The sequence below is a fragment of the Taudactylus pleione genome, unplaced genomic scaffold (assembly GCF_031769625.1).
Source record: "Taudactylus pleione unplaced genomic scaffold, aTauple2 ptg000296l, whole genome shotgun sequence".
Lineage (NCBI taxonomy): Eukaryota > Metazoa > Chordata > Amphibia > Anura > Myobatrachidae > Taudactylus > Taudactylus pleione.
The window spans coordinates 1244092-1316180 of record NW_028284698.1 but is presented as its reverse complement, the minus strand read 5'-3'; the positions used below and the strand labels follow the sequence as shown (position 1 = coordinate 1316180).

General features: G+C 45.7%; 1 protein-coding gene across 1 annotated transcript; it reads left to right on the top strand.

Moving 5' to 3' along the window:
• The first annotated feature begins 19599 nt into the window (after positions 1-19599).
• Positions 19600-51996, top strand: LOC148511648 (protein kinase C delta type-like). The gene is made up of 8 exons (XM_088482878.1): positions 19600-19688; positions 29353-29526; positions 33803-33894; positions 39831-39893; positions 47516-47654; positions 48816-48959; positions 49395-49523; positions 51835-51996. Exons 2-8 carry the CDS (start codon positions 29404-29406, stop codon positions 51994-51996), a joined length of 852 nt encoding a protein of 283 aa, XP_088339004.1. The 5' UTR covers positions 19600-19688; positions 29353-29403.
• Positions 51997-72089: the final 20093 nt, after the last annotated feature.

The following is a 72089-nucleotide window of genomic DNA, read 5'->3' as shown; positions in this document are numbered from 1 at the left end:
CGTCGGCTCTGAATCAGGCCCTCAGTGAGCTGCCGACCACTGTAGAGAGAGGAGGGGGCCCCAGATTGAGACTGCACATGGGCCCCCCTCCTCTCTTGAAACGCCCCTGCTGCTATATAACATTATTTGTACTGACACCTGGTTGTTTATTCTTCCAATAACTAGTTGCTATTGTTATATATAAAAAAAATAAACATCTTTTCATATGTTCTTGATATAGTTACATTTTAATGTGAAAAGTCTACATTGATATAATTACTTCAACACCATAAATTTGGAAACCCCCAAGTTATCCAGTGGTCATTTCACCCATGCCTCCCAATAGATGTTACATGCACATAGACACATCCAGCATACACCATATACAGCGCAGTGATATGGGCAGGTAACTGCCACATGTTGTTTTTGAGGCATGCAGCTGCCGCCAGGACAGCTGAGCTGTTTACTTTCAAACCCTTGGTGGATCAATGACAGTTGGACGTCAGCTGTGGATGCAGAGATGGAGAAGGCTGCCATGAAGAGAAGATTGGTTTCCAACTCATCTGATGAGGAAGATGTGAAGGGGTCCATCATGAGGAGAAATAAGAAGAGATGGAGAAAGTTATCTAGCTCAGAGGAGGAGAGGAGTGGGGCTCGAGAGGCGATGAAGAGACGGATTGTTTTCAGCTCCTCTGATGAGGAAGATATGAAGGGATCCATCATGAGGAAGACTAAGAAGAGATGTAGGAAGATAACATCTAGCTCAGAGGAGGAGAGGAGCGGGGCTGGAGAAGCCAGAAAGAGGAGGATGGATTACAGCTCATCTGATGAGGAAGAGGAGAAGGGATCCATCTTGAGGAAGGACAAGAAGAGATGGAGAAAGTTACCATCTAGCTCGGACGAGAAGAGTGAGAGCGGAGCTGAGAGGAAGATGAGCGACGTACATGACGCAGTTGCAGAGAGAAGAAGTAAGGGAAACTCACACATACAAACTATATTCATATAAACACTGTGAATGTCTTTTGGTCGCTGTACCACATTAGAGAACTGCTGAGGCCTCTATCTCATCTACTAATATTTAAAAATACATTTATTAGAATTTATTTGTAATATGCTAAATTACCTGCATCAAAATCTAAATTACTGCTATTTGCCTTGCTGGTCAATCTGAGAATGCTTATAAATCCCAATATTTAATGATTCTGAGTTGGGAGTAAAGAAAAACAAAAAAGCAAGTATCTTTGTATCTTGAACAAACCATGTTGCAATGCAAGGAGTGCAAATACATTTGTAGCCCACAAATACTGGACAGCTTTATATTTACACTGCAATTTAGATTTGAGTGTGTACACGCCCATGCACATTTAAATCTATGCACATTTAAATCTGCGTAACATGCAGTGCAGCATGGTTTTACCAAGGTGCACAGTTACTTGCTTTGCTCTCAATTCAGGATCAGCTCCTGTATCTTCTCCACAAGTATCGCTAATGTGTAATACAATGACTGTGCTATCTGTCTGTGCCTTGGAGCGGTATGCAGTCGGGAAACCGGCGTACCTAATCCCGATAGCTGGCTTCCCGACTGCTTAATCCCGGCGAGGGTTAAATGACAGGCGTCTAAATCTAGATGCTTGTCATTTTACCGATGCCAGGAGATCGGCGCCCGGAATCCCGATCTAAGTGATGCTGGGAACCGAGCGCGGACAGCCGTGGGGGGAGGGGAGTTAGGTTTAGGGCACCCAGGGGGATTTAGGGTTAGGCACCCCCTGGGAGGTTATGGTTAGGCTAGGGTTAGGGAGGGTTAGGCACCCCCGGGGGGACTTAGGGTAAGGCACCCCCCCAGGGGACTTAGGTTTAGGCGGCGGGGAAGGTGGGGTTATGTTTAGGTACTTAGAGGGGGGATTAGGGTTAGGCACTGGGGGGGAAGGTTAGGGTTAGGCACCCCTAAGGGAGGGTTAGAGTTAGGGGGTAGAATTAGATTAGTGAATACTTACCTAGGGACGATCGGGAATTTCATCCTTGTCGGGCTGCCGCTGTCGGGATTTGGCCAGGGGTCCGGCGGTAAATCATACCGATTCCCATGGAACTGCTGTTTTGAATAGGGATGGCCATCAACCATCGATGGTTCTCTGCCATCGATGGACTACTGGGAGCCAATGTTTTTATACATTATTTTTTACAGAACAGAGCTCGGCCTAGCCTCCGGCGGCCGCTAAGTGCCGCCCCCATTTTTGATTGGACTGTGGCTCGGCATCTCCCGTAACACAAAAGCAAAAAGACAACCTGACCCAGCAGTGAACCCAGCAGCGGTGGCCATCAAAAGGGTGCAAACCATCAACGGTTCACTATAGATGGTTTGTGTGCTATCGATGGTAACCACTGATGGGCCCTACTTTTGAAATGTAACTGAGCCACAAAGCAGTAAGTAAGATCTATTTGTTGATGAAAACTCACTGATACTTTTCAAAAAATGCATGGGATCATTGTGCCTTATAACCAATGCAGGGAAATTACACTAATGATCCTATTTGATGTATAATTCTCATATATGTATGTATATATATCATGTATACCCCGATTTTTGACTTGCTGTGGAGGATGTGAGTGCGGACCCTAGCTTTCTATATATATATATATATATATATATATATATATATATATATATATATATATATATATATACACACACACAGTATATATAGAAATAATCTCTCTATAAATATGTAACAGCATTGTAATGGGTATATATGTGCAATAAAGGAGATTACTAGATTCTTCAGGGAGTCAGGGAGATTGCTACTATTTCAGGGAGTCTCACTGACAATCAGGGAGAGTTGGCAAGTATGAGTAATTGTAGCATCCCCAAAACAATGGAGACAGGGAATGTAAAAAAAATGTCCTCCTACACAATCTCATAATCATTGGGGTGACCTTTCTGTGTCTACTGTATTTATGTTGTATTCTGGGCAAGATTAAGGGCCACCTCGGGCTAAAAATAATCAATGGGCTATTGTGAGAGCAGTATAGGTGCCTACACACTTGGAGATATTTTACCCAATCTGGCTGATTCAAACGCATCAGAACGACAGATCGTGTAAAATATGCTCAAATAGTGAGTTCCCACTCATGATCACGATGTGATGCATGTCCCCGCTGGTCGCACATCGCATCGTCAGATTTGCCGTGCTGTAGGGCAGACCTGACAATCTGGAACATGATGCACTGAAAAAAAAGAAAGGATGCACGATGTATCTTTTGTACATACACCAAATCGTGAGCAGGACTGCCGGGGAACTGCCAGGGGAGTTTTAAGGGAAATCGTACACATTGTCGGATCGGTAGCACATCGCCAAATGTGTAGGCACCTTATGGGTATGGCCAGTGCTGTGTGGGTGTGTCATGATATGAGGAGGGGTAATGGAGGCAGCAGGAAGCCACAGACTTATATAGTGTAAGCAACAGGGTCCCCAGCAGCACAGAGCAAATCAGGAAATGAGTGATGTGTTAGTAAACAGGTCCGAACCTATGAAACTCTTTAACTTTATTTTTTTTTTTAAGGTTGCTCCTTGTGAGACATAAAGGCTGCTTTTAGCCATTGCTAGGTTATGTATGTTACTGCTTCGGGCCAGCACTGTCATTTTTGTTTCCCAAAATAAAATTCCTCTATTTTATTGTTGGGAACAATCTCAGGCCGAGTGGACGTATTCCATTTCACTTGTAAATACAGGAAACGTTTTTATTTAACAGCACTAAACATTGGAAATAAATTTAAATCCACTCACATTGATTTAGTAAGGACAGTTCTCAGCATTAAGTCACTTTCAGAGCCGGATTTAGACCTCATGGGGCCATAGGCCAGATACTGGTTTGGGGCCCCACTTCCTCAAACAAACCTGTGCATATATTACAGTAGGTGTCGCTGGAGCAAGATACATACATCATATTATATACATGTATCTATCATATATATATATATATGATATATATATAATATATATATATATATATATATATATATATATATATATTCCAAAAGGCCTGGGACTCTGGAAAAAAGGTCATAAGTGGGGTGCCTTCCTTAAAACAATTGTAATCTCCATGGTTCCTATTCAAAGAATGAGGCGACATTCCCAAGCGATGTGAGACAAGAACTGTATGTAAATCATTGTAGTGACATCAATTATATCATGATATGTTTGATGTCACTACAATGATTTAAATTAGGGGTTTGCGGGTTCGGTTTTACTCGGTTCTTATCGCCACTTTACCGCAAATTTGGCTCGATTTTATTCGCTATCCAAAACACATGTTCGGCGATAGCCAATAAAAAGATCCGGGTAAAACCGAGTAAAACCGAACCCGCTCACCCCTAATTTAAATACAGTTCTAGTTTCTCATAGCTTGGGAGTGCCACCTCATTCTTTGCATAGGAACCATGGAGATATATATATATTTATATAAAGTGATGCATCTTGCTCCAGCGACACCTACGTTAATATATGCACAGTTACTACAGTGTTACTAATATATATATATATATATATATATATATATAAAATCCTGCAATAAATATATATGTAGCCAACTGTGTATACACAGTGTGTGTATATATATATATATATATATATATCAGTGGCGTAACTAGGGCAGGGCGGGCTTCGTGCCCTGGGCGCCATTGGACCGGCGGCGCGGGGGGGTGCGCCGCCGGCCACGGTACCGGCCCGCCCGCCCTAGTTAGCCAGTGTAGCGCCGACCGCAATGAGTGCGGTCAGCGCTACACATTTACACAGGACCGGCGCTAGGCTTCCAGCGCCGGTCCTGTGCTGCACGCCTGAGCCCGTTCCCTCCCCCAGGAGGCGGGCTCAGGCTGTGCATAACACACGCATCGCCGTCAGCGCTGGCGGCGATGCGTTTGTTAAACAGCAGCCAATGAGAGTCAGATAGACTCTCATTGACTGCTGCAGCACCCACTGCAAGAGCCGGACTTCCGTCCGGCTCCTGCAGTGGGTAATGGGACAGACGTCATGACGTCTGTCCCATAATGCTGAGCGCGCCCGCCCGGGCGGGAGCAGCGTCGCGATCAGGACCAGGAGCAGGAGCAGAGATTCAGGTAAGTATATTTTTATAGATATATATATATATATATATATATTTGTAACCTATCTGCACAACGGGGGAGGGGGGTGGCTACTACCGGGGGGACCTCTACTGGCGGAGGGGTGACTACTACTGGGGGGATCTCTACTGGGGGAGGGGTGGCTACTACTGGGGGGACCTCTACTGGGGGAGGGGTGGCTACTACTGGGGGCACCATTGGGAGCACCTACTCTACTGGGAACTACTACTTGGGGGGGAACTACCACTGGGGGCATTATGAAAGGGGCCTACTAGAGGCACTGCACTCGGGGGACCACTACAGGGGGCAATAATAGGAAGGGCCACTACAGGGGGCACTGGTAGGGGGGATCACTACAGGGTGCCTGCATAAGGGGACCACTACTGGGAAAACTGCATGGGGGGGACTACTGCTGGGGGCACTATATAAAGGGCACTGCATAGGGGGGGGACTACTACTGGGGGCACCATATAAAGGGCACTGCATAAGGGGATACCGCTACTGGGCGCACTGCATTGTGGGGACTGCTACTGGGGGCACTGCATAAGGGGAACACTACATGGTGCACTGCATTTGGGGGGGCCACTACTGGGGGTACTGTATAAGGGGCACTACTATGGGCCTGCATAAGAGGGACCACAACTGCATACTGGGGGTACTGTATAAGGGGTACTACTGGGGTTAAGGTGCATATGGATAGGAATGTTCAGCGTGAAAATAAAGGGGTGTGTCATGTTGGCACGCCCCATTTTTAAGTGACCACGCCCATTTTTCCCCAAGCGCGCGCGCATATCGGTGTGTTAAGGATGGGGGGGCTCCGTTTTCAAATTTGCCCTGGGCTCCAAATACCCTAGTTACACCACTGATATATATATACACACACACACACACACTGGGTGATAAGCGAGACGGTAGGACAGGGGGATGACTGGACAGAGGAAGATAGGAGGAAAGGGGGGAATAATAGGGTGAGATGAGAGGAGAGTGGGATAAACAGAGGGAGATGGGAGGAAAGGGGGAAGAACATGGTGAGACAGAAGGATAGGGGGAAGAACAGAGGGAGAGGGGAGGTGGGGGATCAAAAGAGTAAAACTCCTTCACAATAAGTAGTGACTCAGCAAATAAATAAATATATAGATAGCAGTATTGTCTAACACAGCATTTTTAAAGTTAAACATACCCAGACTGGGAAGTCTCCCGCGGTACAGCACAGGGCAGGTACAGTTGTCCGGAGGGGGGGGGGGGGAATCGGATGACGCTGGCTACACTGTGCAGGGGAGGGGGGCTGGTAGCACTCACACTGGCTGGCTACAGAAGCACAGGCTGCAGTGGGTGGGGGGGTTGGTGGTAGTAGGCTGACGATCAGCGCATGCAGCGGTGGGAGGGGTGGCGGCTACAATGGTGGAGGGGGGCAACACCACTGTGACTGCAGTGCCGGCTGCGGGAGAAGGGGGGTTTGGAGTGGGCTGAGCATGCTGCGGAGAGGAAGGCTGGCTATAATGGGGGGAGGGAGGAGAGCCGCAGCGGAGGAGACTGGCTTAGTAACTTACTGTGTCCTCGGGCTGCCAGCTGAAGGACCATGCTACTGCTGATATACTTACTGTGTAAGTGTGTGACTTCTCCTCTGTCCAGTGCCAGCTGCAGCAGGTTATCCCCATGGCTGGATTTCAGAGGGGGAGGCGGCCACGGGCCCCTTAGAACCCAACGGGCCCTAGGCGGACGCCTAGGTTGCTTTATTGTAAATCCGGCCCTGGTCACTTTATATTTATTATCTTTTCATTGCGCTTTACATTTCAGAATTCTGAATGACAAGTTTATACAAAACATAGATCTAAAATCTTATTTAATTAAGTTATCACTGCCAATACAGTATACTTTATCACTCTTATAGTATATGGCAGTAGTACATGTTTATAAACATACCTGATATTTACTTGATGGTTGAAGTGCCTGGCTCTGGCACAGCTCGGGCATACTTCTCTACTGTCCTACTTTCGGGGGGACAGTCCCGCTTTTCAGTGACTGTCCCACAGTCCCACTTTGACTTCCTCATTATTACTGTGGCACTGCAATGGGTCCTGCTGCAACTGCGATTAATATATTTTTCTTGCTGACAAGAGAAGAATAGGCTTTTTTTTTACTGTCAGCTGCTCTGATAATCTCTTTAATAAAGTCTGCATCTCCCCCTCAAGAGCTGTGCACATGTGTATATGAGAGTGTGCGGCACTTATGATCAGACGCTGACTTATGATTGGCTTACACTAGCAGCTCTGTCATGTGACCACATATGGAAACATAAATGTTGTAGGCAGTCCTGTATTTCACAAAGGGGAATCTTTAAACAAAATAAAGAGTTTTGATATGTATGCATTTATTACTGTATGTGTATATTTTTACTATGAGGCATATTCAATTGGATGCGAGGTAAAAAACCTTGCGCCCAATTTTGGAATACCGCGGGTATGCTCTCTCCCGATACCTGCAATATCCAATTAAAAAAAGTAATTTCTGGGTTTTCAGCTCTGAAAACTCTGCGCTGTGGTGGTCTCCATGGCTCCTGGTGGCCTCCCCTCTGTCTTCTCACTGGAGAGGGGGCTGCTGGGAGGCTCCAGGGGCTGGAGGGAGGGGCAAGGGCTGCTGGGAGATGTAGTTCTCCCAGCACCCATTTTGGGGGGAGCCACACGGACACTGGGGGACACACACACTCACTCATACACACTCACACTGACATACTCACCACTGCTGCAGTAGTCCGGGAGCCGACGCTGGATGAAGAAGACAGCACTTCAGAAGGTGAGTAATTACTGACTAATTAAACTAATTAGAAACTTCCAATTGCTTAATTAGTCCACAGGGGGGTCCGCCGAGGTGCCAGAGCAAGTCCCGCTGATTGTTCCTAAAATTATCTATTTTAGGAAAAATCACACTTACTCGGGAGGTGCGAGAACTAAAATCTCCCGGCGAGTAAAAATAGAAAAAATCTGTATTTGATTAGTAAAAAACCCACACCTGTAGGAAACACCTTGCAGGTGCGTTTTTTTTGCTATTCTCGTACCCAATTGAATATGCCCCTATGTATAGTATTAATTAATATTATTACTGCACTTGGCACTCAGTAGGTAGTAGGATACAGGAATAAATCTTCATGTCACTTGGATGCCCATGTTCCTCCTATTCGTCTGCTACTCCCCATGTAGCTACAGTTAGTGCTGCTCCTGGAGATCATCTTCCAGAGGTGAGCAGGCTGGGGGTCTACATGAGTGGGGGTGTCCTGTATAACTAAGAGTCTACATGTGTCCCAGCATACCTTCATACCTCCCAACATTAAAAGAGCCTAAAAGGGGGTGTGGGCCTAGCACAGAGGGACGGGGCTTAGTGCAGGTGGGCGGGGCCTCAACACTCACCTCCACTTTGTCACTCTGAGGGCATGCCCAGCACTCCCAGAGATGCTGGGCTGCCCCCAGAGACTCTGCCTGCACAGTATAGATGCCATCTACTCAACCATTGCTCTGTTATGCAGAGCAGCTGCGTGTGCTCTCCCCAACTTCCCCCCCACACCGCAGGACACTGCAGCATGCGGGTGGGATGGCGGGACGGTCCCAGAAACACGAGACTGTCCAGACCAAAGCTGGACAGTTGGGAGGTATGTACCTTGTCAGCTGTAGTTGCTGGGGCTTGTAGTGTCACTGCAGCAGTACTCAAATTTGTTTCTTTTTTAATCAGTAATCATTTTTTTTATGACTAGAATTACTTCTCAATAACCCTTCTTACGGTATATACCTTCTGCCTGCCCACTTTGTGTAATTGTCATAGTATCCCTATTATGAATGCTTTACCACTTGTCTGGCATGGTCGCATTGCTTGCGCCCCCACCAGGCTGTCTGTTATCTGATCTGGTCACAAAAGATGCGACCAGTCAGATACACAGTGTGGGCAGCTGCAGGAAGAGAATCTTCCCGCAGCTGCTGCTCTCAGAGGGACCTTCTGTTCCCTCTGCTTTCCTGCACCCTCCCCCAGTGTCTGCTGTGCTGCAGATCACTGCTGATTGGTCAGCACAGCAGGACCCCTTACCCAGTGGATCCCTTACCCAGTGGATGCAGAGATTAGCAGCCGCTGGGGAAAAGTAAATTAACCCCCACTCAGCCCTCTAGAGTGTACCTGGTGGCTGCAGCAACTGGGAAACGAAAAGTCACAATGGTCGTGATGTTCTTGATCGTGGTGGTCCGATGTCTGAAAAAAACATTTTTTTACAAATATTACATATTTTTATTTTTTTAAATGAAATTGTTTTGGATAAGTTAAAATACATGTCACTAAACCCTACATTTCTTAGCGGTTTTTAGAACATAAAATTTGTGGTTAATATGATTAATATTTAGTAATCTTTAGTGCCACGTTTATGTTTTTTTATCTTTTTGTCTTAGTATTTTGTATAGGGATTTGTCATTTTGTATGTTTATTTGTCATAACATTAATTGATAATGTTTTGCCAATTGTATTTCCACATACTGGTCCTGATGTTTACTTAGTTGACCAATTTTTTGCAACTGTGTATACGCAAAAATATCTGAAATCCACGGCGCATGTATATATATATACTTACGCCTATAATATATGGTGGTAGTGTTCCATCTGAAGATGGCGAATGCTCCCGCAGTCAAGCTCTAAAAATATTATATTTTTTCGGAGCGTGATGAATTCTGTCCCCATACTAGTGTATGGGGACAGCGGGCCATTCTGCAAAAGGAAGGTAAGTAGGAGATACCTGTGATTGCAGGTGAAAATGTTAATTTTCACCTGGTTTTGTGAAAATTAAGTGATGATGAATAGATCCCTTAGTATCAATCTGCTCCCTACTTATATGTGCCCAGGTATTATTCCAGTCACATTGCTCACTCTCAGATGGCGTATAGCGGGTTATACTTGTTTTCAGCGTGAGCAGGTCCTCCTCGGCTCCCTCCATCACTCCCTGGTCCCTCCTCCGGCTCCTGCTCTGACACAGACTGTGTTATAGATACTAATGGAGAGTAGAAATGATGAATTCCTCCGGTAATTAGGTAGAACTCCATTTTTAAGTTATGATGAATAGGCCCCTGTGTGAGAGGTGGAACTTCCATGACTGAGGGCCTTTTACAGACTTAGGGGGGAATTCAATTAGCCACAAAAATGCACTAACTTTTTGCACATTACATTTTCGCACCCTTCAAATGCAAATTCCACTCATTGTTTTTTGCGCAGTTGAATTCCAAAAGTGCAAAGCGTCATTCTACCTCTACCCCCCAATAAAGGCAAAGTGATATAGGATAACAAAATAGGAGTGTATTAGTGGTCCTAATAAAAGTATTTGGGGTTCTTAAATTGTGTCAAATGGCTGTATTATACATATTTCTCATACATTCAAATAATGATAGAAAGCAAGTGTTTTTTTTTAATTGGAGGTGCATAAAATGCCTGTAAGTATATATCTGTGTCATTTAAAAACACTTTAACTAAAAAAAACAATCAAAATACATCTCTAACACCATTCTGCAATCTTAAAAACACCTGTCCCATTCATACATCACCCCCATATACCTGTCCTATTCATACATCACCCCCATATTCCTGTCCTATTCATACAGCACCCCCATATACCTGTCTTATTCATACATCACCCCCATATACCTGTCCTATTCATACATCACCCCCATATACCTGTCCTATTCATACAGCACCCCCATATACCTGTTCTATTCATACAGCACCCCCATATACCTGTCCTATTCATACATCACCCCATACACCTGTTCTATTCATACAGCACCCCCATATACCTGTCCCTCATCAATTAACCCATCTTCCTGCACTTTGCTCTTTTCACCCCAAAAATTACATGTCATTATTGGCCAAATGAAGCTAATTAAAAACTTGTTTTGTCTAATTAGTCATTAAGGGGTGTGTCCTAGTGGTCCCCATAATTTTAGCTAAAAATAGGGGTTTTGTACAAATTTTACAAAAACTTTTTACAAAGTGGTGAAACACTTTTTGCTGCAAATGATATGGAGAATTCACACCTGTAATAAGTCATGGCTAATAGGATTGCACAATAAGTACGAATTTGCATGATAAGCCGCTTTTTAGCTGTATAGTATCTTTTTGTGGCTAATTGAATTCCTCCCTAAGCTATAAGAATTACCTACTGTGCTTACCTGCTATTTAGGGGCATATTTATAATGGGTGCAGGGTGTGCTGTGAACACGGGCCTCTGAGTCCAAGGAGGCCTACACCACACACCCTGACCCTATATTATGCTTACCACTCCGGAGTCCCACATCGGCGCCGGTGTCACTGCTGCAAAAAACGCCTGGAAATTGGTCAATGTGGCTATTATCCCAGCATTTTGAGCATGTGTAATATGAAAAACACCAGGATAATGGCTGCCGCGCCATTTTCCTGGTGACCGGAGCAGTCGCTGTAGACTCAGGGTAGAGACTAGTGCCCAGAGTCTACCACTGCAACACTGCTCTCAGGGCCTGATTCAGAGCCGCTCGTAAGCGAACACTCGTTCGTTTTGACCGATGTTCGCACAACTGCGCATGCGTAGGGATTTTAATACGCATGCGTGAACCAGTCAGTGCGGCCGAAAATCGTGTGCTCACTAAATAGCGAATGCCTGCTATTTTGAGTGACAGAATGAGGCGTTTGTGGGAGGTAACAGGGGAAGGTGCTTGAAAACGGGTAGTGGAGAGCAGAACGCAGGCGTGCCTAAAGGTCAAAACGGGCATTTTAAGGGTGTGCATAATTACTAAAGCAGCGTCATCGACCACGTCACTTGGTTGTTTTATAGTTAGAACTGCTCGCATGATTGTGGTAGGAAAAACCAACCACAAGAATAGCGAGCAGTTCATACGCCGTCCGATGTACTTGATTAATCTAATAAATAGCGGACATGACGTATGATGCGAGCGGCAAGGGGTCGTTTTTTTCAAAATTACGTTCGCATGTTTTGTTCGATCTTTCAGACATAGAGGCGTGAACAGACCGCAAAGAGCGAATGGTTAATTTAAATAGCCAGCCCCTTTTTCTTGACGAGCGAGCGCAAATAGCGTCCGGCTCTGAATCAGGCCCTCAGTGAGCTGCCGACCACTGTAGAGAGAGGAGGGGGCCCCAGATTGAGACTGCACATGGGCCCCCCTCCTCTCTTGAAACGCCCCTGCTGCTATATAACATTATTTGTACTGACACCTGGTTGTTTATTCTTCCAATAACTAGTTGCTATTGTTATATATAAAAAAAATAAACATCTTTTCATATGTTCTTGATATAGTTACATTTTAATGTGAAAAGTCTACATTGATATAATTACTTCCACACCATAAATTAGGAAACCCCCAAGTTATCCAGTGGTCATTTCACCCATGCCTCCCAATGGATGTTACATGCACATAGACACATCCAGCATACACCATATACAGCGCAGTGATATGGGCAGGTAACTGCCACATGTTGTTTTTGAGGCATGCGGCTGCCGCCAGGACAGCTGAGCTGTTTACTTTCAAACCCTTGGTGGATCAATGACAGTTGGACGTCAGCTGTGGATGCAGAGATGGAGAAGGCTGCCATGAAGAGAAGATTGGTTTCCAACTCATCTGATGAGGAAGATGTGAAGGGGTCCATCATGAGGAGAAATAAGAAGAGATGGAGAAAGTTATCTAGCTCAGAGGAGGAGAGGAGTGGGGCTCGAGAGGCGATGAAGAGACGGATTGTTTTCAGCTCCTCTGATGAGGAAGATATGAAGGGATCCATCATGAGGAAGACTAAGAAGAGATGTAGGAAGATAACATCTAGCTCAGAGGAGGAGAGGAGCGGGGCTGGAGAAGCCAGAAAGAGGAGGATGGATTACAGCTCATCTGATGAGGAAGAGGAGAAGGGATCCATCTTGAGGAAGGACAAGAAGAGATGGAGAAAGTTACCATCTAGCTCGGACGAGAAGAGTGAGAGCGGAGCTGAGAGGAAGATGAGCGACGTACATGACGCAGTTGCAGAGAGAAGAAGTAAGGGAAACTCACACATACAAACTATATTCATATAAACACTGTGAATGTCTTTTGGTCGCTGTACCACATTAGAGAACTGCTGAGGCCTCTATCTCATCTACTAATATTTAAAAATACATTTATTAGAATTTATTTGTAATATGCTAAATTACCTGCATCAAAATCTAAATTACTGTTATTTACCTTGCTGGTCAATCTGAGAATGCTTATAAATCCCAATATTTAATGAATCTGAGTTGGGAGTAAAGAAAAACAAAAAAGCAAGTATCTTTGTATCTTGAACAAACCATGTTGCAATGCAAGGAGTGCAAATACATTTGTAGCCCACAAATACTGGACAGCTTTATATTTACACTGCAATTTAGATTTGAGTGTGTACACGTCCATGCACATTTAAATCTGCGTAACATGCAGTGCAGCATGGTTTTACCAAGGTGCACAGTTACTTGCTTTGCTCTCAATTCAGGATCAGCTCCTGTATCTTCTCCACAAGTATCGCTAATGTGTAATACAATGACTGTGCTATCTGTCTGTGCCTTGGAGCGGTATGCAGTCGGGAAACCGGCATACCTAATCCCGACAGCCGGCTTCCCGACTGCTTAATCCCAGCGAGGGTTAAATGACAGGCGTCTAAATCTAGATGCTTGTCATTTTACCGATGCCAGGAGATCGGCGCCCGGAATCCCGATCGAAGTGATGCTGGGAACCGAGCGCGGACAGCCATGGGGGGAGGGGAGTTAGGTTTAGGGCTCCCAGGGGGATTAGGGTTAGGCACTGGGGGGGAAGGTTAGGGTTAGGCACCCCTAATGGAGGGTTAGAGTTAGGGGGTAGAATTAGATTAGTGAATACTTACCTTGGGACGATCGGGAATTTCATCCTTGTCGGGCTGCCGCTGTCGGGATTTGGCCAGGGGTCCGGCGGTAAATCATACCGATTCCCATGGAACTGCTGTTTTGAATAGGGATGGCCATCAACCATCGATGGTTCTCTGCCATCGATGGACTACTGGGAGCCAATGTTTTTATACATTATTTTTTACAGAACAGAGCTCGGCCTAGCCTCCGGCGGCCGCTAAGTGCCGCCCCCATTTTTGATTGGACTGTGGCTCGGCATCTCCCGTAACACAAAAGCAAAAAGACAACCTGACCCAGCAGTGAACCCAGCAGCGGTGGCCATCAAAAGGGTGCAAACCATCAATGGTTCACTATAGATGGTTTGTGTGCTATCGATGGTAACCACTGATGGGCCCTACTTTTGAAATGTAACTGAGCCACAAAGCAGCAAGTAAGATCTATTTGTTGATGAAAACTCACTGATACTTTTCAAAAAATGCATGGGATCATTGTGCCTTATAACCAATGCAGGGAAATTACACTAATGATCCTATTTGATGTATAATTCTCATATATGTATGTATATATATCATGTATACCCCGATTTTTGACTTGCTGTGGAGGATGTGAGTGCGGACCCTAGCTTTCTTATATATATATATATATATATATATATATATATATATATATATATATATATATATATACACACACACAGTATATATAGAAATAATCTCTCTATAAATATGTAACAGCATTGTAATGGGTATATATGTGCAATAAAGGAGATTACTAGATTCTTCAGGGAGTCAGGGAGATTGCTACTATTTCAGGGAGTCTCACTGACAATCAGGGAGATTTGGCAAGTATGAGTAATTGTAGCATCCACAAAACAATGGGGACAGGGATTGTAAAAAAACTGTCCTCCTACACAATCTCATAATCATTGGGGTGACCTTTCTGTGTCTACTGTATTTATGTTGTATTCTGGGCAAGATTAAGGGCCACCTGGGGCTAAAAATAATCAATGAGCTATTGTGAGAGCAGTATAGGTGCCTACACACTTGGAGATATTTTACCCAATCTGGCTGATTCAAACGCATCAGAACGACAGATCGTGTAAAATATGCTCAAATAGTGAGTTCCCACTCATGATCACGATGTGATGCGTGTCCCCGCTGGTCGCACATCGCATCGTCAGATTTGCCGTGCTGTAGGGCAGATCTGACAATCTGGAACATGATGCACTGAAAAAAAAGAAAGGATGCACGATGTATCTTTTGTACATACACCAAATCGTGAGCAGGACTGCCGGGGAACTGCCAGGGGAGTTTTAAGGGAAATCGTACACATTGTCGGATCGGTAGCACATCGCCAAATGTGTAGGCACCTTATGGGTATGGCCAGTGCTGTGTGGGTGTGTCATGATAAGGAGGGGTAATGGAGGCAGCAGGAAGCCAGGAAGACTTATATAGTGTAAGCAACAGGGTCCCCAGCAGCACAGAGCAAATCAGGAAATTAGTGATGTGTTAGTAAACAGGTCCGAACCTATGAAACTCTTTAACTTTATTTTTCTTTTTAAGGTTGCTCCTTGTGAGACATAAAGGCTGCTTTTAGCCATTGCTAGGTTATGTATGTTACTGCTTCGGGCCAGCACTGTCATTTTTGTTTCCCAAAGTAAAATTCCTCTATTTTATTGTTGGGAACAATCTCAGGCCGAGTGGACATATTCCATTTCACTTGTAAATACAGGAAACGTTTTTATTTAACAGCACTAAACATTGGAAATAAATTTAAATCCACTCACATTGATTTAGTAAGGACAGTTCTCAGCATTAAGTCACTTTCAGAGCTGGATTTAGACCTCATGGGGCCCTAGGCAAGATACTGGTTTGGGGCCCCACTTCCTCAAACAAACCTGTGCATATATTACAGTAGGTGTCGCTGGAGCAAGATACATACATCATATTATATACATGCATCTATCATATATATATGGCCTGGAACTCTGTAAAAAAGGTCATAAGTGGGGTGCCTTCCTTAAAACAAATGTAATCTCCATGGTTCCTATTCAAAGAATGAGGCGACATTCCCAAGCGATGTGAGACAAGAACTGTATTTAAATCATTGTAGTGACATCAATTATATCATGATATATTTGATGTCACTACAATGATTTAAATACAGTTCTAGTTTCTCATCGCTTGGGAGTGCCACCTCATTCTTTGCATAGGAACTATGGCATACTTGCCGACAATCTGGCTGCTCCTTCCGGGAGGGAGCAGCCAGATCGGCAACACAGGGGGCGTGGCCGGCAAAAGGGGGCGGGTCCAAATGAGGTGAGGTCAGTTTGCGGGCGTGACAGGGGGCGGGGCCACACAATCTCGTCATTTTAGCCCCGCTACACAATGCAGGAAAAATAGGCATTGCAAAGCAGGGGGCGGGGCCAAAATGACGCGAATCGCGTCAGCGGCCCCCCCGCTGCGGGGGTTTATCAGGTAATTCGGAGGGGGGGTCGGGGGATCGGCGGCTGGCGGGAGGCTTGCCTGCCTTTCCGGGGGGGCGGGAGCTGCACCCGTTTATCGGGAGGCTCCTGCCCGAATCGGGAGGGTAGGCAACCCTGAACTATGGAGATATATATATATATTTATAGTGATGCATCTTGCTCCAGCGACACCTATGTTAATATATGCACAGTTATTGCAGTGTTACTAATATATATATATATATATATATATATATAAAATCCTGCAATAAATATATATGTAGCCAACTGTGTATACACACATATACTGTATGTTTGACAGGATTGTGTGTGTGTGTGTATATATATATATATATATATATACACACACACACACACACACTCGGTGATAAGCGAGACGGTGGGATAGGGGGTGACTGGACAGAGGAAGATAGGAGGAAAGGGGGGAATAATAGGGTGAGATGAGAGGAGAGTGGGATAAACATAGGGAGATGGGAGGAAAGGGGGAAGAACATGGTGAGACAGAAGGATAGGGGGAAGAATAGAGGGAGAGGGGAGGTGGGGGATCACAAGAGTAAAACTCCTTCACAATAAGTAGTGACTCAGCAAATAAATAAATATATAGATAGCAGTATTGTCTAACACAGCATTTTTAAAGTTAAACATACCCAGACTGGGAAGTCTCCCGCGGTACAGCACAGGGGAGGTACAGTTGTCCGGAGGGGGGGGGGGGGGGGGAATCGGATGACGCTGGCTACACTGTGCAGGGGAGGGGGGCTGGTAGCATTCACACTGGCTGGCTACAGAAGCACAGGCTGCAGTGGGTGGGGGGGGGGTTGGTGGTAGTAGGCTGATGATCAGCGCATGCAGCGGTGGGAGGGGTGGCGGCTACAATGGTGGAGGGAGGCAACACCACTGTGACTGCAGTGCCGGCTGCGGGAGAAGGGGGGTTTGGAGTGGGCTGAGCATGCTGCGGAGAGGAAGGCTGGCTATAATAGGGGGAGGGAGGAGAGCCGCAGCGGAGGAGACTGGCTTAGTAACTTACTGTGTCCTCGGGCTGCCAGCTGAAGGACCATGCTACTGCTGATATACTTACTGTGTAAGTGTGTGACTTCTCCTCTGTCCAGTGCCAGCTGCAGCAGGTTATCCCCAGGGCTGGATTTCAGAGGGGGAGGCGGCCACGGGCCCCTTAGAACCCAACGGGCCCTAGGCGGACGCCTAGGTTGCTTTATTGTAAATCCGGCCCTGGTCACTTTATATTTATTATCTTTTCATTGCGCTTTACATTTCAGAATTCTGAATAACAAGTTTATACAAAACATAGATCTAAAATCTTATTTAATTAAGTTATCACTGCCAATACAGTATACTTTATCACTCATATAGTATATGGCAGTAGTACATGTTTATAAACATACCTGATATTTACTTGATGGTTGAAGTGCCTGGCTCTGGCACAGCTTGGGCATACTTCCCTACTGTCCTACTTTCGGGGGGACAGTCCCACTTTTCAGTGACTGTCCCACAGTCCCACTTTGACTTCCTCATTATTACTGTGGCACTGCAATGGGTCCTGCTGCAACTGCGATTAATATATTTTTCTTGCTGACAAGAGAAGAATAGGCTTTTTTTTTACTGTCAGCTGCTCTGATAATCTCTTTAATAAAGTCTGCATCTCCCTCAAGAGCTGGGTACATGTGTATATGACCGTGTGCGCAACTTATGACCAGTCGCTGACTTATGATTGGCATACACTAGCAGCACTGTCATGTGACCACATATGGGGCTCTATTTACTACAATCCGCATATTGAATACGGATTGTAGTGTGATATTACCGAGTGAATTCGCATTGCGAATTCAGGTAATATCACAGGGATTTACTATAAATCCCTTGCAGGGACAGAGCTTGCGATAAAGCTCTGTCCCTGCGGATCCCATCCGGACTCTAGTCGCGGTATTTTCGGAAAAAATACCGCGACTAAGAGCTTGCACACAGATCACATTTCCCATTACAATTATGGGAAATGCGATCTGCTTTACTAAAAATAAGTGATACTGGGGGTTGGAGTAGAATTTTACTAATTCTACTCCAATTGCCCTGTAATAACTACAGGTGAAACTAAAATAATGTGAAAAGGGTGTGAAAATACCCTTTTTCACTTTATTTTAGTAAAAATAATGTTAATAAATAGAGCCCATGGAAACATAAATGTTGTAGGCAGTCCTGTATTTCACAAAGGGGAATCTTCAAACAAAATAAAGAGTTTTGATATGTATGCATTTATTACTGTATTTGTATATTATTACTATGAGGCATATTCAATTTTGGAATACCGCGGGTATGCTCTCTCCCGATACCTGCAATATCCAATTAAAAAAAGTAATTTCTGGGTTTTCAGCTCTGAAAACTGCGCTGTGGTGGTCTCCATGGCTCCTGGTGGCCTCCCCTCTGTCTTCTCATTGGAGAGGGGGCTGCTGGGAGGCTCCAGCGGCTGGAGGGAGGGGCAAGGGCTGCTGGGAGATGTAGTTCTCCCAGCGCCCATTTTGGGGGGAGCCACACGGACACTGGGGGACACACACACTCACTCATACACACTCACACTGACATACTCACCACTGCTGCAGTAGTCCGGGAGCCGACGCTGGATGAAGAAGACAGCACTTCGGGAGGTGAGTAATTACTGACTAATTAATCTAATTTGAAACTTCCAATTGCTTAATTAGTCCACAGGGGGATCCGCCGAGGTGCCAGAGCAAGTCCCACTGATTCTTCCTAAAATTATCTATTTTAGGAAAAATCACACTTACTCGGGAGGTGCGAGAACTAAAATCTCCTGGCGAGTAAAAATAGAAAAAATCTGCACCTACTGTATTTGAATAGCAAAAAACCCACACCTGTAGGAAACACCTTGCAGGTGCGTTTTTTTTGCTATTCTCGTACCCAATTGAATATGCCCCTATGTATAGTATTAATTAAAATTATTACTGCACTTGGCACTCAGTAGGTAGTAGGATACAGGAATAAATCTTCATGTCACTTGGATGCCCAGGTCTTTATGTGATTATTTGCTGTAATAAACCCCTCAGTTAATGATCTATAATATATGGTAGATGTTGACATGTTCTTTTATGTCTCCATTAGGAACCAGCAGTGCTCAGTCATCCTGCCATAGAGCCTCTGAAACCATCCAGAGACTTACATTTTACCACCAGTTAGGCCAGGGTAGTTTTGGAAAGGTAAGCAATGAAGTTCCAATAGTCACAGGGGAGTTGTATGTCTGTATGTCTGAGTTTGGATGCTATTAGAAATGAGCAAAGCTGCAGCACAATTCCATTAAATCTGTCAGTTTTGATTTTGCATAACCATTCCATGTAATGATATTCTACAGGCCACGCATGCGCACAAGCTCCCCGACGATTGGCGGAAGGAGCTGGACAGGGGTTAGGGGTTATCCAAAAGGATCCCTCTTCAGCAAACCAGACCTCCTGCCTATAGGGAATTGGCGGGTTGCGATGCCGGAGCAGTCGCAGTCGCCTTCTGAAGATGGTGAATGATCCCGCAGCCAAGCTCCGAAAATATTATATTTTCGGAGCTTGATGACTTCTGTCCCTGTACTAGTAGTGTATGGGGACAGCGGGCCATTCCGCGAGAGGAAGGTAAGCAGGAGATATCTGCAATATCTCCTGCTTAACTTGCTTGATGAATGGTCTGATAACTTAATTTTTACAATTGCAGATGAAAATGTGCATTCTCACCTGCTTTTGTGAAAATTAAGTGATGATGACTAGGCCCCTTAATATTTTCCCTGATTTTAAAGAATTGATTCACCTGATCCTAAAGAAATAAATCTTCCCTGTGACTAAAAATTAGGTTTTACCGCCGCTGAAGAAAAAAATGCTGCTCCCATTATATATAGTTATCTAACATCTTTATTCTTTCTTGGTCTGATCAAATTCAGGGGGAGGATGGTAATCCATAGGGGAAGGAATAAAAACACATGGGGGCAAATTCAATTAGTCACGGGTTGAGTCACGCGAACTGTTTCCACTGGTAAAGTGCTCGCAGTTATTTAATTACAAACCCACGAGCAGCAATGAAGTTAATGCTTATTTATGTTTGCTCCCCCCAGAGGTGTGAGCAGGAATGAGCATCATTTGTGGTGTCTGGGCTGCTCTTGGTTCTGTAATTGAATAGTTCTGGGTACTATACCTGGGGAGCAGACCACTAATGGAATGAATGGTCCTACTCTATGGAGCACCCGACTGCAGGGGCTTAGCTATAGTGGGTGCATGGGGTGCTATTTCTATGGGGTCTTGAGGCTTAGGGGGCCAGCCGCCCCTGCACCCAGCTAATATTGGCCTCAGTGCTGCAGTAAGAACAGCTGACACGGTATTGAATACAGATATGGACAGTCTATAATATACTCACCATCAGGGCCGGCAACAGAAATCGTGGGGCCCGGGACACACATTTTTTAGGGGATCCCATCCCAGGTTGCCTGGCAGGTACAGGCTAGCCACCTGAGAGTCTGCCTTACCTAAATGTAGTTTCTACGGGGAACCTCTGAGCCACAGTGTCCGTCCATGCCCCACACTTACCTATTTCTATGTCTACCTGCAGCAGCATCTCTGCTTGGGTGTCTTCTCTTTGGGTCAGCTCCACTCCTCAGCTCCCCATGTGCTGGATCCTCTCTTTCCTCTCGGTGCTGGCTTGACTCCGCCGGCTACTTGATTGTTGACGTTCTTAACCTAAGCACCATGGGGACTGGTATTAGCTCCTTTGCATAAGCATATTGTGTGTATATATATATATATATATATATATATATATATTTATATATATATATTACACATAAGCTCCCCATCCCAGACTGTGCTTCCATATCCCAATGTGCTCCCCCATCTAACACTATACTCTCTGATAGCTCATCCCTCAATGTGCTCCCCTATCCCCATCCCACACTGTGCTCTCCTATCCCTATCCCCCACTGTGCTCTCCCATTCCCCACCCCACACTGTGCTCTCCTATCCCCCACTGTACTCTCCCATTCCCCGCCCCACACTGTGCTCTCCTATCCCCCACTGTGCTCTCCCATTCCCCAAGCCCACACTATGCTCTCCTATCCCCCACTGTGCTCTCTCATTCCCCGCCCCACACTGTGCTCTCCCATTCCCCAAGCCCACACTATGCTCTCCTATCCCCCACTGTGCTCTCCCATTCCCCGCCCCACACTGTGCTCTCCTATCCCCCACTGTACTCTCCCATTCCCCGCCCCACACTGTGCTCTCCTATCCCCCACTGTGCTCTCCCATTCCCCAAGCCCACACTATGCTCTCCTATCCCCCACTGTGCTCTCTCATTCCCCGCCCCACACTGTGCTCTCCCATTCCCCAAGCCCACACTATGCTCTCCTATCCCCCACTGTGCTCTCCCATTACCCGCCCCACACTGTGCTTTCCTATCCCCCACGGTGCTCTCCCATCGGAGGTGGATAGATTCCAGTATTTGTACCTTGATGTCATCAGTTACTGTCCAACGTCATTCCGTGCTATCTACGTGGACATAGAGGGGGAATATAAACCTGTGGCGAGCGAAGTGAGCCATCGTACCCAAAGCGTGGTGCTCTCCCATCCCCCTCTGTGCTATCCCATCCCCCATCCTACAATGTGCTCTCCTACCCCCAACGGTGCTCTCCCATCCCCCACTATGCTTCCCAACCCTATCCCACGTTTTGTGTTCCCCCCTCCCCCCAGGCTGCACCTACCTGCTGGAGCTTCCTGTCTATCTTCTGCAGTGCTGAGTCCAGACTGCAGCTGCTACTGGGCGGGACTGGAGACAGAGTAGAGGCAGAGCACTGGGGTGGGGATGGGGCTGCCTAATGACTGCTTCTGTCTCTCAGCCAGTGATCTGAGGAGACAGTGCAGCTTACATCAGACTCCTCAGATCACTTGCTAGTAGATAGAAGCAGTCATTAGGCAGCAGCCGCGCCCCCACCACAGTGCTGAGCTTCTCCAGTCCAAGCCCCAGCGTTGCCAGCAGTGAGTGACTCAGACCGGGCCGGCCCTGCTGCAAATGTGTATGTAGTGTGCGGCCGGCAGCAGGTAATTAGGAAGATGGCACCCTGCCCCCCCCAGCCCTGCTCAGTGCTCACCACTGGATTTGCTGCTACACTGATCAGCAGGGGCCCCGTACATGCCTGCACCCTGCTGATCACTGCAGCAGCACAGGCAGCGGTACACTCCGGGGCCCCCTAGGACCTCGGGGCCCTGTACACTAGTACCCCTGGACCCCCCCTGTTGCCGGGCCTACTCACCATGAGGGATACAGTCAGTATGCGTCCAACGGTATTCCATACCGATCGGTCTGAGAAATGTAAGACCGAAGGCTGTAAATTTAAGCCTAAGGGACATCAAACCATGAGTGTTTTAAGTGTTGACAGTTTAATAACGTGTTGAATATTGCTCCTTTAAGTTTAGCTGATCTTATGCAGCCAATGAATGTTTCATGGGGAGTGGGCTAAGAGTATATAATGGGGTGATGTATGCAAATCTGCCTCTTTGTTACTGTTTTTTTCCAGGACAGGGAAGTATAATGTGTTGTGAATCTCCTGTATAAATCTCCTTTGCTTTTCTCTTTCTCCTGTCTCTCCCCTCCTGCTATTCTCTTATTCTCTTCCCCTATACTTTCATTCTATTCCCTTATTCTTTCATGCTTTCCCTCAATCTTCTATACCACTGTTCCTGGTCTCTCCCTCTTGCCTTCCTAATGTCCCCCATCGCTCCTCTGTGTCACTGCTCGCTGTATGTGGGGCTAACACAGCGGCCTCCCGTGCTGCCCATCACTCTCCTTCCTCTCCCCTCCCCTGCAGGCCGCCGTGTTTATCGCGGAAAGGGCCTGAGGCAAGTAGGGCAGGGCCGCAGATATGGCCGCGGCTGTCAGCCTTGCCCTTTTATAGTTGCTGTACGGAGGCGGCCGGCGGTATCCGCCGCCTCCGATCGTGCCTCCACATGTTGCTCGGCGCGGCCCCGCGCCTTAGCACAGGCGAGGCCGGAAGCTTCGGCCCCGACTGCAGTGAGACGGAGCGCGGCTCAGCATGTTGCCGCTGGCTCCCTCTCTATAGTTTTTAACCAGCGGCAGGCAGTGGTGGCTGCCCCGCTGGTTGATTCAATGAGAGGCTTGCGGGCTGTTGCGCGCCCGTGATTAGGGCCGCAAAGGGGGCGTGGCTTTGCCCCGAGTGCGGCCGCCATTTTAATACTGGGGGGCTGCTGCTGCCTGCTCTAGGCGTGGCAGGATGCCCTCCCAGGTACCACCTGCCCTATTAGTGCCCCATATTGTAAGGGGCCATACAAATTAGGATCCTCTTAGTAGTGTCACCTATTAACTAACTTCAGTCCCTGTTGATCTTTTAACATATGTCACTAGGAGATCTGGAAAACATGCAATGAATATAGTTGTGCATCCAGTAGTAAATAAATTGCAAAGCCAGTAATGAATAACGTGGTGCACCGACTAGGAGATCTGAAAAACATGTAATGAATGTAGTGGTGCAGCAAGTAGTAAGTAAATTGGAAAGACAGTAATGAATATAGTTGTGCACCGACAGGGTGATCTGGAAAACATGTACTGTTTGGAGTGCAATGATATAGCCCATCTATAGGATTAATTATTAATACTGAATAATACCCTATCAAGTACAAAAAGAGACCAATCTGTACGTCTATGTCCAGGGCAGTGCACGGTTTCTTTTTCTGCCCTCCCCCTGATTCCCCAACTTGCTCAGATGATCGGTAATGGAGCCCGCATATGAAATAAAAGGATTCAGCTCAGACCGGATGGCTCTACTTTTACATATAATTACTTACCGTGTCTGCTTGTACTGGTTGTATAGGCCAGAATTATTTAATTCCGTACATTAATATGATGTCTGTTATAGCTGGTTTTCAGTGCTGATTATGCCCGCTTACTGGTAACATGTTAAAAATCAGGCATTTGAAAGTCCATCTGTAGAAATTCCGCGTTTGCCTCTGAGCCCTGTCCCCTTTACAGACATAGGGGCCCATTTATCAAAGTGCAGTACACAGTTACGCCAGCTGTTATTTAGTCTCCCAGGCATAGAGCTAGGCAGTCCTGTCTCCGCTGACCCAGAGAGCCAACTGGTCGGCTGCCCAACACTGCATCAGTTGTTACCAGAGTTGGGACCATGGCGCCCGGGAAAAGTATAGCGCCCCCCCCCTGCACACACACTCCCTGTACCTAACTGAGCTAGTGTGGTATGGAAGGCCTGCGGGGGACTACTGGAGTGAGGAGATGAAACAGCAAACAGTGGCAGTTTTTTCTGCTGGGCATTGAGGTCCTATTGGTGTAATAGAACGCTTTAGTGATGCACTATCTGACATTAATGGGTAGCTGCTTTGACTCTGCCTTATTTATGTATAGCACCTAGGATCTGACTTTTATCTACTTTGAATCATTGTTATCAGTCAATAGAGGAGATTGTATGATATATTCTGAGCACTTAACTTAAATTTACAGAATACATGTTCTACAGTGAGATCCCACAGGGTGCACAGATTATTACTACAATTACTGCCCCGAGCAGCTGTCACTGGAGTGGAAACTCCTATATGCTCCATTCTCAGCTATGCTCCTACTTCACAAATATACATTGCACCTATATTATTGTGAGTACTACTAATTATGTTCTGTCTACCACCATTATTACAGGTCTCCTAAAATATCTGTAACTTATTTAGGGTATAGTGCAAACTAACCAAGATAAAACAGGTGGCTGTCATACTAGGTAGCGCCCCATGCATTCCGGAACCCTGGGTGGCGCCCTCTGTCCATTTCATGCTCCTCTGTACCCACCTTTGCCACTCCCCTGGTTTGCTACACCCACGCCGGATGGATTGTCTCCCATGGCTGTGGCGCACCCCCCACACACCCTCTGCCCCAGCTGCTACTATTGCTGCCCATCAATTGATCAGTCATCAGCAGTTGCTGCTTCCCCATTGCTTTCTCGTGTTCAGATGCAGCTGGGCCCATTTGTTGGCCCGCGCTTGTTGCACCGGGGGGTTGAGGCTTGGGCGCCGGGTGAGGCGGCCTATTGCTCCTATCATAATTGGCAGGCGGGTTATTTCATTATATTTGCGGGGTGCTAACCGAAACCCGCCCTCAGTTATATCCCCATAGGGAAGTGGCTGAGTACTCCTGCAGTAACACTCAGCTCCAATTTTACTGATGCTGCTGTTGCGATTGTTTTTTTCAGCTTACCTCAAAGGGTCGTGGTGCGCTTCACCTTGGCCGTTCACGTGGGTTGCGTAGGGCTTCACTAAGAGCATGCTGTTGCTTTGGCTTTGCCCCATTGTGGTTGCTTTAGAACTCTGGGGGGGACCACTTGGGTAACGTGAGTATGATCTTGTTGCGACAACCTAGGCGCGATGCATGCGCTTGACCTCGGAGTTCATCCTCTCTTCCGGTTGTTCTTTTGCTAGAATTGTTCTGGTTGACTGCTGTGTAATGTCCATTTTGTTGCCAGTATTGTGCCTGGTATACAGTTTGGGATTGCGTATACCCTGTCGCAGTTCAAGTACTTAGCCCCTTAGGCCGTTTTGGACGGTGACCCGTGTCCTCCTTATGTTTGGCAGTTCAGCATGCAGTCATTTTAGGAATTAGCTTGGAGGGCCATTGCCCCAGGACTTTGCGCTGTTAGTAGGTGGGTTGGCTGGAATGGGAGCGTTTTCTTCTGTTTTTCGGTGGCTCAGGCATGTAAGAGCTTGCAGAGTCATGCTGACATTTATTTGGGATCTGTATTTGCAAGGGCGCTCGCTCACTGTAGTACGGCTTAATTAGCGTTCCCGCTAGGCTATTTTAGTGCAGCGCCCTGTCCTCCTTTGGCGCGCGCACAAGGTTGCCCTCTCTAGCTCCGGCGCCCTGCCTGCCACCGGAGCTAGAGTGAACACTACTTAATTTGAAGGTGTGTCTATTTTCTCTGCGTTGTATGACGGGCCTGGCCCCTTCAGGTCCTTCATCATTTCGGGGGCCTGCAGGTGTTGGTCGAGGTCGACCCCTAAAGTGATTGACTGCAGGTGTTCCATTGATATGTCCATGCTGATTGCTTTCCTTGCTGGCTGCGGTCCCTTCAGTTTGTTTTATTTTTAGCTTTGTATGCTTGCTGTTTCAATTAGGTTTTTTGCCATGACGCTTCATGTAGTGTTTTTGTGGGCTGCAAATTAGTTGCCCCCTTTATAAGGGCTGACCCACCACTCACTATTGGGGACATAATTTATATGCCTGGAAGCACTGCTAGGCCTTATACAGCGCTCCAATGTGGACCAGGCTGGTAGAAGGCGCTGGCTTTACTTCAACCATATCCCATTCCTGCAGTATGTCCGGTGGCGCTGGCGCGCGCTTTTGAGAAGATGCATTACGATGGGATTGGGCATGGTTGATGCACAAGGATGTATCCCGGTTACGAAATACCAATTTATCATGTTTTGCAGCGTTGTTTGGCTTTTTTCAGCGCTCAAGCCGGGCAAGTTCGGTACTCACTCATTTGGAATAAGTGCTGCTTCATCTGCGGCTTCTGCTGGCTTATCCGATGGGGATATCCAATCCCTTGGTCGGTGTTGTCCTGCTGCATTCCTTCGTTATATTCCTCCGGGTTTAGCTATTTTGCTCCAACGTAGCTCACCGGAGGCCTAAAGACTCGCCGACCTACTGCTGGAGTCTATGAGGAATTTTTTATTTTCCCCCGGGGGCCCAATTGGCTTCTGAATTATATGATATGGCGTGATGGTTAGTTTACTCCGTGGGTTTTTTAGTTTTTTTGCCTCAAGTCTGGTTAGCTACATTGTTCCCCTCCCCCTTCCCCCATCTTTGTTACGTTTCCATGTCTTGTCGGTATGGTGTATCTGTGGTTCGACTGCTTTCTTTGTGTTTTTTCTTTCTGTATTCTAAGGTGCTGCATCTGTCCTGGAATAACCATATCCACTTAGGTTATGCTATGTGTACATAATAACTCCATTCAAAGCAGTGTTATAATTATGTTAGAAATAATACTGCCAGAATGGCATTTGGTTTAAATAACTATTTATTGTAATAGATTTAATGAATGATAATATATAGATATCCAGGATACTACCATATATTTCAGAAAAATATTGGAAACACCGATTTTGGGCAGAGACACTAGTTTAATTACATGTTTTTCTTACCTATATAACACTTTCATTTCTTTTAATATTTCACGGACTTTATATTTTCTATACATATTTTCAAGACTAATCAAAGTTATAATTAATTCTGTGCATCAATTGCAGACAATTTTTCCTCTCTACCCTTCATTTGGAATGATTTAAGTCAGCAAACTGCATTGTATTTGTGCTCTATTGTCATTATATCCATTTGATAGATAACAGATGCCCTGCCTTACTGCCAGTTGTGTGTTCTTTCGTTGTCCGCAGGAGTGTGTGGAGGAATGTTGGTTCTGGTGCGGTTGGATGTGGCTAGGAGGAAGGTAAAATACTGTAGTGGTGAGATACATGTTGGAGAATGATGGTGCTGTAGTGGAGAATGCTGGTGGTATGGTGGAGAATGCTGGTGGTATAGTGGAGAATGGTGGTGGTATGGTGGAGAATGGTGGTGGTGTAGTGGAGAATGGTGGTGGTATAGTGGAGAATGATGGTGGTGTAGTGGAGAATGCTGGTGGTATGGTGGAGAATGCTGGTGGTATAGTAGAGAATGGTGGTGGTTTAGTGGAGCTTCTGTTTATTCATTTTCGCGATGCACCCTTGTTTCGTGTGGATGGTGTGCATTTTAGTCCTGCGGGATTGCCTGATTTTCTGCTGATTGAGGGTGTCTTGTTACAGGGTTGAGTTATGGTGGCGGCGCATCGGTTTAGGCCTCGCTTGGCGGTAAAGAACGACACTTGGAGTTAGTTTATGTTAATAGGTAGGCTTAGTGGGTGCGCTCTTCGTGAAGTGGAGTAAGGCGACAGCCAATTGTCCTGGACGGGAAATGGCTATATCACCTGGACCGGTGGTTGAAGTTAAAGGAGAGTTAATCACCAATGCTTGGCTTATGTGCGTGTGTGTGTGTTTGTATGGAGCAGTTTGGTTGTTATTGTTCCGTGCGTTCTTTTGTGCCGTAACCATTATTAGTATTAACTTATAGTCTAAAAATGTAATGACTTGTCAAAAATAAATTTGACAAAATATTTAAATGCCAGCACTGTTGTCTGTGTCTTTATTTTAGAAGTTAAGTTACATTGTATTTAAGAAGGTATTATATGGAAAAAAGATAATACACGTTAGTGAGTTTAGTGTCTCTGTAGAAGTATTGGGAGTACCTTCAAACTGTTGCTATGGGCCCCTCAAACCTGTGACCCTACATAAAATGAATTATGCTCCAGTGAGCCTGGATAGTTAATAGCTGGGTAGCCAATCAGGAGCTGTCTCTTACACTGTCAGCCAATCACATATTAGACCAGCTGCATATCCCAAATATTTCAAGTCTCTTTCTGCAAAGTGGAAAAATAGGTGCAATTCTTTGTCTAATGCACACTTAGCAAATGCTCCTCTCATCAGTATCTGCAAACTTTTACTTCCAGCAATTAAGGTGCTGAGAGGGGGAGGAGGGTGGTGTATACTTTAAGATTCCTGTCTCGGGCCCACTTGGAGACCTTAAACTGGTGATCAGACCCTTATCCTCCCATCCATGGTCCCAGATAAAATGGATTATGGGTGTGGGAAGGTGACTGCAGAACAAAAGCTTCTTATGGGTCTACATTTTCTTTTTCAGTAATCCAACAGGTAATACACAATCACTGTGAAACAACAATGCATTTGCCTTTATATTCCTGTGTTGCTTATGAGGATGACTCTGTAATATTTCCTCTAGGTCCTGCTGGCTGCAGATTCCTATGGCAGTCACCATTTGGCCGTTAAAGTCATGAGCAAGAGAGAGCTGCTAGCGGAGGGCGAGGAGGATATGGTGTTTGTGGAGAGGAGGATATTAGAACTTGCATCGGGAAGCGCCTTCCTTATCCATGGGTACTTTGCTTTCCAGACCAAGGTACTGCTGTCATTATCTCTGTATTGCTCAATATATACACATATACCATATATCCTCAATTTCCTCTGCTGTGACTTTTCTTTCCTAGAAAGCAAATCTCATCTAATCATTTCCAGAAATCCCGGCATTCTGTATCTGCAACACTTGGTGATATAGAGGTTAATGAACATAGACAAAAGAATTGAATGTTGTACCTGAGTATATGTCACATCAGACTCAGTGGCGGATCTAGACTTTTCTTTTAGGATGGACTATTTAAGAGATAATACTGACTCCTCCCCTCTCTATTCATTACTCCTCCTACTTACAGTTCTACCACTCCCATTTGTAACAAGTTTTGAAAAAAACAAACATAGGATGCGCTATACTAAGCATCGCTTATGGGATGTGGTACATCCCTCCTGTCTTTGAGTACATACCATGTTTCATTACAGCTGTATGTACCAAGAATATCACAAAGGACAGCTCTCCTGATAAGAGCTGTCTTTTGCGATGGCTCCAGACAGAGGAATTTCCGGGTTTAACGGCCACGGAGGGTGATGGGAGGGCTCCACTCCCACAGGGAAGCTTCCCAATAAGAAGCCCATAGGCTTATATTGGGTAATGCCACCTGAAGGATTACAGATTTTACAGATTTTTACAGATTTTACAGATTTTTTGCCTTTAATGCTCCAGAGCCCCCCTTGTAATAATATGCTCCAGATACACCCAATAATATGCTCCACACACGCCCACCCCCCAAATAATATGCTCAAGACCCCATATCCACATGACATAATATAATAATATGCTCCACACCCCCCTTGTAATAATATGCTCCACACACACCAGCCCCACCCCCCCAGTAATAATATGCTCCAGATCCCCTCCCCACAAAATTATATATTAATATGCTCCAGACCCCCTTGTAATAATATGCTCCACACGCCCACCACCCCCAATAATATGCTCCAGACACCCTCCCCACAAAATTATATATTACTATGCTCCAGACCCCCTTGTAATATGCTCCACACGCCCACCACCCCCAATACAGAGTTGCCGACTTGTAGCTCCCTCCTTCCGGGAGGGAGCTGTCGGGCATCCTCAGCAGGGGACGTGTCTGGACTATGACTAGTCTTCACAATGCCAAGATAAATGGCAGTGTGAAGCAAGGGGTGGGGCCATGATGATGCGAATCGCGTCATTGGCCCCCCCGCTGACGGGGATAATACTGTATTTGTGGGGGGAGCAGCGGCGAGCCAGATGGATCGCCGGGGACCGGGAGACCTACCTACCTTTCCGGGGGGCCTGGAGCGGCACCCGATTTTCGGGAGGCTCCCGACCAAATCGGGAGGGTAGGTAAGTATGCCCCCAATAATATGTTCCAACCCTCCCAATAATATGCTCCAGACACCCTCCCCACAAAATGATATATTAATATGCTCCAGACCCCGCCCACCTCCCCACACACATGTGCACTGCACCACATGGTGTGTATGTGTGTCCCCGGGCCCCCATAAAAATATGCTTCACTCACACAGTCAGAGTGACAGTCTGCAAAAAAGGGACAGGACCCGCCCTCTACACTCCATCCATGATCCGGCCACATTACCCCTGTGCTGCTCTGCTGCTGAAGATGGCGCCAGTAGACGGACCCCTCAGTGTCCTCAGATTCCTACTATTCATGTCAGAAATCTCTGAGCTCATGCGCAAAGGAGTTGCCGAGAGGAGAAGGCCCACAGAGAGAGACACTACACTGGCAGCTCAGCAGCAAATCTGAGTCAGTCTGTCTGTCATTGCCGGCGCTGCAGGCCTGCCCAGCTGCACTGTCTGACACTGGCAGTGTAAATAAATGATCGGGGCTTCAGGCTGTGTGATCACCCTTATCCCTTTCCCCCTCCCTGTATCTGCCACTGGTCAGACTAAGAGGTCTATTTACTAAGCAGTGTTAGGAGACAGTGAAAAGTGATGAGAAAGTGATAAGGTGCCAGCCAATCACCTCCCAACTGTCATTTTTCAAACACAGCCTGTGAGATGACAGTTGGGAGCTGATTGGCTGGTACCTTATCACTTTCTTATCACTTTTCACTCGTCTCCTAACACTGCTTAGTAAATAGACCCCTCAGTGCTGCAGTTTTATATTCATGTACACAGCTATTTTGTATCTCCTGCCACATTTATTCTAGTGCTGGAACCTGGCTGTTTACTTGGTTTAAATATTTAGTTTGGATGTATTATTTATTATACCACCATCACTGCTATAACACATTCCTCCCCCACTGTATATCTTCCCCATCCTTCCCAACTTACCTACTTTTAAGTTGTTCTCTACGGGAGAAGCCAGAAAGGAGATGCAGGTGGGCAGTGAGGGGGGTGGGGCCGGACTAGTGCACATTTGAATAGGGGGCAGGGCCAAATGATGTAATTATCATAGAATTGTGACTTTAAGCCCCGTCCCTCCTGACAGACTGTGAATTCCCGGTAAGGTTCCTACCATTCTGCCCACTAGTGTCTACTACTCCGGGAGGGGGGGTGAACTGCCTGAAAATTCGGGAGCCTCCCACAGGTTCCGGAAGAGTAAGCAAGTCCCAAGTATGCAGTAACATATTCCCCTACATATCACTTCACTGTCCTCCCATGCAGAGGTGTAGCGTGTGGCCAGGGCGACCAGAGCATGAGCGTGCTACGGCACAAAAAAAGTGTGTGCTATATTATATATATATTTATTTCACATATGCATACATGGCAGGGTCACGCATACATTCATACATACACACATACATGCACATATAAGCAGTATCAAACATACGTACATACATACACACACAAACAGACATACAGGCAGAGTCACACGTACATACACACATACAGGCAGGGTCACATACATACATACATACACATATACAGGCAGGATCACACATATATACATACGCACACACACACAGGCAGGGTCACACATACATACACACATACAGGCAGGGTCACATACATACACATACAGGTAGGATCACACATATACATAAACACACACACAGGCGGGGTCACACATTCATACACACATACAGACAGGATCACACATGCATACATACACATACAGGCAGGGTCACACATACACACATACAGTACATGCAGGCAGGGACAAACACATACATAAATACAGGCATGAAGGGTTACACATACATACAGGCAGGGAGGGTGATAGACATAACTGTGGTACCTCTCTCAGCTTAATGTGGACCCTGCAGCTTCTTCCTCATCGACATTCTGCTGTAGCCCCGTCCTCTGATGAAGTCAGATGAACATGTGCTGAGCTTCACCAATCAGGGCTCAGTACAAGCTTCTCTGACCACAGAGTCTCTCACTAGAGCAGCAGGAAGGCAGGACAGGACGCTGCTGCTGCTCTGTATCACAGCACCTGGCAGGATGTCACCTACTTGACAGCTGCTTCCGGAGTCCGACTTCAGGGCACCCTTTGGCAACTAAGGCACCTGGAGCTCCGAAACCGCCCTTCCTATGCCCCTGCTCCCATGCAGTAAAACTCTTGTGAGATCATGCTCTACTATAGGACAGTAATGGTCTGGTGGCATATCACAGTGTAGCTCATGCATTCTTGCTGTTTGACTGACATTACTTATAAGAGGCCTCATTGCAGCTGTGTGGGTGATTGCAGAAAGCCAAACTCAGACTCAGGACAATGCAAGAAAGGACAGATACAGGGAGACAGCGGTATTTCTGTACCAGGTATCCGTGCATCTGTCCTGCTTCCTGCAGGAAGAAAAGAGCGGCTTTGCCTGTGTTATGTGGCCCATAGATAGAGACAGGGTCAGACTGGCCCACGGGGGTACAGGGGAAATCTCCAGTGGGCCCCACTGCCCGAGGGCCCCCCTCCCCTCTAATGTCAAGTTTCAGACAGTGCACTTTAATTATACATTGTTACTCTATTACAGGGTCAGTTATCTGGTAGAGCAGGACCATGGATGAACAGACCATGCACTGTAGTATCCATGTTGTCTGCAGGCTATCTCCTCTATAATGGCTGGCCAAGCATCCATTTTGGCTGGCCACAACCCTTAAGTATGGGCCCCTACCGCTGCCTTGCCCCAGTGGGCCCTTCATGCCACAGTCCGACACAGGATAGGGGATCAATGCCTTAGATAACAGCTTCTAATGCTAATGTAGTTATGCAGCCCTTCTGCAATTATTAATTCATTGAGATGTTTTGCTTTAGATCCCATTTGTTCCCTCCTGGCTTCCCCGACATGTGTAATGATACTACTGCTTCTTCCATAAACAGGAGCATGTGCTTCTTGGCATGGAGTACGCATGTGGTGGGGATTTCCATCAGCTCCTCACAAGGGAAGGCCGCCTTGACATCCCCAGTGCAAGGTGAGGATATAGAATGATATATTGTAAAAGCAACTAGATAGAGGATGGACTTAATGACAGTGTTCTTCTGATGTATAGAAATAGATAACACAGGGGCCTATTCATCATCGGAGGCCGTATGGGCCCCAATGATTAAGGAATGGTCTCTCTGCGAGGGATACTAAACTATCCAACTCGCATCAGGGGGAAACTTGACACAGGGGCAATTCATCATTGCTTCGGTGCGGGGACAGCTGCTCCAAAAAGCAGCTGTCCCCTCGGTTAGTATCACAGCTACAGAAGTAGCTGCATTACGTACCTCTTCTCCGAGATCATGCATGCGCAAATCCACTAGGGAGGTAGTGAGGAGGTGGTGGAAGATCCACTCTAATCCCTCTTCGCATCCCTGGAACTTCTTCCCATAGGAAGGAGCGGGAATAAAAGAACAAGCGCCATCTTCATATGGCGCTTGTTCTCAGAAGCAAACTCTGAAAACTTTCAGTTTTTGGAGTTTGCTGAATATAAGGTGGTCCTACCGGACCCCTGATGATGAATGGCCCGGTAACCTAAACTAGCATTTCCACATGGTTACCGGGCCATTTATCGTTTGATGAATAGGCCCCCACAGTGTTTAAAAGCATACATCTTTGTTATATCTTAGAATTGGGATACCAGTAATATTAGCAGGGAAAAACAGTTGTGACATAATTGTAAATCTGTTTTATCAAAGTGTGCAAACATGTCACAGCTAAGTCTTTCACACTGGAGTGTTGCGTACTCGGATAATATGGTGGCCGACATATCGTATCCGTGGTACACATCAGATCGATGTCATGAAGGATGGAATGATTCCTTGTTCCGTTCTTCATTACCTTGCACGGAGCCGCATGCGATATCATCCAGTTGGCCATGCAGTACGGCCGACTATAAGATATCATTGACAACCGCGGGTGCATGCAGATTGGCCATAAAGATGTGTCCACATACATCTATCCTCCATGCTCTACAAGTCGTGTCACAAATAATGCAGGAGCATCGTGTGCCTCGGTAGCGCTGAGCGTCTTTCGTGCAACTTTTTACCTTCAAATGCATCTTATTCACACAGTGATGCAAATAGCTAGCACAAGCAGCTTCTGCTGATTAAAATGATATGCAGCATTACAGTGTTGTAATGTAGCGTTTGTGTCAGCCGCTGTAACACTGTAATGTTGTGTTTTGCATGCAGATACACCCGGAGACGCACAGAGAATATAGGCATACTGCATATCATTTTAATCAGCAGAAGCTGCTTGTGCTATCTCTTTGCATCACTGTGGGAATAAGATGCATTTGAAGGTAAAAAGTTGCACAAAAAGATGCTTGGCGCTACCAAGTTATGCCACGGCATGGCGTGATTAGAAGGGTTGTTTAACGTGCAAGGAGGCTAGATGTATTATTATTATTATTATCCTTTATTTATATGGCACCACAAGTGTTCCGCAGCGCCTTACATAGTACATAGAACTAATATGTATGAAGACACATCTGTACACACTCAACGATCCTGCCGATATGTCATTCCGATTCTGCTTGAAACTACATTTCGGGCCGATATCACTCCATTTAATAAGGTGTGGTTTAGTATGTGGTTTTCAAACCACCACTCATCAGATGTGGTTTTTAGAAGCAAACTGTTCCATTTAGCATTCCATGGTTTGAAACTCAATCCACATCCAATGTGTAGCAATTTGTAAACCCCTAACCCGAATACGGTTTTACCCCAGCCTACCTTAGGGTAGAGCTTGGCTGCTTGCACTGAGTCTCACCTTGACCAGTTATATGTATCTGGTTGGCACTGCTAATAATATAACCATGGCTAGGGCAGCTCTCTCCGCTCTCTCTCTTTCTCCCTCTGCCTCCCTCCACTCTCTCTTCTCCTCCTCTCTCTCCCTCTCCTCCATTTCCCTCTCTCTCTTGCCCTCCTTACTCCCTCTATTATACTCCTCCCTCACTCCCCATCTGCTTTCTATCTCTCTCTCTCTCCCCCACCACTTTCTCTCTTCTCCTCCTCCCTCTCTCCCCCCCTCCTACCACTATATCTATTTTCTCTCACTCTCATTCTCACCTCCCTCTTTCTCCCACCACACTCTAGCCCTGATTCAGACCCGCTCGCTGACGGAGGCAGCTCGCAGGTCTGAAGGGCGTTTTTCTTTTTTTTATGTGTCCGGCCTCCTGGCCGCTCACTAAGCTGTGGGTGACAACCCACAGCTTTAGCGAGCAGCCAGGTGATGGTCGTGACCATCGGGGCTTGCGACGAGACCTTTGTGGTAGGGTCTCGTCTGCCGCAAGCCCCAGTGAGCTTCCGGCTCTAATAGACTTGTGATGTCTAATCACTTGTGATGTCAGTAGGGCCTCCCCCAAATGGCAGGCATTCCTTCGGGAACGCCTCCGTTTGGCCAGAATTTCTCTCTCGCTCCGGGGCTTGTGCACGTGCAGCGTGCGCACTGCCCGGCCATCAACCCGCTTGCGAGCACTTAGCGCTTGCGAGTGGGTCTGAATCAGGCCCTCTCGTCTCCTTCTCCCTCTCTCTCCCTCCTCCCTCTATATCTTACTTCTCTCTCATTCTCACCTCCCTCCCTCTATTCACAATGCTGGAGGGGGTGAGAGGCTGAGTCCGTGGCAGCCAGTGAGAGCTGTGAGGGGAGGACAGGTAGGGCCTTGCTCCAGTTCTCACTGCATTGCATAAATTGTCAATGTTTCTTATAAATGTTTGATAAGTGACTGCAATATAGTGCAACATCAGACATGTTCATGTGCTAATATTAACAAACATGGTTAAAAATATAAGATTACACTGAGATCCTTGAAATTTTGTGTTTACAATCTTAAAACATCAAGGTTTTTGGAGATTTTAAAACATAATTTTTTGGGAAATCTGCTTTTTAATGTTTGCATCTGTGACCATGAAAATGATAATATGCTCTGAGCAACATGTTTTTGTTTTTCATAAATATCTTGATCCTAGCCTGAGAAAATGAAGGGCCTGACTGTGAGTCACACGTACTGCCGATTTCTTTGTGCTGCGCATGAATCTATGTCGCACTGCGCATGTGCCCAGATAGCATGCGCACAGGGTCAGAGCAGCAATTGAGGCGCACGGGAGACACAGTCTCAGAAAAGGAAGCAGGCGGACGCAATGCCGACTGCCGGCTTCCCAACTGCTTAATCCCGGCAATGGTTAAATGACAGGCATCGAAATCTCGACGCCTGTCACTTTACCTACGCCGGGAGACCGGCGCCCGGCATCCCAATCGAAGGGATGCCGGGCTACGGCTGCGGCTGCGGACAGCTGCAGGGCGGGGGGAGGGTTAGGTTTAGGGCTCCCGGGGGGGACTTAGGGTTAGGCACCCCCCCGGGAGGTTAGGGTTAGGCTAGGGGAAGGGGAGGTTAGGGTTAGGCACTGGGGAGGAGGTTAGTGATAGGCAGGGAGGTAAAGGAGGGTTAGGGGGGAATTAGATTAGTTATACTTACCTCTCTAGACGATTGGGATTTCCTCCTCTGTCGGCCTGCTGCTGTCGGCCGGCGGTAAATCATACTGATTCCCTCAGAAATGTGCTGACAATGTAGTGGGTGTTCCTGGGCAGTGACAGGGAGCTGGCTTAGAGCATACACAGAGATGGCCCTTCTCATGGGTGTATTATGGGTGTGCCATGGGCATGTCATGATGTGTGTCATGGGCGTGTTGTGGGTGTACCATGGGCATGTCATTGAAAATGTGTACACATACTCTCAACCACTTATACCAGGAGAATTATGCCAGGCGTTGGTGTATCACAGAGGAAAACACTTGGATAGTATAAATATATTTTTAATTATATTAATAATAATTACACTTATACATATAGAAAAACTCCCGGGAATAATATCAAAATAAGTATTCAGACAGGCTGTCGATGGGCCTTAAAAGTCATAAATTGCCAGCTCAGCCGCGCATATAGGAGGCCGTACTCAGATGGGGAAACTGCATCTGCCATAGGGCTGGTGCCAGTGTCAGTGGTACGACCAATTTGTATTTCAGCATCTATGGGCGCTGACAGTGGGTGTCTCCGTCCTTGCACATTCGTAGGCACAACAGTACACCAGGGAGGACTTTGCAGCATCATTTGGATAAAGTCACCGATTGGCGTCCACCAAAAGATGCACACACGGATGCGGCTGGGTCCCACTCAGAATCATATGCTCACCAATGCCAATATTAGCCATATTTTTACATTGTCAAACACTTATAAAGCAGAAGCTACATGAGATGTATATTTGGGACACACTCTTATAGTAATAAATGTGTGCTGAGAATAAAAGTAAACAGTAAGGTAATTTGCATTGGTCACTTGATGAGGAATGTCCCTATAGTAATGTATACATATAGGCCCTCATTCAGACCCACTCGCGAGCGGCTGTCCGCTCGCAAGTGGGTCGATGGTCTGCAGTGCGCATGCGCATGACGGAGGGAGCTCCGTCGTGCACATGCGCAAGACGCGACGAGCGAAGGACTTTCCTTCGCTCGGAGTATCTCATCAAAGAGGGCGTGCTGTCGATGTTGACTGACAGCACGTCCCCCTTTGGTAGGCGTGTCGGGGGCGTGCCTGCCAGACGGAGCCGTTCCCAAGGGAACGCCTACTGTCTGAAGCCGGCCCCACTGACATCACTAGTGATGTCAGTGGGAGTGATTTTGGCTCTGATAGAGCCAAAATCACTCCTGGCCTTGCGGTTGAAAAACTCAACCGCAGGCTTTTGCTCGCAGTTTCGATGGTCGCGTTGGTCAAGACCATCGCGACCATCATCCTGCACGCTCGTATATGCTGTGGGTGGTGACCCACAGCTATACGAGCGTCCAGGAGCACGCTCCATATTAATGGAGGTGGTCCCTGATTCAGAGTGAACGCTCTGACCAGAGCGCTCACTCTGAATCAGGGCCATATTACTCACCACATGTGTTTGGAGGAGATTCTGCTCTCACTGTTGTTGCCAGATCTCAGGCTGGGCTCCATTAGGCAGGTCAGAGAGAACAGCGGGGCGAGTCAGCTTTATATAGGAAAGGAGGCAGCTGTCAGATGCAGGGAGAAGGACACATGGGTATAACACCATCCAATTAGGATAGAGCTGGGTGGAGCTTATCACATAGAAATGTGCTATTTGCCTTTGGGTGTGCAAGTTGGCCAATCTTATGAACACTGGAGCTCATTCAGACCCGCTCGCTGGATGCGTTCTTTCACTCGCAGTGTATGCAAATTCGGCTAAGTGATGGCACGGCAGGTGATCGCATGGCAAGGCATAAGCACGCCCTCTATGTCTTGGCGTGCAATCACTTCGTGTATGCAGACGTCCCCACCAGCTTGTCTTAAGACGCCCTTAATGCCATCCCATCTCCAGGAAGTGTATGCAAGCATCGGTACATTGGGTACCATCGAAAGCGGATGCAGCGCTTGAGGTTGTCTATACCCTACCTCAAGCACTGCGATCACTTGTTGTAAAAAACAGCCAGATGATGTGTACAATGACGCTTCCTTTTAACTATGCATGCCTCTGAAATGGCGTTATTTCAGTCAGACACGCCTGCGTTCACATCTACACTCTCCCGTTTCTAGTGGCCAGCCCCTGTTACCACCCACAAACTGCTTCTCCTGTCACTCACTCTGCTGGGCTGTCTATGTTCGGCAAGCGCACGCTTCCTGATCTTTCGCAGTGGTTTGCACACGCGCACTGCGATGCATACGTATCCGCGCACACTGCGAACCATCGGCAGCTACAAGCGAACGCTTCTTAGCGACCGGGTCTGAATCGAGACCACAGTTAGATTAGTGATAGGTATCACCAAAGAGAAATTATATAAAACAAATATCGGAGACATTGTCAGAAAATGTGTTGCCAATATGTAACCATCCTAACAATGACACATTGATTTATTCTCTTTCTACCAGGTTCTATGGAGCGGAGATTGTATGTGGGGTACAATACCTTCATTCCAAGGGCATAGTCCATCGGTAAGTATATAGCTACAACATAACAATAGTATAATGACGTTATATAAGTATGGATTGTATTATGCAGGATGTTTACGTGTTATACATTTATTCATTGCCGATATTTCCACCTACATCTTACACACTGCTTCCCTTACACAGTAATGCTCACTCTGTATTCTCAGAACACATAGGATCTCTCTGCACAAGTCATTTATTCTGTTACTGGGATTTGTGGGTGAGGAGAGTTTTGAAAAATTTGTACTCACATTATTCAGAGATTCTATCCAGAAGCTTCTCAGCTGCCTGATATGGGGATGAATTACTGTGGCCCATACTTGCCTACTCTCCTTCATTGTCAGGGAGACTCCCTGAAATAGTAGTAATCTCCCTGTCTCCCTGAAGAGTCTATAAATCTCCCTGATTGCACCTTACCCCCATTATGAAGTTGTTATATTAAAATAAAAACAGAGATATATACATTCAAATGGGATCATTAGTATAATTTCCCTGCATTGGTTATAAGACACAATGATCCCTATGGCTACATGCATTTTCTGAAAAGTATCAGTGTGTTTTCATCAACAAGTAGATCCTACTAACTGCTTTGGGTGCATTTACATTTGGATGTAAGTCAGTTCTATGACACGCCTCTCAGATGTAGCAGTACACGCCCACTTTCCTGCGCGCTCATACTGTAGGTGCTGCTTTCACAATCTTTCTGAAATGTCTTTTCAAAAGTAGGCAAGTATGTTGTGGCCCCCTCACATCAGGCATTGTCAGGGTAACTCCATAGCAGTCTACATGCTGAGTATAGGACATCCTTTCTGTCTGCTTAAGGACGCACTCTCTCCTGTAATACGGGGATATCACGCTTACTACACATGTCCAACACTACTGGAGAGGACCTCTGAGGAGGAGTAATAAAACATTATTCAAGCCCCTTCATCTTTACATTAAATTAAAAGATTAAAACACTTGTACAGAAATACCTTGTTAGGATATTACCAATTTACCTTTCATGAGTTGTTCATATAACAAGAGAAGGAGAACCAGACTGCAGTTAATATTAAGGAGACATTCATAATAACATCCATTATTTACTCTTCTAGCACATTAGTTCTCTGCCAACAATTGCAGCAAAACTCAGCAGAGAAACCTCCCCCCTGGTCTGGGAGCAGCTATAGTACCAGTAACTGTGGTTACTGCCTGGTAGCTGCTGTGCTTTCTCTATGCCATCAAACTTGGGCAATCCATTGCAAGACAGGAAACTGAATATTACCTAACATTAGCTAATTATGTTATATTTCTTCTCCTATACCAAACTGCTACCAAACTTCAGTGAGGAAATAGCAATAGCTAATAGCTCTTAGCCAGTAAAATTAAAGGCTGACAGCAGCTCTAAGATCCAGTAAAAAGTTTGTGAGTTAGAACATAAGGCCCGATTCAGACCCGGTCGCAAGTGCCGAGTGCTCGCAACCGGGACGATGTTTGCCCACTGGGCATGCGCACGATGGAGCCGGCTCCGTCATGCGCTTGCGCAAGACCCGGCTAGCGACGGGTGATCCGTCGCTCCGGGTCTCGCACCAAAGGGGGCGAGCTGTCGATGGTGATTGACAGCTCGCCCCGTTTGGTAGGCGGGCAGGGGGGTGGCTGGCCAAACGGAGGTGTTCCCGAAGGAACGCCTGCCGTTTGGGGGCGGCCCCACTGACATCACCAGTGATGTCAGTGGGAGAGCTTCCGGCTCTATTAGAGCCAGCTCTCTGGGGCTTGCGGCCACGAGACCCTACCACAAGGGTCTCCTCGCAAGCCCGATGGTCGCGATGGTCTTGACCATCGCGACCATCAACCTGGCCGCTCGCAATAGCTGTGGGTGGTCACCCACAGCTATGTGAGCGGCCAGGAGGCCGAACAACAAAAAAAAAAAAATGCCCTGAATCAGAGCGAGCGCTCATTCAGAGCGTCCGTCTCTGAATCTGGCCCAGTATACACTGGCCACTAATAACACTTAATGAAAATCCCGGGTACTTCACTTTTACCCGGTAATTTGCTAAACAACCCGTGTTATTTCCCTGTGTGAAAGGGTCAACCTGGGACTTAATTCCCGAGTCTACGACCCTGCTAAAAACCAGGGTCGGAGACCTGGGAATTTAGTCCCGGGATGACCCTTTCACACAGGGAAAAATCCCGGGTTGTTTAGCAAATTACCGGGTAAAAGTGAATTACACGGGGTTTTCATTTTCAGTGTGTAAGTGGTATAAGATAGGCCGGCCCAAAGGCAAAAGATATACAAGAGTGACATGCCGGCCACTGTTCTATTATCACAGCACATTTATGTAACTTATCTCACATACTGTGTATGCATAATTTATCATTAATGGTAATGGTGTTTTATACAAATGGGACCTGGGCCCATAGATCTGTTAATGAAGAAAAGAGAAAATGTGACCAAGTGGAGGGGAAAATAAATTCTGTGAATTAGGCTTGTGGCACGGCAGAGGCATTATACTAAATTTACTTTGAGTGTCAAAACAGATTTTTCTTTCCACCTTTGCTTGCAGCAATAATTGGAATCCTTTGTGGAAAATATTAATCGCACACAGGTTTTTAACCCCTTTACTGCTGATCCAGTTTTGGCACTTTTGTAATGGTCACATTCCAACATCTAACATCAGTCTTTATTTATGGTGTACACACAAATCATACCTAGTTTTTTCTGAAGACTCTGACTTTCCTGGAAATAGCATTAGTTTGCTTAGTTCTCCTACCAAGGCAAAAGACAGTCTACCAACAATGGCATAAAATGCTTTTTTTTTATTGTAATTGCAAAACAGTGTGAACTAGGTGTGAGCGGGTTTGGATTTCTGAAATCCGAACCCCCCCGAGCCCACCCGATCCGAGGCAGATCCGAGTCAGGCTCGACTTTTCCCGCCTGACTCGGATCTGAAATCGAGGCAAAACATCATCATCCCGCCTTCCGGGTCTCGCGGGTTTTGGATCCTATATAAGGTACCCGCGTCGGCGCCATTTTCTCACTCGGCTGTGGACAGTGAAGAGGGAGGGTGGGAGTTAGGGCTGGCTGGGCTGTGTAGTTTAGTGTAGTGTAGTGCAGTGTAGTGTTGTGCTGTGCTGTGCTGCGCTGTGCTGCTGTTGTCCATAAGGGCTGTGTCCACTCCTCCAAAGTCCATAGGGGCTGGCTGTATTGTGCTGTGCTGCTGTTGTCCATAGGGGCTGTGTCCACTCCTCCAAAGTCCATAGGGGCTGGCTGTGTTGTGCTGTGCTGCTGTTGTCCATAGGGGCTGTGTCCACTCCTCCAAAGTCCATAGGGGCTGGCTGAACTGTGTTGTGCAGTCAGTTGTCCATAGGGGCTGTGTCCACTCCAAAGTCCTGTGCAGAGTCCCAGTCCTAAAGGGGTGCTGTAGTGTTGTCCAGGAGGTGCTCTGTCCATCAGGGGTGCTCCCCCCAAGTGCAAAAAAAAATGAAATATTTTCTGTGTTTGTGAATTGTGTGCGCAGTAGCCGCACGTGCATCAACAAAGTAGTGCCAAGCATGCGCCTGTGTCATAAGTAAAGGGCCGGCTGGCTTGACCGTTAAAGGGTGCTGTAACCCCCAAAGTACACTCCAAACAAAATAAAAAAATATTTTCTGTGTTTGTAAATTGTGTGTGCAGTAGCCGCACGTGCATCAACAAAGTAGTACCAAGCGTGCACCTGTGTCATAAGTAAAGGGCAGGCTGGCTTGACCGTTAAAGGGTGCTGTAACCCGCAAAGTACACTCCAAACCAAATAAAAAAATATTTTCTGTGTTTGTGAATTGTGTGCGCAGTAGCCGCATGTGCATCAACAAAGTAGTGCCAAGCGTGCGCCTGTGTCATAAGTAAAGGGCCTGCTGGCTTGACCGTTAAAGGGTGCTGTAACCCCCAAAGTACACTCCAAACAAAATAAAAAAATATTTTCTGTGTTTGTGAATTGTGTGGGCTGTAGCTGCACGTGCATCAACAAAGGAGCAGCGCCAAGCGTGCACCTGTGTCCCATAAGTAAAGGGCCGGCTGGCTCATTTCTTAAAGGGTGTTGTAACCCACAAAGTGCACTACTCTCCAGCAAAAATAAAAAAATATTTTCTGTGTTTGTGTGCGCCTTAGCCGCCCGTATATATCAAATCAATATAACATAAATGGAGGACCAAACTTTCTCCGATAAAAATAAAATAGGGAAAGATCAAGAACCACTTCCTCCTAGTGCTGAAACTGCTGCCACTAGTCATGACATAGACGATAACATGCCATCAACGTCGTCTGCCAAGGCCGACGCCCAATGTCATAGTAGAGGGCACATACAATCCCAAATGACAAAGTTCAGGAAAATGACCTTAAAAAAAACATTTAAATCATCTGAAGAGAAACGTAAACTTGCCAATATGCCATTTATGACACGGAGTGGCAAGGAACGGCTAAGGTCTTTCCCTATTTTCATGACTAGTGGTTCAGCTTCACATGACGATGGAAGCCCTCCTCCCGCTAAAAAAATCAAACGAGTTAAGCTGGCAAAAGCACAGCGAAGAACTGTGCGTTCTAAGAAGATATCACAAATCCCCAAGGAGAGTCCAAGTGTGGTGGCGGTTGCGATGCCTGACCTTCCCAGCACTGGACGGGAAGAGGTGGCTCTTTCCACCATTTGCACACCCCCTGCAAGTGCTGAAAGGAGCACCCACAGTCCACTTGCTGATATGCAAATTGAAGATGTCACTGTTGAAGTACAACAGGATGAGGATACTGGTGTAGCTGGTGCTGAGGAGGAAGTTGGCGAGGAGGATTCTGATGGTGATGTGGTTTGTTTAAATCAGGCTCCGGGGAGACAGTTGTTGTCCGTGGGATGAAAAAGCCCATCACGGTCATGCCTGGGCAGAAGACCAAACATTCCACCTCTTTGGTCTGGCAATATTTCTATCCAAATCCGGACAACAACTGTCTTGCCATATGTACCATATGTAAAGGTGAAATAAGTAGGGGTAGGGACGTTAACCACCTAGGAACATCCTCCCTTATACGGCACCTGCAGCGCGTTCATAAAAAGTTACTGTCAAGTTCAGAAAATTTGGCTAAGACCGTAAGCAGCCCAGGGACACCTAAATCCCTTTTTCCTGTTTTATCCAAGGAATCGGTGGATGAGGAGGATTAGGATGACATCTTGCCTCTGTAGAGCCAGTTTGTGCAGGGACACATTAATTGCCAGCTTGTTTTGTGGGGGCCCAAACGAACCAATCATTTCAGCCACAGTCATGTGGCAGACCCTGGCGCTGAAATGATTGGTTTGTTAAAGTGTGCATGTCCTATTTATACAACCATAAGGGTGGGTGGGAGGGCCCAAGGACGGAATTGTCTTGCACCTCTTTTTTTTCTTTGCAGTATGTACTGTTTGGGGCCCAGTTTTTCAAACTGCCATCCTGTCTGCCACTGCAGTGTCACTCCTAGATGGGCCAGGTGTTTGTGCCACCCACTCGTGTCGCTTAGCATAGTCATCCAGCTACCTCGGTGCAACCTTTTGGCTATAAAAACAATATTGTGAGGTGTTCAGAATAGACTGGAAATGAGTGGAAATGAAGGTTATTGAGGTTAATAATTGAATAGGAGCATAAAAACCCACAAATTCTGTGATTTTAGCTGTTTTTATGCTTTTTTTAAAAAAAATACAGATCCAAAACACAAACCCAGAACCCAAAACACGGAAGGGTGGTTTTGGCAAAACCAATCCAGATCCAAAACAAGAAGAAAGATCCAGATCCAAAACCAAAACACAAAACACGAAAAGTGGCCGGTGCACACCCCTAGTGTGAACCAAAATAAAATGTATGCATTATTTTGTAACCATTAATCCACCTTTCCAGACCAGCATCATAATGCATTCTACACAGGTTTCCAAAACAGAAGCTGCACAGAAAGTGATAATGCATTTTCTCTATTACGTGTATGAATGAAACACATAAAGGGCCTGATTCTGTGTCACAAGCAGCTCTGTATGCGGCCACATTCCAATGCACATATTTTGGTAACAGGATGTTATTGCGAGTAAGCGCACATCATCCTGTGTGCACATTGCGCCGACCCATTGATTTTCCATACTCAGTCACAGCCGTCATCTCTGGTATTGGCACTTACACTATCCCATGCTGGGTGCAAGAGATCCATCTGCAGGACTCAGAACAGGATGGTACCTCTGGCTACATGCCCATGGCATTCTATCTCTCCTATTATTCTTACGTGCATCCCCCCGTTCCACATACAGAGAGAAACAGCAGAGGTCTGTCTGACTAAGAATTATAGGCAAATATGGTAGAGTACATATGCGGTTTGCTATAATTCACTAGATGCAGCCATGTACAGAGCTGCGGGCAACACAATTCAGGCCCAAAATGTGCAGGAATAATATGGCAGCTCAACAAGGCATAGCACTCTGATACATAGAAAATCTATCGCATTAAATGAGGGGACCTTTGTATTAATTGATTCCAGCATGTGGGAGATCTGGGGATTAGAAGCACACCAGCCCTGACTTATTACACTTCTATAGCATAGGGTGCTATTGTCAGGTGATCACAAGTAAAAAACTACTAAGAGGGCACATTTTTGAAAGAGGGGAAATTCCTCCTTTACATGAGGTTACCCCAAGAAAATTCCTCTTTTACATGAGGTTGCCAAGGGAGGCATGGCAGAGGAGAGGAGACTGCAGCTGGGCTACTGACAGATAAGAGAGAAGGGGGCAGCATCGGACCCGGTACCCTCCAACAAGCCCAGGTAATTAATACCCGCCCCCCCTCTCAGCGCCACTGAATGGGGGAAATTAATTGTGTTAAGTACCCTTCCCTATCTGCCAGGTCTACTAGTATTTCTGCAGTGCAAGTTGATATTGCCTGGTGATCACCAGATAATAACCACAAAGAGGCCACATTATTTCAAAGAGGGGACTCCCCTCTTTCAAATAAAGATGCCCCTGAGTTTATTCAAGCCAGGATGGGATATATATTCCCCTATCCCTGGACTTTATAATAATCTCTGGAGCTCAAATGTGTTCTCTGGTGATCACCGATATTCACCACAGAATAACTTCTCAGGGATCAAATCATTTGATAGGGGAGATTCTCTTCTTTCATATGAGGTTTCCCCTTAATCTGTGGATGCCAGGATAGAGCAGATAGAGCACTCAGAATGCTCTTTCCTCTATTTTTTAGCTTTTAAAAAGTTCTTCAATGTTTAATCTGGAAGAGTAATGATGATTAATGACATCACAGGGTCGACAAGATGACATCATCAAGCCCCACTCCCTTCCATGTCCAAGCCAAATCAACTATAAGAGGGGACTGTTAGGTAACTTCCCCATCCCAATTTGAACCTCTACATTGCTTAGGACGAGTTCCACTCGTCCTTAGCAGCAAAATGGTTAAAAGAATTCTGCTGAACCCATATAAATGTACATAAAATAGTGGGATCATATGGACACTAATTTCATAATGACAATATAAGGTGCTGCCACTCTAGTCAATGCTCCTAAACCTACATTCAAAACTACTAATATTTAGATGTACACATCATTTAATCTATCAAAGTAATATTTGCATAGTGCATACTAAGATTTTTTTTTTCTTCACAGAGACCTCAAGCCTGAAAACATTCTAGTTGCTGAAACGGGTCATCTGAAGATTGCAGACTTCGGTCTTGCAATTGAAAACATGCTAGGAGACAGAACAGCCAATGGATACGCAGGAACACCTGGCTACATCGCTCCTGAGGTGAGGTGCACAGGATTTCCTACTGTTACTCATGTAACTACTCACATTTCATAGAGGAGCCTGATATAATGCAATATGGCTATAAAAGGCACACTTTAAGAACACCTGTACATTACCCTCACAGCGTGTGACTACGGTAATGTACCATGATGCCTGTGCAGTGGCAAATAATCTCTCCACTTATGGAAACATTGGCATTGTGTACATCTCTGTATCAGGCCCATTAGCCATTGTCAGAGATCTCTTAGAGAGACTTCAGGCTCTCACATGTGATTACGTTGTTATAGTTGTATCTGCAAGATCACTGGTGACCCAACCATGCAGAGAGCTAATCCCCACACCCCCTGGTGGTCCCTCTGCTTTAGCTGTACCAAGTCCTGGCTATAGCACTGGTGCTGGTTACACATTATGAGGGGATGACAAGGAGTTCTTAGTTATTTATTTGGATCTTTCTAATGATGGCCATCATCATCGTCACGTGATTTATAATGTTGTCTTGCAATGTTACTATGTAAATAGTAAGAAAAGGTGAGTAAGGTAGGAGACAAGACAGTAACTATTATTATATTCCTGATATCTCAGGTCAGGGAAATATCCATGATTTATAAATAATGAAATAAAGTAATAGTAATGCCTGTATAGTATACATGCAGCCTTCCCCAGTGTCAGACTGGAGCACAAAGGGCCCACCGGGGGAATGCAGTGGTAGGGGCCCATGCTTTGGGGTGTGACCAGTTACCACAGGGATGGGGTCAGCCCCCACAGAGGCTTGGACAGAGAATGGAGACCATGTAACTGACCCTATAATAGTGTAACAATGCATAATTCAAGTGTACAGTCTGAAACCTGACATTAGAACAAGTGGTGGGGCCCCCAGACAGTGGGGCCCACCGGTGATTTCCCCTGTACCCCTGTGGGCCAGTCCAACCCTGGCCTTCCCCATACAACCAAGCACATGCCAATATGATTACAAGCTTGCACAGTCACTCATCAGTGTTCTGAATTGGAGCATTACATTGTATTGTTATTCTACCTCCATGTATTCTATCCCCACATAAACACTTATTATATAGAGTGATGGACTGGGGCAGTGAGATAAAAGAATGTACATTAGAGAGGGATTGGTGACAGCCATAATAACTATTATCTCTCTTCTGGTAGATGCGGTCTGGCAAGAACTACAACGCTGGTGCTGACTGGTATTCGTTTGGTGTCATCCTAACCCAAATGATCACCAGCAGACTTACCTTCCAACGTAAGCTATTTAAAGCACCAGGCGCAGCAGCCAGAGACATCATTGTAAAGGTAACCTAGATATTACGTTATTTCTGTAACTTATACAATTCTAATGGCTATAGATAATGTTGTATAACATTATATACAGCATGAGGGAAATCCTAGATATTTCATTTAACATACCATTTATCACTGTGCTACAGATGGCGGTCACCATCAGGATGCTTGCTCAGTGCGTCTCAGACCCATGCACACATTTATAACACATTTATAACATCCGGCACTTTTGTCTGATGTATGAAATGCATCCTCCTCTGCATCAGGCCCAATGTGAGACATGCTACAGTCCCCAGATAGAATCTCAGTGTTATCATACTGTGGTCATGGACATATCACTTTATATTCCTCTGTGCCAGGCAGCAGAAATGTGTATAAAATGATTGTGTTAAGTACTTCTGCTGTATTAATTAAAGTCACTAAATTAAATACAAATCACTCTTTCAGCTGCGCGATAAAGATCCGACCAGACGACTCGGAGTGCATGGAAAGATCCGCCACCATCCATTTTTCCAGCATGTTGACTGGGTCTCAATTGAAGCTCTTGAAGTTGCACCCCCATACATACCCGCTCCAGTAAGTATAACACAGAACTTGTATGAGCTCCTGGGCAGCCTGTAACTAAATGCAGATCAGCAGATGATGTATAAGTGTCAGTCATATAGATATAAGGAGATGTGCACCTGTCACTTCTACCAGCTCTCTCTAATACACTTACACATGTACATTGTAATCAGAAGTCAATTAACCTACCAATGTGTTTTTGGAGTCTGGAAGGAAACCCACACCAACATGGGGAAAACATACAAACTCCATGCATATAGGGCCTTGGCTGAAAATGTAGCTCATGACCCCAGTGCCAAGAGGCTGCAATGTGACTAATATGCCACCTGGCTACTTTTACATAATTATAAATGGAAATTTAAAAATAAGATATTCTTGTGATCAGGGCTATACAGTAATTACTGACAAGACCCATTTATAAGGGTTTTCTTTCTACAAGTGGACATACAGTATATAAGAAAGGATTTTTATTACTTTGACAATACTTTCCTATAGCTGAATTCACATCTGTGACCAATTACAGGTGTGATTCCCCTGACCCTCATAATAAGTTTTAAAGGACACACAGGGCTCTATTTAACAAGGAAAGTGAGAAGCGGCATAACAGCATCACTTCTTTTCTCTTGTCTTTTATCTCCATATTTATATTTTTGGGCTCCGGGACAGACCTAGTGAGGAGATAACAGAGTCCACTGCCATCTTTTACCCTTCTGCCCCAAAGTAGCCTGGGGTGCAATGCAGTATGGGAGAAAGCAGGAAGAGATTGGTCTGTTCCTGCTTATCTCCCCTGAGGGTGCACATAATGCCATCCTTATATGGTGTTTTATTGTAGTGAGAAGCTTTGCTTCTATAATTTCTTAAACAGAGTTTTGTGTGCAGTCCCTATTGAAACCTACGGGGTCTGCAGCACTGTTATTAGAAAAATAATGCTGGACAAAAGCCTTTATTTCATTTACTAAATAAACCCCACAGTGCCTTGTGCCTGCGTGGTGTCACTCTTTCCTAATGAATTGGCAGACTTCATTCTCATAAATGCTGGTCCAGGTCACAAAGAGATTTCCTCCTCTGGATCATTGGCAAAACATAATACAGACGCTGCACTGAGTAAAATCAGCTGTGAGCAACCAGTGCACCAACATTTCCATCAAGGCAAGATGTCGGCATCTGTGGAAGACCACAAGTTAGCACAAGCAGAGATGCTGGGCAGAATAAGGGAGCTCATTATGAAGCAGGGAGTAGGTATACCGGCACTCCTATATTTCCAGAGCAGTAAGGTCAGAGATTTACATTCTCAGAGTGATATTTTGGAAAGGAGATAAGGGTGGACATGGTGCATTTCCTTTTGTTCAAAGGGAACATTTCCACTATTAATGGGGCTCTTCTTGGCCTTCATATTGCACTTTGGGGGAGAAAGGCGAGGCTTAACAATGGGGGCTGGGCTTAGCGCCAGAGGGGGGTAGCAGCGGCGGCCGGTTGGTGCATGCGCGGGGCGCTGGTCACTTTATTTTTTTGCAAAAAAACAGTGACTGGTGTACGGACGGGATTCGCAGGGACAGAGCTTTCTCACAAACTCTGTCCCTGCAAGGTATTTGTAGTAAATCCCTGTGATATTGCCTTTATTCGCAATGCAAATTCAGAGTCTGATTCAGAGCCGGACGCTCTTTAAGAGCTTTCACTCTGAATCAGGGCGTTTTTTTTTTGTTTGACCATCATGACCATCGGGGCTTGCGACGAGACCCTTGTGGTAGGGTCTCGTCCGTCGCAAGCCCCAGAGAGCTTCCTGCTCTAACAGAGCAGGAAGCTCTCCACTGACATCACTGGTGATGTCAGTGGTGCCTCCCACAAACGGCAGGCGTTCCTTCGGGAACGCCTCCGTTTTTGTAGCCACCCCCCCCCCGCTCTGCCTACAAAATAGGGTGAGCTGTCGATCAACATCGACAGCTGCCTCTTTTGTAGTGAGTCCCGGAGCGAGAGAATGCCTCTCTCGCTCCGGGGCTCGCACATGTGCGCGCCACGCGAGCGCAGTATCCCACCATCGACCCACTTGCGAGCGTTATGCATCGGGCCCTCAGTCAGTAATATCATACTACAATCTGCATTACCAATGCGGATTGTAGTAAATAGAGCCCTTTATGTTTATGTTAATGAATGGGGGGAAATAAAGTGGTCATCACTGATCATCAGTTACGCCCATATGTTACCAGATTTTCAATCTAACCAATCAACTAGTTGCATGGTTGGACAGAAAATCTTTACGTGTGTGTATGCAGCTTTACACATTGAAATGAAAGATGCAATAATCACTTATTTCTTCTTTCTGTAGCCAACCATTCCTCACTCTGGATGCAGAAAGAACCACCTGGAAAGTCTGGAAGCAGCAGAGGCCAGCAAACAGCCAATAACATCTAAGGACCAGGCAGTATTTCATGGGTTCTCATTTACCAACTCCACCTGGAGAACCCTGCCAAAGCCACCCTGCCTATAAGTACACAGAGCTCAGGCAGCAGCACTGCTGGTTACACCAATGGAGGTCTCTGCATGTATGTACATAATATATTTATGTGTTATTATTTGTAAACAAGGATAAAGAGAGAAAAAAGGGAGCTAGAGCTAGTAACTATAATGTATAGTAAGGGGCAGTAATAATCAATATTCATAATGAAAGGTGTACAATAGGCTTCTCACAAGACTAAATGGAGAAACAATAGCAGTCTTGAGATTATTAACTAAACTGATATACAGCTTGAGTTACACATAAGAGATATAATAAAATGGGGGAAATGGAGGATAGGGGGTGAGGAGAGGAGAAGAGGCCTGTCAGGGATGTTAGCAGGGGACGGACACCTTGGAAGAAGCAAGAGAACCATGCAAAATCAGTTCTTTCACGGGGCCTTATGGTGCATGATCCAGGGCAACAAATGCTGGAGAATGTATTACAGCGCTCATGAAAGACGCTAGTAATGTACTCTAGCTGGTATGTACCCAAAATGGAACTGATCAGTGCAGTGGATGATTGGGTTATTGTATGTCATGTACAGCGTAACAGCCAGGGCTGCATGTAAATGGTTGTAGAGTGTATCACCAGAGATAGAATAGGGACAGGATAAGTAATAAGGTGCGTTCTGTCCACAGATCATCTGATAACATCCGAGAGAGCCAGCTAGTGGAACACCATCATACACATGAAGAGAAGGAGCAAGGATTCCACCGAGGTCGTCAGATGAACTCGTTACTTGGTGAGTATAGTTTGGTCAGGGACATGAATGGTGGTGCTCTCGCAGAAATGGCCTTTCTTTTTCTTTACAGAAATCCAAGACCGGTGTACAAGGCAGGGATCCTCTTCTCCCGTGTCAGTGCTGCGTCCATCAGTGAGGCCTGAGTTACATTCTCTGAATACGGCTGGATCACATCATGGTGAGTCAGGAATTTGAGGCGTCTCTGTCTTACTATCTAGCTCTACACACCCTTACTTATTGGCATAGTGGGCAGGATCATCTATAATATATTAGGACCAGGGAGTGCCCAACACCTCCCGTACCAGCCCTAGTCCTGTTTTTATTCAATCACTAGCCATTCTCTGCTCACCACACTTTTCTATCATATGTTACCCTTTGCCTACCAGCTACAATCTCACATTTAATGTCCTCTCTACCAGCTTTTTGTTCATATTCCATCTGGTCACCAACTTTTCCCTCACATGCCCCCATGCTCACCAGATTTCTGTCACATGCCACACACTCCCTACCAGCTGTACTCTCACATGCTCCCACTGCCTCCATGTCTTATCTCCCATGACACCCTCTGCCCACCAGTGTTTATCCCATATGCCAACCCTTGCCTTCCAAATTTTCTCACCCCTGTCATACCTTGCCCAACAGAAGTTCTCATACAAGTCTCACAATGTACATTACACAGACCCCACATTGGCCCTCATTCAGAGGTGGTCGCAAGAAGCTTCATTTTTGAAGTGCGGCCTCCTGGTCGTTAGTTAAGCTGTGGGTTACCACTCACGGCTTAACAACCGACCAGGTTGATGGTCGCGATGATGATCACCATTGCGACCATCGGGGCTTGCAACGAGACCCAAAGGTTGGGTCTTGGCAACCGCAAGCTCCAGGGAGCTTTCTGCTCTGATGGAGCAGGAAGCTCCCCACTGACATCACTGATGATGTCAGTGCGGCCGCCCACAAAACGGTAGTCGATCCTTAAGGAACGCCTCCGTTTTGGAAACCACCCCCGCGGCCAACCTACAAAACAGGGTGAGCTGTCGATAACCATCGACAGCCGCCCCTTTTGTAGCGAGCTTCGGAGCAAGAGAGTTTCTCTCTCGCTTCGGGGCTTGCGCACGCGCAGTGCAGCTGCTGCGCGTGCGCAGGGCTACCCATCGACCCGGTTGCAAGCACATCGGTGCTTGCGACCGGGTCTGAATGAGACCCATTGTCCTGACACTTTGCCAGCCTGATATGTACAGTACTGATACAATTACATTATACATACCACACTTTATGCTGACAATATTCCAGCCTCATATATGTACAGTATCTAATACCCAGCACATTACAGGGACCACACTCTGCCCTGATTCCATGTCTGACTTATATACCGATACCAAGGCTATAACAGGTATCATACTCTGCCCTGACACTATGCCAGCTTCATAGATGTTCAGTCTAATATCCAGCCTGTTACAGGGACCACATTGCCAGCCTCATATGCACATTGCCAGCCTAATATACAGGGGGGTTAGTGTTAGCTTGCGGGGAGGGGGGGGTTAGGCATCCCGGGGGGAGGTTAGTGTTAGCCACCCCCCCAGGAGACTAAGGTTTAGGGTGCCAGGAGGGGGGTTAGGGTTAGGCACCACTGGGGGGGGACTTAGGGTTAGGCAAGGTTAGGGTTAGGCACCACTAAGGGTGGGTTAGGGTTGGGGGGGTAGGGGAGGGTTAGATTACTTACCTAGTAGCATCGGGATCTCCTGCTGTTGGGCTTCCAGAGATGGTATTTGAACAGGTGGCTAAAGAGCTGTCGATATTTCAATACCATTCCCAAAAAACACAGCCTTATATACTTAGCTACACATACAGTACCGTGCAGAACTAATACATGTTCTTATCTACAGAAGGGTTCAGTGTTTGTACAGAGTAATGTCCCTTTGTTTTATTTATTTCCCATCCTCCAGCATTACTCCAAATGGTTTGGTATACCGCATACTTGCCGACTAATTTTTTCTCCTCCCCGGGAGAAATCCTGGGAGGAGAAGCAGCTGGATGGCAATGGGAGGGTGGAACATGACGGTCCAAGTAATTAAGCCCCGCCCCCTCATGGTAAGTTGCCACAATTCACGCAGCTTTAAACAGGGGTGGAGCCAAATGATGCGATTCTTGTAGAATCGCGTCACAAAACCCTGTCCCCAACACGGGGACCCGCAATCACCGCAGAAATTTTCCCTATTATGCCCACTTCACTAGGAAGTGGGCAAGAATGCGGGAGAAATGCCTACTCTACCGGGGGTGCGGGACTTACCTGAAAAATCGTGAGCCTCCCGCGACTTCTGGGAGAGTAGGCATGTATGGTATACCGGCAGAGCCGTAGCTAGACATTTTGGTGCCCTGTGCCAGAATTTGCATCGGTGCCCCCCATGTTGTAAACAGGGCAGACTTGCCTACCCTCCCGATTTGGTCGGAAGCTTCCCGATTATCGGGTGCCGCTCCAGACCCCCTGGAAAGGCAGGCAAGCCTCCCGGCTGCTGTCTGACCCCCCGACTACAACTAGAAACCCCCCCGCAGCAAGGGACCCGATGACGCGATTCGCGCTAAATCGCGTCATCGTGGCTCCGCCCCCTGCTTTACAGTGCCTTTATTTTCGGCATTGTGAAGAGAGGGCGGGGCCATGATGGCGAGATCGCACGGATACACCCCTGGCCCCACCCCCATGCAGAGTCAGTGCCCGGCCATGCCCCCCGCTGTGTGCAGGCATTCAGCTCTCTCCCGGAAGGAGGGAGCTATATGTCGGCAACTATGAAACAGGGACAGTGAGCGTTACAGGCGCGCGTCCGAAAAAAGGGTGTGGCCACACTATTCTACCCCCCAATTCACATTACGAGACATAGTAGTTCCCCTTATGCACATTACTCTACACAATATTGTCCCTTATACACGTTAGTAATGCCCCTTACAGATTATGACCACACAGTAGTAGTGCCCCTTACAAATGACGCCACACAGTAGTAATGCCAATTACACATTATGCCCATAGTAGTAGTGCTCCTTACACATTATGCCCACAGTAGTGATGCCCCTTACACAATATGCCCTCAGTAGTAATGCCCCTTACACATTATGCCCACAGTAGTAATGCCCCTTACACATTATGCCCACACAGTAAAAGTCCACCTTACACATTATGCCAACACAGTAAATATCCCCCCCTTTACACATTAGGCCAAACAGTAACCCCCCTCCCCCTTACACATTAGGCCAAACAGTAAAAATCCCCCCTCCCCCTTACACAGTATGCCAATTAAAATCCCCCATCCCCGCACATAAAGCGGCACTTAGCTTTATAACGAGTCGGGGGTGGGGGCATTAGGGAGCCGCAGTCTCTGTATCTGCCGCAGTAGGGGGAATGGCAGCAGGCCAGCGGCTCCTCATCGCAGGCCACCTTGGGACTGACTGGGAGATGTCATGACGTCTCTCCCAGCCCAAAAGTGATACTACCAGAAACAGAGAGGGGGCGCTGCAGCGCTGCCCGGTCCACTGTAAAGTATATAAGTAGCGGTGTGCCCGGCAGTTAAAGACCCAAGCACACCGCTACTATTAATCGTTGTAGCAGGCAGTAGTAGCCATGATCGTAGGTGGAGGCTGCCAGTTCCGCCCACAACGCAAGTGCGCTCTGTGTGGATGCACCGGCCGCACCACCCTAGCTACGGCCATGTATACCGGCACCCAATCCCCTGCTTTCATTAACAGTCATTTAGCAAAACTCCATTTATATTTTCTAGTTACAGATTATTATTATTATTGTATATTTATACAATGCCTGGTAATATGTAGCTAGCAATGCAGGAACCTGTGCTGGTTGGCAGATGGGAGGAGTGCTGGTACCTAGCAGAAGGAAGTGGCTATCTTCTTTATATACACAAATACTGGACTGCATACCCTAATTTGCACACCAGTGGAGGATTCTAACTAGGGGCAGCGGGACTGCAGCCCCCCCCCAGTAATAATCTGCCACTGTGAGTCCCCACCAGTGATCTCTGTTCTGACTCCGGCACCGCCCGCTCACTGGCGTGATAATCAATAGCAGGGCAGGCACAGCAGGGAGCAGGAGACAGTCTCCCTGTGTAGACATGCCCTGCGTGTCGGCACTGGCAGTGTAGTATAACAGCCCAGATGCTTTTATACTACAGCTGCGCATGCACATTTTTTCCCCCCCCCCGAGTCCGGCTTTTGCACGTGTGCAATACAAGATTAGGATCCCGGGCAGCCCCCCGGCTGGGAAAGGTAAGAACCGCCACTGGTGCACACTCTTAGGGGTATATTTACTAAAGTGAGAGTCTTTAGAATTGAGGATATTGCCCATAGCAACCAGATTCCAGCTATTATCTTCTAGAAGGTGCTAGTTAAATGTTAAGTAGAATCTGATTGGTTGCTATGGGCAACATCTCCACTTCTAGAAACTTTCACTTTATTAACTATAACCCTTATTCTTTGGAAGGGTTATGATTATGATTAGATGCCTTTTCCTCTAATTACACTGCAGGCTCTATGAGGACCCCTTGTGGGCTGGGTGTTGGACAGTCATGAAATAATATAAATATGACAATGTGCTATAACAACAGATATTACCGTTCATCAGTCTAGTGGATAGATGTATGATAGAAAATTACTACTTGGTTGCTATGGACTACATCATATGATTTATCTTAGTAAATCAACCCCCATGCCTTAATAATTAATAAGACTTAAGTATAAAATAAAAGCTCATTTACTAACTGCAACATATGACGACATTCAGTGTGTGTTCTGTTTATTTAAATGTGCGTATTAGGACATGTACAGGGGAAGCCCATGTTATACCTTTGGTAACTGTCCACAAAATGGAGATAAATCTATTTTGGATGGATTGTGGTGCACGTGGAAATGTAGATGACAGGGATGCCGACATTCTGGCTGCCCCTTCCGGGAGGGAACAGCCAGATTGGCATAGCAGGGGAGCGTGGCCGGCATAGGGTGTCATGGCTGAACAGCTTACCCGGCATTTGCGGGCGGAGCGGGGGGCATGGCCATGTTTCCTTTTGGCCCCACCCCCTCTATACAATGCCTCCTATTATTGCACAGTCACCCTATTCATTAGTCTCCCATATTACGCTTTCTCCTAAAACAAGCATCACCAGACATATATTAATAATGACTGGGAGGGTACTGGGAGGGATGTGGACTGTTTTTAATGCATGTGTCCCTTTTATATGTCAGTGCTTTAATTACAAAGCGTATATGTGCACCTAATCAGGCATTCATATGAAAGATGTCTGGGTGATACAAAAGCCGTCCTACTGATAGTATAGAGGCCCTGATTCAGAGCCGGACACTCTTTCAGAGCGCTCGCTCTGAATCAGGGCATTTTTTTGTTTTGGCCTCCTGGCCACTTGCATAGCTGTGGGTGACCAACCACAGCTTTTGCGAGCGGCCAGGTGATGGTCGTGACCATCGGGACTTGCGACAAAACCCTTGTGGTAGGGTCTCGTTCCTGCAAGCCCCAGTGAGCTTCCGGCTCTAAATAAAGCCCCAGAGTTAGACCAACTCCTAATTACAGACACCTTCTAAGATCCTTTAGTAGAGAATAGCCTCTGCGACCACACACTAACCAGAGAATGCCCCTATAAATGCCCAATCTCCTTCCCTTCAGTCTCAGTTACATATCACATCCTGCAAGTGTAGCCCCCGATATTTAGCTACAAACACTGATTATCCCAACTTCTCCCACCAAGATGTTGCACCACCCCTAGATGTACAGATCCAGGTGCTTACTGTATAAGTGCAAGAAGAGATGTCACAAGGCAGCATATGCTCTATAGGGGTGTAATATTATACTCTGGTATATAACCCGGCTATATTACTGCATGCTGTCAGCTGTTGGTGAGTAACAGGGAATAAACAAAGGGTACAAAATAAAGATGTATATAATGTTATACAGTATCTAGTTGTACATGTTACCAGAGTGCACATGTGAAATAGGTATACTGATCTGATATTCATTTGTAATTATACAGCACATCGAAGACAACGTAGTTATCAAGTCTGTAGAAGATCGAAGATTGTAACCAATAGAATACTAAGAATTTTTATATTTTCTGAATTATATTTGTTATATTTTATGAAAAATTTTCTTTTTTCTATATAGATTGTTATTTATATGTTTTATCTTATTTACTTTTATACTTATTTATTTACATTTTAATATTTATAGCATTTTAGTATATATTTAATAGATAAGAGTTAATAACATCAGTGGTGTGTGCTGGCCGGCTGGAAGGGGTGGTTTGGAGGCCGGATATAAATAAAATAAATTTATATAAAAGTGAATGGATTGTAATACAAGGATGGTTCAATAAGTACGGTAACATAACCTCTCACGTGTGTAATATTCTCTATTTCATTCTAATTTCCCACCAGGCCAGAGCAGGTAGACCACTGCTTCCCCTCACGGCCGTTACACTTTGCTTCATATAAGTCATTATATACTGTATTTATAAACTCTTTAAGATGCACCCTGTCTACTCCTCCTTGTATATCTCACCCTTTCCTGAGATTCAACAGTCGCATAATATCTTGTGGCCCTAGGATAACCGTGTAAGCATCTACTATCTTGAGTTAAGTCCAGGCGGCCACCTAAGTACCGGTGAACGTGTCCAGTTCTAAGGGAACAGCGGGTGGCTGTTATTGGTGAAGACCTCATCTGTGTGATTCTAGAGGTCTTACACGGTGAGTCTTGGAAGCCGTAACAGTTATACTGTCCCAACATCAGTTGTAAGATGGCAGGCTGGCAGAAATATGGTCAAACATTGAGGTGCGTAGTGTAATCAGATTTGTGTGTCTAAAGGGCATATCAGCAGCTGAAATTCATCGCCAACTTGTTGAGGTGTACATTGAGAATGTCATGTCACAGAAAGAGGTTTGGGTTTGGTACCATGTATGAGTTGAATACATTTACAGAATGAGAGGTCTTGCTACCCTATTTATTGAACCACCCTCGTACATGAAACAAATTGATATAAAATTGTAAAAGCAAACACTTTTATATGTATTAACTTTTATATTTATTTATTTACTTTTATATTTTAATATTTAGAGAATTTTAGTATGTAATAGCAATGAGATAATAACATCAGATGTGTGTGCTGGCCGGCTAGAAGGGGTGGTTTGGAGGCCGGATATATATAAAATAAATTGATATAAAATTGAATGGATTGTAATACGAGGATGGTTCAATAAGTACGGTAACTTAACCTCTCACGTGTGTAATATTCTCGATTTCATTCTAATTTCCCACCAGGCCAGAGCAGGTAGACCACTGCTTCCCCTCATGGCCATTACACTGAGGCTCATATCAGTCATACTGTCCCAACATCAGTAACATGGCGGGATTGGCAGAAACATGGTCAAACATGGAGGTGCGTAGTGTGATCATTTCTGCATCTAAAGGGCACATCAGCAGCTGAAATTCATCACCAACATGTCGAGGTGTACGGTGATAATGTCATGTCACGAAAACAGGTTTGGGTTTGGTGCACTGTCTTTGATAATAGCAGGACCGATGTTTAAGATGAGCAGTGATCTGGACGGCCAAGCATGTCTACCACAGATGACAATTTTTGCCACATTGAATATCTGATTCAGGAGGACAGACGCATTTGAGTTAGTGATATTGCTGATGAACTGAACATCTTAGTGGACACAGGAGCTCATTCAGACCCGGTCGCTAAGCTGCGCTCTAATGCAGCTAAAAGGGGTTGGGTATGCAAATTATGCGTTCGCACTGTCTGGTGTAAGGACGCCCTCTATGACTTAGAGAGCAATGGCAGAGCGAACGCACGCCGGTATAAAGACACTAACTTTTCTCACTTAACACACGTCATCTCCAGAAAGTGTATGATTAATCAGAACCATCGAGAGCCATCGGAGCTGCACGCAGCGCTTGAGGTAGACCTTATCCCACCGCAAGAACTGCAATCACTGCAGGCTGAAATACAACCAAGTGACGTGTACAATGACGCAACTTTGCTAATTATGCATACCTGTAAGACACCGTTTTGACGCCCAGACACGCCTGTGTTCGCACCACCACTCCCTCGTTTACAAGCACCTTCCCCTGTTACCTCCAACAAACGGCACTGTCACTCAAAATAGCATCCTGTGTACTACGAGCGCACGATTCCCAGACGCAGTGACTGGTTCACGCATGCGTACATTGACACATATGCATGTGCAAATGTGCGATAATCATCCATAGAGTGTGTCCGCAGCTTAGTGACCGGGTCTGAATCGAGCTCACTGTGCACAACATCATTCATGGGCAACCGGGGTACAGGAAAAGGTATTCACATTGGGTACTGAAGAACCGCACAGAAGTTCATAAAACCAATAAGTTGGGATTGTGTCTCATGCACATGACACAGTACCATGAGGAGGGAGTGCAGTTCCTGCAATATACACAATGAGAGGTCTTGTTACCTGATTTATTGAGCCACCCCTTGTACATAAAATAAATTGATATAAAATTGAATGGCTTGTAATAAAATATGAAGAATTGTAAAAACAAACACAATAAATGTTTGCCAGAACATTTCCTGCTGAGTGATGCATTATTTAGATACTTGGTGTACGGAAAATACCTGGAAGCTTTCTACAATTCATTATAATAAGCGTAGTTACATGTGGGGCTGTTCTATAGGAATCTGTGGTTACCAAGCTGTCTAATAGAATATAAAGTCACTAACGTGTATTATCGTGTTACCATATAATACCTTCTTAAATACAATGTAACTTAACTTCTAAAATAAAGACACAGACAACAGTGTTGGCATTTAAATATTTTGTCAAATTTATTTTTGACAAGTCATTACATTTTTAGACTAGAAGTTAATACTAATAATGGTGATGGCACAAAAAGAACGCACAGGACAATAACAATAAAACCGTTCAAACAAACACACACACAAGCCAAGCATTGGTGATCAACTCTCCTTTAACTTCAACCACCGGTCCAGGTAGTATAGCCATTTCCCGTCCAGGACAATTGGCTGTCACCTTACTCCACTTCATTGAGAGCGCACCCACTAAGCCTAAGTATTAACATAAACCAAGTGTCATTCTTTTCCGCCAAGCGAGGCCTAAACCGATGCACCGCCACCATAACTCTACCCTGTAACAATAAACACCTCAACCAGCAGAAAATGAGCCAATCCTGCAGGACTAAAAATGTACACCAGCTCCACAAAACAAATGTGCATCGCTGAATGAATAAACACCTGCTCCACTACACCACCACCATTCTCCACTACACCACCACCATTCTCCACTGCACCACCACCATTCTCCACTACACCACCACCATTCTCCACTACACCACCACCATGCTCCACTACACCACCACCATTCTCCCCTACACCACCACCATTCTCCACTACACCACCACCATTCTCCACTGCACCACCACCATTCTCCACTACACCACCACCACCATTCTCCACTACACCACCACCATTCTCCAACATGTACCTCACCACTGCAGTATTTTCCTTCCTCCTAGCCACATCCAACCGGGCACCAGAACCAGCACACGACCAAACACTCCTGTGGACAATGAAATACCACAATAACTGGCAGGAAGGCAGAGCTTCTGCTATCAAATGGATCTAATGACAATAGAGCGCAAATCCAATGCAATTCACTGACTTAAATCATTCCCAATGATGGGTAGAGAGGGAAAGAGTTGTCTGCAATGGATGCACAGAATTAAAATAGAACTTTTATTAGTCTTTAAAATATGTAAATCAATTATATAGTCCGTGAAATATTCAATGAAAGAAATTAAAGTGTTATATAGGTAAGAAAAATGTAATTAAAATAGATTCTTGGTACCAATACAGGTGTGTTTTTAATATTTTTCTGAAATATATGGTAGTATCCTGGATATCTACTGTATATATTACCATTTACAGTATTTAATCTATTGCAATAAATAATTATTAAACCAAATGCCACTCTGTCCGTATTATTTCAAACAATTATAGCACTGCGTTGAATGGAGTACATATACAGTATGTCCACATATCACAACATAAGTAGATATGTTCATTCACACACAGATGCAGCACCTTATAATATGGAAAGAAAAAAAAACAAATCAAGCAGTTGAACCAGAGACACACCATACCGAGGAGACATGGAACCGTAACAAAGAGGGGAGAAGGGGGAGGGGAACAACGTAGCTAACCAGACTTGAGGCAAAAAAAACTAAAAAAAAAAAAAAACCAGAGTAAACTAACCATCACGCCATATATAATTCAGAAGCCAATTGGTCCCCCGGGGGAAAATAAAAAATTCCTCATAGACTCCTGCAGTAGGTCGGCGAGTGGTTAGGCCTCCGGTGAGCTACGTTTGAGCAAAATAGCTAAACCCAGACGAATATAACGACGGAATGCAGCAGAATGCCACCGACCAAGGGATTGGATATCCCCGTCGGATAAGCCAACAGAAGCCGCAGATAAAGCAGCTCCTCTTCTAAATGAGTGAGTACCGAACTTGCCCAGCTCGAGCTCTGAAAAAGCCAAACAACGCTGCAAAAAAACATGACAAAATTGGTATTTCGTACCCGGGATACATGCTTGTGCATCAACTATGCCCCATCCCATCGTCATGCATCTGCTCAAAGGCGCGCGCCAGCACCATTGGACATACTGCAGGAATGGGATATGGTTGAAGTGAAAGCCAGTGCCCTCTACCAGCCTGGTCCGTACTGGAGCACTGTATAAGGCCTGGCATCGCTTCCGGGCATACAAATTATGTCCGCAATAGTGAGTGGTGGGTCAGCCGTCTTAAAGGCGACAACTGATTCGCGGACCCAAAATGCTACAAGAAGCGTCATGGCAAAAACCTAATTGAAACAGCAAGCATTCAAAGCTGAAAATAAAAACAAACTGAAGGGACCGCAGCCACCAAGTAAAGCAACATGGACATAACAATGGAACACCTGCAGTAAATTGCTTTAGGGGTCGACCTGGACCAACCCCTGCAGGCCCCTGAAATTATGAAGGACCTGAAGGGCCGGGCCTGTCATACAACGCAGAGAAAAGAGACACACCTGCTAAAATATGCCCTACCACAGCGAGCGAGCGCCCTTGCGAATACAGATCCAAAATAAATGTCAGCACGACTCTCTGCAAGCTCTTACGTGCATGAGCCACTGAAATCAGAAAAAACGCTCCCATTCCAGCCAACCCGCCTGATAACAGCACAAAGTCCAGGGGGGCAATGGCCCTCAAAGACAATTCCTAAATGCCGGCCTGATGATCTGCCAAACATAAGGACACGGGTCACCTGCCAGAGAGGTAATTCCCCAATTTTTACTGTAAACAAGAGGCAGTGGCCCTTGGATTTTATATTGTGTACGCATATATGCACATATTATAACCTATCTGACGTGTCGTGTATTGCGCTTATGAATACGTTTATGTATTGCACTACGGATGTTGCACCACTTCATTATTTTTTTATTGTTCAATAAATTGATTACTTTAATGCACTATGTCTACATGATAATTATGTTTTACATGTAAATGAGAGTATCATCGACTGGGACCGACTGACATATACGGGACCCCAATATCAGCAAAATTGGGGAGTATTCCATAATTCTTATTTTGGCACCGTGCGCACTTAAAATGTCACAGTAATATTTTCGCTACATATATTTTGAGTATCTTGGGGTGGTACTTTTTATTTTTTTTTGACATTTTATCTGCAGCCATATCCAAGTGCCATAGGCGCCCAGGATTACTGCCAATCATATTTTTTGTTCCCACCTGCCAGAGCAGCCTGAGGGGCTAATTCTTAGAATGGCAACAGTGCATCCGCAATCCAATTTATCCCAGGCACATGCCTGGACACAAATTGGACATTAAGCAGCAGGCAACACAGAACAATTCATGCTAGCAAACAAACAACTGGAAGAGAGGACGACCTCTGAGGTCAAGCGCCTGCAACGAGCCCAGGTTGTCACAGCAAAATCATACTCACATTACCCAAGCGGTCTCCCGAACAGCTCAAGCAACAGCATGCTCTTAGTGTACTTAGTGTGCTTGGCGCTACTTTGCTGATGCACGTGCGGCTACTGCGCACACAGGGCCTGATTCAGAGCCGTTCGTTACCAGCAGTACGCACGTTGCGTTCCGATGTTGACTAACCGCGCATGCGTCGGTGTAACACTGCGCATGTGCGTACGGCAGATTGCGAGCTTTTTTGGTCTTGTTCGTCAAATAGCGTACAGGAAGTGACATGTCAAATGTGATTGACAGAACAGGGCGTTTTTGGGCGTTGACGGGGGTGGAGATGGAAAAACGCAGGCGTGGCGAGGCGTTTTTGGGGCGTACATACATTAGCAGATGCGAACGTCAAATGTGTTCGTACCAACTCATACGTCACTGGATGATCCTCTTTCCCTTCAAAATGCTCGCACAGCTTAGGGTCTGGATTACTCGACCACATTGGCGATGGCCTTCTCCTCCGTCCCGGCACTCCACGATGTAGCATCGATTAATCACGGCTTGTCAGAAAATCAATTAGTGTTGGATTGAAAACCGGCTTGGTATGTGTTTTGAAATCAGTTTTTTGGGTTAGCACAAAACCGTACGCAGGTGGAAATCATAGCTGCTAATGTCTGGATTACACAATCAATTTGCGTACATTTGTGGTGGTTTATTTTGGGCTTAATTTTTGGTTTTTGGCCTTTGTAACAATAATGTCATCATGTGTGTGTTTTTTTGGCCATTTTGCATTTGCCTGGTGAATTTGCATCCTTATGTAAATTTTCAAATGTTCCTTAAAGAGCCCTTTTTTTTTATCATGTAAAATGTTGTTGTTGCGCGTTTTTGCCTTGTGGGCCAGGATAAAATGTAAACCATTTTTACAATAATGTCAGAATACAAAGTCGTACCTTTTTTGCACATTTATTGCTATAAAAAAACATTTTCATGCACATATTTTACACAAACATTTTTTGCAGTGTTCATTCCAAAATATTTAATAATTGTGCAAACATAAAAGTTTTTGGAAACGTAAAGCTAAAAATTAAAAACAATTCACAAGAAACGAGATGGAAGTTTTGGCCAGAAAGGAATATGAGGCAAGCACAGAAGGAGTGTGGGAAAAGTAGCCAGTGCTGTCAACGTTTTTCCCCCCATTTGGCTGGGGGAGGGAGGGCGCCAGACCGGGTCCGGGATGTCATCGGGCTGGCCTGTCCAGAGGCAGATGTTGTGGCCTCTGGACTAGGCACAGGGCTAGGCACATTTGGAGGATTGGCTGATGTTGTGCCAGAGGTGGAGAATCCAGATGTTCCGGCAGGAAGGGAGGTCGGCTCCACAATGTGCTGGCGAACGAGCTGCTCCAGGGCATTGGCGATGCGGATGTTGGCCCTGGTATTTTCTGCCAGGGCCTGACCAATGGTCACGTTGGCCGCAGCATTTTGCTCCAGGGCCTCAGCCACCCGTACCAGACTGGCGTCCATCCTCTGCAGAATCTCCGTATGGAAATCCGATTTATAATTGATTTCTGTGAGGAGGGACACTGCCTGCGAGGGGGATTGCCCTGGACTGGCTTCTGCAGGGTCCTCAGCCGGATGTACTGGTTCCTCCCCTGCAGAGCCAGCAGAAATTCTGCGGCCAAGGCTTACCTCTGGAGCAGACTCATCCGCCTGTGTCTCTGTTGGAAAAATGAGAAAAGACTCACATTAGAATCTACATATTGGCACAATAACATTTCAGAGTTGGTGACATCACAATATTTACCTTGGACAACATGAGGAGCCGCAAAGTCTGGCATGTCCGTATCCATGTTGGACACGCCAAACACCTCCACAGCCTGCACACACCCCTGTGCCAGCTCTTCTAAATCATTCAACTCCAATGACACAGGGGTGGGACCCCCACCTGTCCTCCTTGCATGCCTAGCCCTGTCCGCCAGTTTTTGCTTCAGGCGATATTTGAAGTCGGCCCATCTGTGGGTGAAATTGGCACCATTATCCTTTTGTTTTAAATGGGTTTTGGTTTTAGGGGGGGTCAAGTGTTGACTTACCGCCGTTTGACATCCCGGGCTAGACGGACATAATCACCCACCCTATTGACAGCAACGGCTACCTCCTCCCACATTCTCCACTTCTTGCTTGCACTCATATTCCTGTCTGCCTGTGGCAGGATGTCCACACACTTCTGAACCAAAACCTCCATCTCCTTTCTTGTGAATTGTGGCTGCCTTTTCTTTTTGCCAGCTTTGGCCGGAATACTGGGCCCAGCAGCCTCTTCCCTGTCATCCTCCTCACCTATTTGTTTAAATTTTGAGAATTGTAAACTTCACAACTTGCACTATATTATGTTTCAAATTAATCATTGTTTCCAAATGCCTGAAATACTTACAGCAAGACTGTTGCCCATTGTTTCCCTGGTCTGTAGCCATGTCTTAGCTCAAAACAAGAAATACACCAGAATTTTTGGTTTGGCTCATTACGTATTTATACATGCGTCCTTATTTTTCGGCTGCATCATTGTTTGTGCGTTCCTATGATCCCTCCTTAATTTGTGCGGGAAACTAAACACTATTTATGGTTTGGGGCGTCTCGAGTCGAGGTGGCGTTTGTTGATTGTTGGAGGTTACGTTGGTCGGAGTTGATTGTTGGCGGGTTTTGGAGTTGGCGTTGGTGGGAGTAGTTTTTGTTTGCTAAATTTGTTTGTTTTTTTTCCGTTCGCATTTTTTCTGTTGGTTTTGTTTTTGGCGTTTCATTAATTTGGTAAGTTTTTGGCAGTCTAACTTTTGATCAATTTGTGTCTCCTTCTTTTCCTGATTTTTTTAACGTTATTTATTCGTAATTTCATCTTTGTTAGTTTTTTTTTTGGCTCTGCCCCAAAGACCTTTTGATCCGGAATCTTATATATTATCTATTGGTAAGTTCATTTTTTCACTTGGTTAGTAAATGTTCATGTTTGTATTTACACCACTTTGTTGGACCTTACACTTGTAACCTTTGTTTTTCTTAGTCAGAAATGTTTCTAAAATGTTGTCCTGTTCTAGCTGCGTTTTTTTGAACTTGGATTTGCGAACTAATTAGCGCATTTTTAACTGCTTCTATTGTGACTGGTATTTGCGAACTAATTAGCGCATTTTTAACTGCTTCTATTGTGACTGGTATTTGCAAACTAATTAGCGCATTTTTAACTGCTTCTATTGTGACTGGTATTTGCAAACTAATTAGCGCATTTTTAACTGCTTATTCAGACCCGTTAAATTGTTTATGTTTTCCCTTTAGCATTTTTTGCTTACATTTGGCCCCAATTTGACATAGTCTGCGCAATGTCATTTTGCTCTTTGGGCAAATGTGTATTTCTCCCCTTTTATGTTTTGTCTTGCACCCAATTTTGAAACAGAAATGCCCAGCATAAATTGTTGTATTTTTATATTGTGATTCTTTACAGTTTGCACGTATCATGACAATACCCCGGCATGTAAGCATCAATGGATGGTATCATCAAGCTAAGTAAAACTCATTTTTTTGGGGGGGTTAAAAAGCCTTACATTCAAATCTTGCCATTTCAGGTTGATTTGGGTCGGATTGTTCTGGCCATGCTCCCGGAAGCCGACCAACCTCAATCTCGTCCCAGGCGTAGGCATCGTAGGTGTGCAAGGCCCCAGATATTTCAAACACGTGTCACCCTTTTTGGAATGCCCGATGATGAGGTTTTAAGACGCTACCGTCTTCCTCCCAAAATCATCATAGACACCCAAAATCATCATAATAGAGAGTGATCTTGAGCGGCAAATTGACAGTCCTACAGCAATACCACCACTTACGCAATTTATGGCGGTGTTACATTTCTGTGCCTCAGGATCGTTTCAAACAACGGTGGGAATAGTGGCGGGCATCTCACAATTCTCCTTTTCCAGGATCCTGAGGGCAGTGATGGAGGCACTTTTCAAACACCTCCATCATTTTATTCAAATACCTTTGGATATGGGTGCCCTTAGTGTGGCCAAGGCCAATTTTTACCAAATAGCTGGCTTCCCACACATCATAGGGGTTGTGGATGGTACTCACATACCACTTCAGCCTCCAGCACGGCTGGAGGCCATATTTCGCAACCGGAAACACTATCACTCCCTGAATGTTATGGTGGTATGTGATGCCTCCCTCCAGATCCTGTCCCTGAATGCAAAATTACCAGGAAGTGCACATGACTCATTCGTCATCCGGCAATCAGGGATATGGCACAAATTAACCAACCTACAAGCTGGTGATGCGTCTCTTCTGGGTAAGTGGAGATCTTTAGTACATAACAATGTTAAGCTTGATACACAGTGGTCCTTATGTTGTCACTTCTTTTTACAGGAGACAGTGGCTACCCTTGCACGCCCTGGCTGCTCACTCCTTATTTGGCTCCCACACCAGGGCCACAAAGTAATTTTAATGCCACACTTACAGCCACCAGGCAAGTGATGGAGCGCTGTATCGGCCTTTTAAAAGGCCGATTCAGATGCCTCCACCGCTCTGGTGGCGAGCTCATGTATTTGCCGGATATGGTTTCGAAAATTGTGGTCCTGTGTGGGATATTTCACAACATCGCCATAAGGAGTGGTGTCCCAATGCAGCCAGAGGATGCCTTACCTGAGGATGGCCCCCCCGAGGTTGGTCGGAGGTCAGTATGTGGGGGGGCCATACGCGATGATGTGGTGGCCAGATATTTTAGGTAATTATTGGCAACACAACAGTGTTTAGACACAATGTGGTACGGTTTGTTTTAGAACATCTAATTTTTTTTTTTTTTTCTCCATCTTTTGTTTGTTTTCATAATCTTTGGGACTCCAACGATGACTACTTCCTGCTACCCTTAAAAAACCTTCAAGTGGAAACTTTGGGAATATATTATGGAACCCATATTGCAACGACACATTTGTGGAATCATGTTAGCATGGTCCTTCGTCAACCAGTTCTTGATTTTTTGTGTGTTTTTTTTAATTTTTGGTATGTGTTGTATTTATGATTATCACTGTGTGTTTTGTTTGTGAGTGACCACTTTGTTATTTTAGTTATGTTGTGAATAAATGTCTTGAGAGTGTAATTTTGTTCCTTTTTTGGCCCATTACAAGCAAGTGTAACCAGGTTCACACACGTTACATTTGCCTAAGGGGTAATCCAGTAATGACGCAAGTTGAGCTAAAATGTAAGATGTTTTCTGGGTCCAAACCAACACCCAAAGGAATCCTGTACAATCAGTTGGCTTCGTAATATCGGCCTAAGCAGCTTGCCCCCCAAATAGGACCATGTAAAATGTAGTAATATATAATTTGTACAACACCATAAAAGGGAACTGAGATTGTTACTGTTAGGTGTTTCTTGTGCCTGTTTTCCTAAAAAATGCAACACACAATCTTAGTGACAATGATGGGAAATCCGTGCTGGAATAGTCTACTTATGTCAGTGTAAACAATCTGTGATTTTGAAACAAGGAATGAGACAGAACGTTAACTTGAAAATATTACTTTATTTAAATTTTGTACAAAAATAAAAAAAAAACTAATTCCTAAGGAGGACCGACATATGGTCAAGGACCACCAGCAGCCCGATGATGTGTTCCCGCATACGGCCCACACAGCCGGCTAATTCTGCCATACGCCTCTGTTCCTCTGTGGGTTAGAAAAGTGTGGGGATTAATACATCAATAATGAAACCACATTAAAAAACAAGCCAAAACAAGTTAACCAAAAAAGAAAATATTGAGGCACAAAGCAGAATTACACCGAAAAAAGCAAGGCCCACAAAATGGTCTACCCCAAAATTACAAGTCCAAAAAACAAAATTAGACAGGTGTGATATGTGTATGGTGAAATCAGCAGTAACAGGTAAAGACAACCCGAAGACTCCCAAAAAGTCGACCAAAAAACACAAAAAAAGGGAACGACACATGATTACATACAAACAGTTTGTGGCGCTAAAACACCAAATAAAAAAACATACCGTTCAAAATAACGCCCGCTCCCTCGTCCTCCTCGGAGGTGACTCCATTCCCCAAAGATCTTGGCGGGGTGATTTGGGATTCCGGGGAGGGGGTAGTTAGAAGAGGGGTGGTTGGAGGAGAGGGGGAATTGGGATGGAGGGGAAGGAGCACCGAAATATCCGCCACAGGGTCTGGGCAGGCTGGGGAGGAGGGGGAAATAGGGAAATTTGGGGTTGTGGAGGGTTGGCTTGGGGTTGGGGAGAGTGGGCGAGAGCGCCGTCTTGGATGGCGATAACGCCGTAGTCTTTGCTGTGCCCCTAAAAGATGTGAAACAAATTGTGGTTAGTTTCAACAAAAACAGAGAAAAACACTAATTTATGTCAACACAAATCGGAAAACATGGCCATGCAGATATGAGTACAATGAATAAATAGGACATATATGAAAACATGGCCATGCAGATATGAGTACAATGAATAAATAGGACATACATGAAAACATGGCCATGCAGATATGAGTACAATGAATAAATAGGACATACATGAAAACATGGCCCGGCAGATATGAGTACAATGAATAAATAGGACATACATGAAAACATGGCCAGGCAGATATGAGTACAATGAATAAATAGGACATACATGAAAACATGGCCATGCAGATATGAGTACAATGAATAAATAGGACATACATGAAAACATGGCCAGGCAGATATGAGTACAATGAATAAATAGGACATACTTGAAAACATGGCCAGGCAGATATGAGTACAATGAATAAATAGGACATACATGAAAACATGGCCATGCAGATATGAGTACAATGAATAAATAGGACATACATGAAAACATGGCCAGGCAGATATGAGTACAATCAATAAATAGGACATACATGAAAACATGGCCATGCAGATATGAGTACAATGAATAAATAGGACATACATGAAAACATGGCCAGGCAGATATGAGTACAATCAATAAATAGGACATACATGAAAACATGCACACGCAGTTAGGGCCACAAAGATAAACATGAAAACCACAGTCCCAAAAACTTACTTTCAGCGATCTGCATGCGAAAGCATGCCAGCAAGCGGGGCGTCCGCCGTTGCAGGTCCGACCACCTGCGCTCCAGCTGGCCGATCTGGCGGCGTGAGCCGAAGGAACACAGGCGGCCACGAACCTCCACATATGCGGAACGCTTCTCGCGATTTGTGATGGGTGGAGGCTGGCTGGTGATCCGCCTATCCATCACCTCGGTTAACACCAGCAGCTCGCGCCTGGTGAATGCTGAGGCTCTCATGATGGCAATGGTGTATTTGT

Bases quoted from the DNA above. Each gene is read 5' to 3' on its own strand.
- LOC148511648 (XM_088482878.1), top strand. From the start codon at position 29,404: ATGAGCAAGAGAGAGCTGCTAGCGGAGGGCGAGGAGGATATGGTGTTT. The intron at 33,895-39,830 runs GTGAGGATATAG...TCTTTCTACCAG, and splicing joins CTTGACATCCCCAGTGCAAG to GTTCTATGGAGCGGAGATTG. The intron at 49,524-51,834 runs GTAAGTATAACA...TTCTTTCTGTAG, and splicing joins CCCCATACATACCCGCTCCA to CCAACCATTCCTCACTCTGG.